Source organism: Helianthus annuus, chromosome 10, assembly GCF_002127325.2.
Source record: "Helianthus annuus cultivar XRQ/B chromosome 10, HanXRQr2.0-SUNRISE, whole genome shotgun sequence".
Classification (NCBI taxonomy): Eukaryota; Viridiplantae; Streptophyta; class Magnoliopsida; order Asterales; family Asteraceae; genus Helianthus; species Helianthus annuus.
In genome coordinates, this window is record NC_035442.2 from 53,530,114 (window position 1) to 53,602,202 (window position 72,089).

Sequence of the window (72,089 nt, forward strand, 5' to 3'; positions counted from 1 at the left end):
AGGAAAGTGTCCAGGACCATTTAGTCAATACTCTGTATAATATGAGTGTGTTAAAAGCTGAATTGTCGCTGAAAATGCGGAATTCTGTATTTAAATTGCGTTTTAGGCACTTTCCGGCACTCAAACTATCACCTAGTGACACAGTCTTATGGTCCTCACTTCCCTACACCCATACTAGTGTAATACTTTGTCCCTGGCTCATACTGGCCTCAATATAGTGTCTGTCTGTGTGCTGGCATTGTCAGCATGTGTCTGAGTTATCCGCTCACGGTGCTAACTGTGCTTTGTGCATCGGGTTTATCACTAAGAGCCTGTATGAAATAAATGGAGTGACTGTATGTAAAGTGATGCACATGTATGTTTGTAACTTAAATCAGCAAGCAGTTTAGAGTGTCAGTTGTTATCAAGCATAGTTATTAAGCACATAATTAGAATTAATTAATTGTACAGTACCTGCAATTGTGACGGTTGTCACATTCTCCCCCTGTTAAGAAAATTTCGTCCTCGAAATTTGTACTACCTTAACTCCCTAGGGTTTCGTTATGCATGTATGTATATGAATAGTATCGAGGCAAATAGTCACCAAACCGAAACAAACCTTATTCACATCAAGTGAGTCCAAGAATATATAACGTCACGAATCCAATGGTTAAAAGGTGTGTGCTTTTAGCATTTGGTGTCGTGGGTACAAGACGTATCGACGCATAGTCTAGTGTAATCCAGTTAATAGGGGTTCCACAAAGAGGAGTTTTGTCTATTAGGATACTTAGATAGTCGGTCACAATATGCCAACGAGTTTTCACAACCGTAGCATCAGCTATATGAACTCAAAATCAATAACCCAAATGTAGTAGTAAGGTGATCTGTAAATCTCCCGACTAAATGAACGGAAAGGCTTAGTGTGTTGGCACTCTTAAGTTTCGAAGGTACACCGAACGGAATATAAGTGAAGTTGGTGTATCCCGGTCTTGATTCGTAGTTGAATCAGGAATGTTTAAATGACTCAGTTCAAACAAAAGTATATGTAGTTTTGGGTGAAACAGTTGACCATGATTAGCACAAGATAATGACACCACAGGGTGTCGTAATGACGAGATTCAATAATGGTGGTGACTAAACAAGTTTACCGTGCCTGAAATCAAATGAAAGTGTACAAAGACAACCCGAAGGTTTGATTTACACAATGTCGTAAAGTTTCCAGTTGATCAAAGAATATCAAAGAGCCGCTGTTTTTGATCGAAGGTGAGAAAGTATTAAATACCTCAAGGTATTCGATTAGTCAATGAAAGAATTGTTAAGAGGTACATTGTGCTATGGAATGAATCTATGTACCATTGCCTTAACACACAACTGTGTTGAGACCGCTTTAATCGTGATAAAGGAGACGGATTTAGAGCAATTAAATAATTAAAATCCGTGTACAAAATGAGAAACCAACTTAGCGCAAGCTCAATTCTGTGAAGATATCACCGCAAGGCATTGAAACCAATCAAATGATTTAGTGGAGTCGTAGACCAACCGAATCTACTACGACTCGTAATGAAAGAACTTTTGCAAAAATATTTGAATATGATTCTCCCAATACATCACATGACGTCTTAAACCAGATATACGAAATGGATAAGTTCAAGCAATTGAACTTATTTTCAGCGTAACCCGACAATAAACGTATGTATCAACAAGGGAATTCCCAACATGGTTACAAAAATAAACCATCAATGTATCTTGAAACAAAAGAAGTTTTCAAGAAAGTGTGTTGACTTGATAGCAAAGAGTCAACCGTTACAATAATGTAGGCCATTCGAATCACGAACCAGTAGTTAGATTTAGCAACATCATATTTGAATTTTAATGAAACGTTCGAAATGAAACCATATGCATAGCAGATGGTGCACGCGTAACATGTGAGTTTTCAAGTGATGAGACAATGAGTATGAGGTAATGACCAAGTATCGAAGCAAATGTGTGTTCGCTCTCAGGGAAGAAAATCAAAGCGATGCAACTACTTTAAGGGGAGTAGAGATGCAAACATCTACTCGGCTAGAAGCAAAAGTGAAGATTTAAACGAAAGAATTTCAAGTATTTTCTGTTCTGTTAACTGAAATGGCATATATGTCAGGTTAATGGTGTTCGATTGAGTTAACAGATATGGTGTCTAAGTAACAACCTTTACACGTTTGGACCTGGGTTCCCAAGGGTCCTAATCATATGTTTTCTAGATCCTCAAGGTTTCGTATTCTGTGTAACTCGGTTTTGTGCATTGTGTAGGAAACACCATCTTGTATGCGTCTAAAACAAGTTATCGTCCCACGATTTCCCCGATATACTTTCTTCCTGAATTCATCGCTAACGACACTTGATCATCAATCAGTCGTGTAATAGTAGTTGGATCCTCACAGTTAGTTAAATACGTAATTCGTTAATCCTTAACGAGAGTCACCGACTCTCGTGGGTTAGCTCGTTCGGCTCCTAGTAATTGATGCTCATTTGAAAGTCACATCCTTCTTCTTGATGAGCAGAGCTGGGGTTACCCAAAATGGGAAACTTAGTCTGTTATCTTCCTTCTCTATCAGCTACTGAAGCTACACTGTCAATCCTTGCATGTCTAAAGGTGTAAATTGCCAAGGTGTATCGGCTGCAAGCGCGGCGCCTGGAAATCAAATTGATGCAAAATTCGACTTGTCATTAAGTAGATAATTCTGGCAAGTTTTCGGAGATGGCTTCAGGATATTCTTTTATCACAGGGATATCTTCGAGTTTTGGTTCTTCGGCTCCCTTGTCCACGACATGAGCCCAGAGGGCAACACACCCATTGTGCGAAAGCTTTCGTATCTTCAATGCCTGATAATCCGTAGGAGCGTATCCTGTTCCATGAACCACGGTCGTTTCTCCGTTCGTCATCTGGATGCGGCTAACCTTCTTCACCTGGTTGTTCGACCACCAGTCCATCCCAAGCATCACATCGAAGCTTCCCTTAAGATAGTTCTAATGGGTACTGGAATATCTACTTACTCGCTGCTTAAACCAATTATACTCTCGAACTCTAGAGGTGCGAATCGTAGAATTTGAAACAGTATTTGGCAATACAGAGGCATAACATTGAGTAGTATGGGACGTACCGATATCCATGCTTGGATTCCTGGCGTGCTTCTCTGGCTCCGGTGTTAGACATCTTTCCCATGATTTTGCTTAATCTCCCTTGGGCAATCTTTCCTAAAGTGCCTCATATCCCCGCAGGTATAACATCCCTTATCTTTCCCCTTTCCTTTCTTTCCACGCTTCGTCTCACTCCAACATGTTTCCCTGTTGTGTCCCACTTTGCCACAGTTGTCACACTTCCCATTCTTACATCGCCCGGTATGATGACGTCGGCACTCCTTCCCAAGGATGGGATATTTTACATGTGTCTGTTCATATTGGGATTATATTTTTAAGTCCCATTTTAGAGAATACATATATTTAACCATGTTCGTGTATGAAACCAACCCCCAATATTCCGTATTTTGTTATAAAAATTATGGCGAGTTTTATGCTTGAAAAACTTAGTCTAGAATATACTAGTAACGCTTGTCCCGAAAATATTTACTAAGTGTTAGGATTTTTGGAAAATTTCGCCATAGTATCTTTTGTAAATAGAGGTGTCCATGCTTTAATAGCATATCATTTTCTTTTACATATACCCTGTAGATCATTTTCAACAATCAAACCGACATATAGATATACAAAGCATTACTTACTTTATTTCAGCTTCATCACCCAAAACTGGACTGTTTTCGAGGATTTTTGTAAAATAGTTAAACTTTTCCAAAAATTCCCAAATTTTTACAGAATGACTCATACAATCCAAGTTCTATTGTGTAAAAATATCAGGGTCCAGTTCGTTACCAATATTTTATAGAAATTCATTTACCCAACTGCAATCAGATTTGTTACTTTCTAATTGCAGTTTACGGAATAATTCACTAAAAATTAACCGTAAGTCCGATTGATGAAATCCCAGTTGGAGGATCATCGTGACAACGGTGACCAACTACTGTAAAAATTCCATGAGTCGATTCTACTCAGGTTTTAAGTTATGACTCCGAATACAACACACTTTTTCTGCAGTAAAAATGCAGCTTGAGCTGCTGCCCAAAAATAGTCTTTGAAAAATAGTAAACGACCTCGAAAAATTACGATTCCAGTGTCATTTGTTTGGTTATTCCAAAATGCATATTTTAGGCTTCAGAAAATCAGTTTTTAAATTTAAAACGGTCCAGTTACAGCCCGTTGAAGTCGGCTGAAAATGTGAATCAGCATGTTTATTTATTGTTTTCATTCATTCAATGTTCTTGTGAATGGCATCATGCTACAACTTTTAACAACAAAATCAAGGGTTTAGCAAGGACTTACTACTAGCTTAAGGCTAGGGATGAATCTAGTGCAAAGATGAAGAGAAAAGATGATGATAAGATTAGAACAAAGCTTCCTTGAAGTTCCTTCAACTTGCTACCTTCATTAATGATCTTCAAGCTTGGAAATGGACTTGTAGTTGGAGAAGATGAATGATTAAGTGGTGGTGAATGTAAATTCAGCTAGGGGGGGACCGAGTTTGAGAGAGAGAGGTGAGTTTGGAGTGTGGTTCTAATGCTATGATGAGAAATCTTGGAACCATGAACCTCCTACCCTATTGTGATAATTACATAGATCTTTGGCCAATCAAATGAAGATTACAAGGAATAAAAATCTCAACAAAATATATGGTAATAATTAGGCTGCAAATTCGGTTGGGGGGGGGGGGTAAAGTGTAAAATTTTGGTAACTAATAGGTAAATAGTTAGGAGGTTAAGGGTATTTTCTAGAATAGTGGGTGTATGTCATGTTTACATGGTGTATGGGGATTTTTGTGACCATAAATAATTTAAAATGATAAAATAATATTTCTGACAATATTTTCGTGTCTCGGGTAATTTCTGGTTGTTCGGTTTCGTATCGTTCCGTTAAAGCATTTAATTGTCCCGTATAGCGTCTTTTGTGCATCTTTTTGTAACGAAATTAATTCCAACACTTAGGAAAGTGTCCAGGACCATTTAGTCAATACTCTGTATAATATGAGTGTGTTAAAAGCTGAATTGTCGCTGAAAATGCGGAATTCTGTATTTAAATTGCGTTTTAGGCACTTTCCGGCACTCAAACTATCACCTAGTGACACAGTCTTATGGTCCTCACTTCCCTACACCCATACTAGTGTAATACTTTGTCCCTGGCTCATACTGGCCTCAATATACTGTCTGTCTGTGTGCTGGCATTGTCAGCATATGTCTGAGTTATCCGCTCACGGTGCTAACTGTGCTTTGTGCATCGGGTTTATCACTAAGAGCCTGTATGAAATAAATGGAGTGACTGTATGTAAAGTGATGCACATGTATGTTTGTAACTTAAATCAGCAAGCAGTTTAGAGTGTCAGTTGTTATCAAGCATAGTTATTAAGCACATAATTAGAATTAATTAATTGTACAGTACCTGCAATTATGAGGGTTGTCACAGAACTGCCTCCGGCAGCGCGTGAGGTGGCTCGGGACTTCGACCGGCGCCTCAGACGTCAGGGCGCACGCATTGACTGGATCGTCGAGACGCTCGTTGCTCTACGAGAGCTCGCTGGGTTGCCTCCACTTCCCCTCCCACCATCCCCACCGCACGAGGATTAGTACCTTAGTGTAACACCTCGAAAATTCATGTCCAATAATGTATTGACACGTGTCATAAGCTTTGAACGTGTGAAAGATTACGTATGAAGGACTAAAGTTGACAAACAAGGAAAGTATATGAATATAAGGGTTCAAAATGTCAACATCAGATAAATATATCTTTCAATAACCCTACAAGATGTTTATACCCTTAAACGAATAAATCATGGATCATACGAAGCGAATTGTGAAGGAAAGTGAGGAATTACAAACTACAGGGGTTAAAAGTGTCAACATGTTTAAAGTATACCTCTGAGTGACCTTTTAGCAGACCCTAAGCTTTGTAATGATAAATTATACTCACTAGAATGTGTGATAAAAATTTCACAAGATTTCGATAAAATATGAGAAAGTTATGACAATATTCGTATACGAGGGGTTAAAAACGTCAATATTGAAATTTAAGACTTTTCGGTGAACGTATGAATAATCGGGGACCAAACAAAGTTGGTTTATGACTTAGGGTCCTTAAAAGTCAAGTTTGGGGGGTTTATAGTGCAAGAAACCATGTTAAAATCAAGTTTGGAAGGACCAGGGACTGAAATTGCAATTTATGAAACTTTGTAACCGGATCAGACTAGCCACGCGGGGCGCGTAAGATCCTTATGGATCCTTACGCGGGCTGCCTAAGGTCCCCAGATGCAGAAAATGTTGGCAGCTTCCTGTTACAGTCGGTTTAACCGACTTAGATGCCTGGTTTTCAATACTTGGAGCTTGTTTGATGGTTTTAAAGAGTATAGGGACACTTGGAATGATCCCATAACATTCGTAGACTTGTTTGGCATGATCTTAATGATCCAAGAAACCTATATAAAGCCATGAACTTGGGTTTTCATTTGCTCATTCACTTGTAACCTTCTCATCTCACTTCTTGGAGGTTCCTGGAGCTCAAGCATCTTTCCTAGTGATCATTAGTTGTGATTAGGACTACTGTAAGTATGCTTAACCTCCTTTAATCCAGTTTTGCTTAGTTTATTAGCGTTTAGTCAAACCGTCATAATTAAGGTTTGACTTCGTCATTAATCTTAATTGCTCCAGTCAAAATTCAAATTGAAAGCCCTATGAGTTGGTAATTATGTGGGCATTAAACCCTTAAAAGGTCACCATCTGATTCCCACTCTAATTAGGTCAATTGTCGAGTCAAACTTGATAATAAAAAGTCAACAGGAAGCCTATTTTCAAATAAATGCATAATTAGCAATGTAGAAGCTATGCAACCTGTTTTGACATTAATATAACTTGGTAATTAATGTAAGGACATGTCTAAACATGTTCAACTCGACAATTTTCAGTTTATGCTCGGTTCGGGACCGAAAGTCGCATAGTTTGACTTATGCTTTGACTTTCAGTTCTGACCCGTTTGAGCATGATTTAGGAATGCCTTAGAGCCTTATTAGGACCAAGTTACCTATAAGTATAACCCTCTGTGATTATACAACTTGGTTCATTAGTTATCCAATTTATATGCATGTTTCCATTAATCGCCTAAATATTGACTATTATGCCCTAATGACCTTAAAGCATGAATTTTGAAAATGTAAAAGAGTAGAAACCTTAGGTACTGATTTATAAACTCGTACCTAAAATTTGACATCAGTTTGAGGTCTAGATTAGGAGTTACGCTCAATAGCGTAATTAGAAAGCCTTTTAGTAATTAAATGGTGTAATTAACATATAGCCTATCTAAACCCAATTTTTGATACCAAACCTTATACCTGCTGATGTAAAATAATATTTTTGTGATTTTTGGAGATTTTTATTTATTTTTAGGCTGATCATAACCTAGAGTTCTAAGCTTAATTCGGTAGTTGTCGGTTTTACCCTCTTAGGCTATAAAATGAGTTTTACCAAACCTTTTGACACCAAACCTTTTTCTACTGATCTAATATGATAAATAGAATATTTTAAGCCTTCTGGAATAGTAAAAATATCAGCTTCCCTTTAAGAACCCAGAAATAGCTCAAAATCGCCATTTTAAGCATTTTTAAGCGTTTTAAACGCATAGTATGTATTAAAACCATTCTAGATCTATAAGACTTGATATCTACTAATGTTTTAAGTAATTCTATAATTTAGCAGTAAGCAAAAGTTTTGAAGTCAGATTTCCAATTTTGACCTTTAAACCTTAAGTGAAATTACCAAAATGCCCCTTCGGAGCATAGTATGGTTAGAAATGATAAATTTCACATATAGGTTATACCCTACTGATATAACTTAGTAAATTAAGTATTTTTACTGAGTATGTCAGATCCGAAACTCAGAATTATATTTAAACTCTTTTATAACCTTTTAAATGACCAAAATGCCCTTGCGAGGCATAATTTGAGTATAAATTCATATGGGGCATAATAGAAGATATCTTACTGATGTCACAACATATTTAAGGCATGTTAACTTAGGAAACTTGTATATGACTCTTTTGGTTACTCGTTACGCACTTTTCGCGTTCGGATCGGCTTATGTAACTAGTTTGCATATATTAGCCGAAACAGGTCAAACCATATCGTTTTTGTCTCAAAATCCAGAATGTGTTTAAATTACCAATATTAAACAAGCATGCAAGCTTGTCGGGTCAAAACCACATTCTAAACCGGTCTTCGCTTTATCATGCGTTCGAACCGTGTCTTCCTTTTGAAAACTAACCGGTCTAAGTCTAGGCTTAATTAAAGACCCGTTAGGATTCTAATAGGTTATTAAAAACCTTCGTTCCAGATTAGGAGCCCAGTAAAAGCTACGTGCACTTGCTGTATTTGATTTATACTTTGCTCAGGTAAATACTCTTAACTTATTTTCCCTATACGGGCTTGGGATACGGTACTATAAAAGTACCGCTTGGTCGGGTGTATGTAGTCATTTAGATCGTATTGTGATTGATGTATTTACATAACCTGTTTGATATGTATTATTTGGTGTATGGCCCTTGGGGGTTAAATGACCATGTCCCAGATATCCTTGGCATCATTCATGAAATGGCCACGACCTAAGCACGGGGTGTAGGCGTACACCTGACAGATGCATTATGTAAAAACTGGTATACCACTATAAGGAATCGACCTTGTGGGCATTATACCTGTGGCGTGTCAGTTAACTTAAGTCTGGCCTTATAAACCGGCCCTAATGGAGGACAAATGAGTAAAACTGTATACAAGATTATTTTGAATAATTGTCCCAAGTTATAAAATATTTTTGCCTAAGTGCATTCAAATCAATTTTCTAAACATTTTCAAAATGAGTCAGTTAAGTTGTATTTACCAGTGCAAACTGACGTATTTTCCAAAAAGGATAAGTGCAGGTACTATACGTAATAGGCTGGCTACTCCAGGCATCATTACTCAAGTCTCGCAAGCTTTAGATGTCAAAGTCTGTTGAACAAGTTTCCTTTTTATTTGAGGCGCCTGTGGATCTGTTTAGACTGTTTTGTGATACTTAAACATTACAATTTATTCAGTTGAAATAAATCTATATCTTTTGCTTCCGCTGTGCATTTATATGTTGTGTTGTTTGACTATGATGATATCAATTACGTCACGATACTCCCCACCGGGCCCACCGGTGACACGTGGAAAATAGGGGTGTGACACTTAGTTTGTTTGTTTAGTGTTTTGTTATGTATTATGTACTCAGTTGTACCTTTTTGTTTTATATGTACAAACTGATATATATATATATATATATATATATATATATATATATAGTGTGAGGTTCATTGGGGAACACCAAAAAAGTGGGGAACAGGGGAACCCCATTAGGAGCCCTTAGATCAAAGTAATCTACGGTTGTGATATAATCCAATGCTTTTAATTATAAAAACACACGGAAGGGTATTTTGGTCACACAATTTTACAAACCTATTCACCATCTGCTACCTTGGGCACCACCCTCCGATCACTGTCGTTCACACTCCGGCTGCCGTACCACCACCACCACCACCCTAAACCGTCAAATTTCACCGTTGCCGGTCCGATTTAGAAGAAATTAAAGACATAGGCAAACCTCAGCAAATTGTTAGTTCCCGTTCTGATGTAATTCCTAGGGTTTAGAGATACCAAACGTTAGGGTTTGGAGGAAGTGAAAGATATGAATTAGGTTACCGGATGAGTGCGACGAAGATGGAACGAGCAGTCGGTGTGTTGATTTACTGGATTAGCAGGTATAATACGTCATCTCTGTGATCTTTGTTTCTTTTTATTTGTATTATCTGCAAAAATGCAGAGAGTTTATGTCATTTGCAAGGTTTTTAATTGAAACACTTCTAATTTAACATGTAAAACTTATTTGAAACTTATTACACAAACCTCTAAACTTGTAATATATTGGATTCGCCTTTCAGTTTCAAATCTAGAAGAGTAGAAAGCTCAAGAACTGGCTCAAGAACACATACATGTTCGATTAATACGAAAAAAATCAAAAGTTCTGAAACGAGAATTGAATGTCTATCACTCAAACTGCTTGTATGATCGCGTGAAAAAAAAATACTAATTCAATTGTGAATTTGGTTTTATAATGTTGCATTTTTGTAACATTTTTTCCGGATGATGAGATTAGATCTGAAATTATGCTTCGTACAAATTTGTGTGTTGAAGTCTATTTGATTAACTAGGGATTTGAATTTTGAATACTTTATTCAGCTTTTTGAAATTGAATATACATGTTGCAAAATAAGTTCAGATTCTAGTTAACAGGCGGATTACTCATTTCGTGCGATGTGAGTTTCATCAAGAGATTGTTAAAGGTAAACGATAGTGGTTTCTCCATGCTCGATTTGGAGGATTTCACGGGATGTTTGCATATATGACAACTGATTTTTCCATGCGATGCAAGGATGTTAATCTTCAGTTGTTATACACTTATACCTTTACTCCTCTGTGAATATAAAGCTAGGGGTTGATACTGATATCGACACAAACAACTCTGTTTTACATGTAAAATACTTGTTTATAGATGTAAGAAATAAAGATTATCAGAATTCGAGAAAACCTAAGAAGTTTTAATAGGCGTGGTTGTCGAATAGAATGGATTGTATGAGAAGATACGGAGATTTGTACAGATGATTTATTTCTAAATAATGATGTTGGCATATGTATGCAAATTTCATTTGTTGTGCATATTTTAATTATCTCTCATTGCAAATATGATGACCAGTAATTTTGGAGGAGGATATGAAGATGATAGAGACAAATGGTCATAGCAATGGTGAGACCAATGGGGTCTATGTAGAAAAAAGTAAAACGCACGACTAGAGGCATGATGTTGTTGATAAAGAATCTAGGAGAAAAGAATTTAAGCACATTGGTAAATTAACTTTGTTCCTTTTTTTTTGAGAATTTGTTAAAACAATAAATGAAAAGACTCTTTTGTTTTAACTTGGCAGCAGTTGTCGAGCACAAGCTGGAACAAGATGTTGGAAAAACCCCAGCTGGCACAGACGGAGAGAGTGGAGTTGCAGCAACTGCAGACTCTGTTGTCCAGGTATGGGGCGAAGGATGAGGCAGACACGTGGCTATGGAAAACGGAGAGCAGGAAGGCCGATTTGTTGGTCAAGCAGGTCAGATCTGATCTCGAGCATGTAGAGCAGGGTCAAGCGCAACAGTTCATTTTCAATGGTCTAAGTTTGTCACCCCGAAGGTCAGTTATTTTGTTCACTAAATACTCCTTGTCGCTTGTTGGTTTATTCTTTCGTGTTATTTGTTGAAATGTTCGAATTGTGTGTTGCAGATGATAAATAATCCACATTTAGGTTTTGATTATAGTTCCTAAGAACGAAATGATCAGAAACAGAACTGGGGTAAGAACAGAGGATGTCATTTAAATACGAAATTGATTCGTGTTTTACAGAAAATGAAACACTAAATCTGCATATGACTTGGTGGATACCGAGTAAGATTCGAGCATAAATTATAATGCCAATCCTTTCGAGGACAAAATATCGTTCATCATTTAATTTATGGTTCTAGCTTCATCGATTTGGGTTGGATCTATCGCCATATGTTAGTTTATTAAAGTGTTTGAAAGTTGTGTTCTAAACAACTATCAGGAGCACATCGTGCTGCTATCCTATAAACCAACTTGCTTCTACATACCTATTTCAAATCACACCCTACCGACATCTTCTTGGCCTCCTTCATGAAGTCCGGAACCACCTGACTTAAAGCTCTCATGCTCTCTGCCCTTAACCGCCACCGCTACACCTTCCCCGACCATTATCTTTTTTTTTGAACGGCCAACGAATCCTCCAAATGGGCTACTGGCGAAATTCACCACATCGGGATACACTCGCCTTCCGAACCGGGGAAAACCCCCACCTAGGGCCGAAGCCCGTGAACACTCGCCCGAAGGCACGACAGTGCGGTGAGGTAAAACCCGCTCAGTTCAAGGATCGAACTAGCGATCGCCGCCTACTCGCCTAGTCTCCCATCATCACCAGGTGCCGCAGAAACTAAATGCTAGGGGCAGGAATTGAACTTGAGTCCCTTGGAACACAAGGTCTCTCCCTTACCACTCCACCACTAGCTCATTGGAACACAACTTGAGTCCCCGACCATTATCATCACAAGCACAACCCGCATAGCACCTTTTCGACACTAGACATTGAATCCTACCCTATTACCGACTTCACTAACGCATCGACTCCTCGACTCTTCTCTACCTGTTTCGCTCACACTCTGTTACCAGCTTGCATGAGCTCTTGCAAGTTACACTAAAAGATGCATGGAGAAGTCCTAAACTAGTTTTTGTATATTGAAGTTGATAAACCTGTCTAAAATACCCATCGTTTTGATTCTTTTGTTTTTAAATAATGACTTGTTAAATCTTAAATTAGTCACTCTGCAGGTGGTACATTATCTAAAATCGGACACTCTGCAGGAAGATGATTGGCTCGGGTGTATATGGAAGAGTTCACCGAGGCAAATAATAATATTTCCTTTCTTCTCACTTTGGGATCTCCCCTTCGGTATATATATACCAGATGCGTTAAACTTCAAGTCAATTCATGACAATAGATGCTTTAAAGTTTAAACGCTGATTTATTATCACTTTTGATGTTAATAGCTAGGCCACCGCCAAAAGGGGTGTCCGGAGTTGTTGATCAGACAAGGGGTCTGTTGGATTACGTTGGGAAAAACCGTAGGAAAGCAGTTTATACTCCAGAATTAAGATACGTATGTATTGCAGGTAGGTATAGTTTACATTCTGTGATAATATTTTTTGTCGATGATTTTGAGGGTATTCTAGACATTTCAGTAGTTTTCGTTTCCGATTTGAGCTGCTTGCAGGTACATCTATGGCAGTCGTTTGTTTGGTAACTCAAATCCTGCAACAACTATTCCAGTTTCCGTAGAGCAAACTGTTCTTGATGCTAGTATTACAAGTGAGTCAGGCACTTTGATCTCAACTGGTGCTACATTTCGCACCCGTTTTGTTGGCCAGGGATACAAACAGGTAACGTCGTTTCCAACTTCTTATAGGCAAATCTAGCGAGTAGTGATTACAAATTGGGCTGGTCAGACGGGTCGGGTCATGTCAACCCCAAACACTTTGTCCTTATAGTTATCATTATGGATAAATAGCGCTTAATATAAAAACATTTGTACGCATTGAACTGGTTTGAGTTAAAATATAACTCTTAGTTGATCCATGAATTGAAAAACGAGTCGAAATTACCATCTGTTATCTTATTATGTGCCATTTGTTATCTTATTTAACATGTTAAAAATTAATTTTCTAAAAAAAAAAGTTTTGGAATAAATACATCTAGAAGCCTTTTTAAAAAAAATTCAAAAATAAAAAATTTCTTAAAAACAGTTGATAAAATGTAAACAAAAAATTACAAATTGAGAATCATATATTTAACATGTTAAATATATTATAAAAAATAGATTTAACATGTTACTTGAACCAAATAAAGGGTAAAAAAAAGTTAAAAACCAAGGAACAATATATTTAGCATTTTAAATATTTAACATGTTAAATATATTGTTTTTTTTCACAAAATGCATAAAACACTTAAATAAACGGTAAAAAAAATTAAAAACCAAGGAACAATGTATTTAGCATTTTAAATATTTTATAAAAATTTAATTTAACATGTTAAAATATATTCTAAAAAAAATATTTTATAAAAATTTAATTTAACATGTTAAAATATATTCTAAAAAAAATAATTTAACATGTTAAAATATTTTATAAAAATTTAATTTAACATGTTAAAATATATTCTAAAAAAAGTTTTAGAATAAATACATCTAGAAGCCTTTTTAATAAAAAAATAAAAAATTTCTAAATTTCTAAATTTTTTTTTATAAAAATTTAATTTAACATGTTAAAATATTTTATAAAAATTTAATTTAACATGTTAAAATATATTCTAAAAATGTTTTGGAATAAATACATCTAGAAGCATTTTAAAAAAAAATCAAAAATAAAAAATTTCTTAAAAACAGTTAATAAAAGGTAAAAAAAATTACAAATTGAGAACCATATATTTAACATGTTAAATATATTATAAAAAATAGATTTAACGGTAAAAAAAATTAAAAACCAAGGAACAATGTATTTAACATTTTAAATATTTAACATGTTAAATATATTGTTTTTTTTCACAAAATGCATAAAACACTTAAATAAACGGTAAAAAAAATTAAAAACCCAAGGAACAAGGTATTTAGCATTTTAAATATTTTATAAAAATTTAATTTAACATGTTAAAATATATTCTAAAAAATATTTTATTAAAATTTAATTTAACATATTAAAATATATTATAAAAAATATTTTATAAAAATTTAATTTTACATGTTAAAATATATTCTAAAAAAAGTTTTGGAATAAATGCATCTAGAAGCCTTTTTAGTAAAAAAGAAATTCAAAAATAAAAAATTTCTTAAAAACAGTTGATAAAAGGTAAAAAAAAATTACAAATTGAGAACCATATATTTAACATGTTAAATATAATATAAAAAATAGATTTAACGGTAAAAAAAATTAAAAACCAAGGAACAATGTATTTAGCACTTTAAATATTTAACATGTTAAATATATTGTTTTTTTTTCACAAAATGCATAAAATACTTAAATAAACGGTAAAAAAAAGAGTTAATTACATAGTTAGTCCCTATGGTTTGCACAATGTAACATACTTAGGTACTAATAGTTTAAAATCACATTCTAGGGTATTAACTTTTTATTTTGTAACGTTTGGAGGTATTAACGTTATTTGTAGGTTTAAAATCACATTCTATTAGTACCTAGGTATATTATTTTGTGCAAACCACAAGGACAAACTATGTTAATACCCTAGAAGTTAATACCTCCAAACGTTACAAAATGAAAAGTTAATACCCTAGAAGGTGATTTTAAACTATTAATACCTAAGTATGTTATTTTGTGCAAACCACACGGACTAACTATGTAATTAACTCTAAAAAAAGTTAAAAACCAAGGAACAATGTATTTAGCATTTTAAATATTTTATAAAAATTTAATTTAACATGTTAAAATATATTCTAAAAAAATTTAACTTAACATGTTAAAATATTTTATAAAAATTTAATTTAACATGTTAAAATATATTCTAAAAAAAGTTTTGGAATAAATACATATAGTAGCCTTTTTAATAAAAAAAATTCAAAAATAAAAAATTTCTAAATTTTTTTATAAAAATTTAATTTAACATCTTAAAATATTTTATAAAAATTTAATTTAACATGTTAAAATATATTCTAAAAAATGTTTTGGAATAAATACATCTAGAAGCCTTTTTAATAAAAAAATTCAAAAATAAAAATTTCTTAATAACAGTTAATAAAAGGTAAAAAATTACAAATTGAGAACCATATATTTAACATGTTAAATATATTATAAAAAATAGATTTAACCGTAAAAAAAGTTAAAACCCAAGGAACATTGTATTTAGCATTTGAAATATTTAACATGTTAAATATATTGTTTTTTTTCACAAAATGCATAAAACACTTAAATAAACGGTAAAACAAATTATAAACCAAAGAACAATGTATTTAGCATTTTAAATATTTTATAATAATTTAATTTGACATGTTAAAATATATTCTAAAAAAATTTAACTTAACATGTTAAAATATTTTATAAAAATTTAATTTAACATGTTAAAATATATTCTAAAAAAATTAATTTAACATGTTAAAATATTTTAGAAAAATTTAATTTACCATGTTAAAATATATTATAAAAAAAAGTTTTGGATAAATATATGTGGAAGCCTTTTTAATAAAAAAAATTCAAAAATAAAAAATTTAATTTAACATGTTTTTAAAATTTAATTTTAAAAACAGTTGATAAAAGGTAAAAAAATTACAAATTGAGAACCATATATTTAACATGTTAATTATATTATAAAAAATAGATTTAACATGTTACTTGAAGCAAATAAACGGTAAAAAATAAAAAAAAATAAAAAACCAAGGAACAATGTATTTGCAATTTAAATATTTAACATGTTAAATATATTGTTTTTTTCAAAAAATGCATAAAACACTTAAATGAACGTTAAAAAGATTAAAAACCAAGGAACACTCAATGTATTCAGCATTTTAAATATTTTATAAAAATTTAATTTAACATGTTTCTAAAAATGCTTAAAAACACACTAACACAAAAGGTAAAAAAAATAACGAAACCGGGGAACCATGTTAAATATATAATAAAAATTCAATTTAACATGTTAAAAATTAATTTTTTCAATATCACTTTTTGGTCTTTTGCATATAAATCTATCTAGAAGCCTTTTTAATTAAAAAATTCAAAAAATGATCAACAGCCAGTTAATAAAAAATTTACAAACAGGGGAACCATGTATTTAACATATTAAATAAATTACAAAAATAAATTTAACATGTTAAAAATCATTTTTTTCAAAAAACGTTTTGGAGCTTTTACATATAATACATCTAGAAGCCTTTTTATTAAAAAAAAGAAAGTCAAAAGCTTATAAAATTTAAAAAAACATTTAAATAAAACGTAAAAAATACAAAACCAGGGAACCATGTATTTAATATATGAAATATATTATAAAAACTTAATTTAACATGTTAACAATTAATTTTTTCAAAAAGAAAATTCAAAGCTTTTGCGTATAAATATATCTAGAAGCCCTTTTAATTAAAAAAATCAAAAAATGCTTAAAAACAAAATAACATAAAAGGTAAAAAAATTACAAAAATGATTTTTTTAGTACAATGGCTTCTACATATCTTTATATACAAAAGCTCTGAATTTTTAAATAAAAAACAGTTTATTTGAAGTAGAGGTAGAAACGGAAACAAAACAAAAGGCGGCCCAAGAAGCTCAAGCCACCAGTTGGGGTGTAAACGAGCCGGGCCAAGGCCGAACTCGACTGAGCTCGAGTTCGGCTCGTCATGTTTTTATAAATCTCGAGCTCGGCTCGGTTCGAGCCTACTTATTTGAGCTCGAGCTCGGCTCGCGAGTAAAATCCAAAGCTCGAGCTCGGATCAAGCTATTTTGGGAACAGCATCAAAGTTAAAAGTTCGGCTCGCCAATGTGATCATCACTATTATTATTATTATTATATTGTATATAAAAAATAAAATGGTGCTTGGGCTCGTTTAGGCGCACGAGCCTAAACGAGCTTTGTATTTCAGGCTCAGGCTCGCTAAAGCTCGGCCTTTTCGAGCTTTTAACCAAGCCGATATCGAGTAGCTCTCAAGCTTCTGGGCAGCTTGCCTGTTACATTCGGTCTCTAACAAAGCACTTCAGTTGATATATGCACCATTTAAAAGCACTCTTTTCGGTTCAATCCAGGTGTCATATCCTAGTTCCTGAAATCAGATTTGGTTGATATATGCACCCTTTAAAAAGGTTAGATTTTCATTTAATGCAGTTGATAAACGGTGTGATATGGAGTTGGATGAGACGGACCCAACCTTGTGGCTTAAGTTAAGAGGCAGCAACAGATGAGTATATCAAATAGTAGTTACCTTGTCATTAGTAGCAGCTCTCGTGATGTATTTTGAACCGTGTTATGGGCAGTCAAATATATTAGTATACCTGGGGATATGTTCTCTAATTGGTTCACTAATGGTAGATTCATAATGTAATTCTTTTTTATTAAATGTACTTATGATTTTTAGTCGGGGTATCAATCGTGTCAGGTTGACAGGTTGAATCGCTATATCCAAACACAACCCATTACTTATTCATGTAACATGTACATCACTCGTTTAACCTTTATATCTTAAATATTGTCTCTTTTATTTAATAGTTTTATTAAAAACTAGGTTCAAGTTTTTAGATTTTTCAGAACATGTTTTAAATAGTTTACTACGAAAACCACATAATTCTTCGCATAGAAGATATACCATGAGTTTGACCAAACATGTTTTGAGCATTCGGGCGACGATTTTTTATGTTTCAATTTCGATTGAAGATGATACGAATACGATTGAGTTTCCTATTCAAATTACTTTTAATCCCAACCACTATATCTACATATAAGCATCTATATTTCATGTTCGACTTCGATTTTGATTCAATGTGATTGAGTTCGATTGCTTTTCGAGTTTCGATTCGATTGATTACCACACACATAACATAAAGTAAACACGCACAATTAACACATAAAGCGCGCACACACGTATAATAACACTAAAGTTCGCATAATTCGAGCTTCGAGTTCGATGACGATTCGCTTAGCTTGATTACTGATTAGTTGACTTTATCGCATTGTTACTTCCTGCTATTCAAGGTCGTTAAGCGGTTCGCATTGATTAAACATTCGGTTACTTTGATTTCTGATTAATAACACTTACTCCACATAATACAACTAAAATAAAAGCACGAAATAGACTACTTATAGTCAAAGAAGTCAACCTTGACTTGGATTTTGACTTTGACTTTGACATTCGAAAACACGGGGTGTTACACAGGGAACACCCTTGGATTAAGTTAATCAATGGTTAAGATTAGATTAAATTTGTAAGGCTTAAAAAACACGGAGGGGCATATTTGGAATTTATGAAAAGTTTTAATTAGGTGACTGGAGAATATTGCGTAGTTCGCCGGAGAACTCAACCCTCTGCCACACGACACCCACTGCTTCCGGCTTCCAATTCCGATCTCTTTCCGGCGGTTTCAGAGATGACCGGAGATGTTAATTTTGATTTCGATATCGTTCTGGTTGTTTGAAAGATGCTTAGATTTGTTAATTCTGATTCCGACATTGTTCAGGCGGTTTAAGAGATGATCAGATCTATTACTTTTGATTCCGATTTTGTTCCGGCGGTTTCAAAGGTGAACAGATATGTTAGTTTTTCCATTGTTCGTGCTTAAGATGATCAGGTCTGTTAATTCTATTCTTAGTGTGTGATTAACTGATTAGATTCATTTGTATGTTAGTGTACAGGTATTCACTAACGATGATCTAGATTTTAATTAGTTTTTTGAAGTGAATTTCGTGTTGTGGTTCACTGATCTGAAGTATTCTTGTAAGATCGGAAGTGAATTTTTAACATGTTAACTGATATTTTTATTCTCAACATAGACTAAAGTGGCATTAAATGTTACTCAAGAACCTAACAGATCCTTGAAAGTTCAATTCACGCTACTTACAAAGTCTCATACATACATACAGGTGTATTATTTGCTCTTATGTGAATTTAGATTTCAACCTTTTAGTTTTAGTTTTGTTAAACTTGTTTATTAATTTGTTTTTTATAGTAGTTGTCATGTGAAACAATTATTTTAAACAATATTTTCTGTGCTATAAATTTTCTAAGTGCTGTACAAAAAAAAGTTACAGATGCTCTAATTGACTCCATCGAGTTCTTCATCTTCAATTGTGATGGCACGGATGGTTTTTATGCCGATTTCAGTTGTTGTAAAATACACGGAAGGGCATTTTAGGAATAAAAAAATCAATGTTAACTCAAATCCACCGGTACTCTTTTCCGATTATCTTCCAACGCCTGAGGATAGTTCTGCGTTTTGACTCAGTAGGTAAGGTACATGACTCAGTAGATGCATATGATAACTACTTTGTACTAAAAAGGATGCATGTAGAGTTATTGATTCAGGTACGACTCGGATTCGGTTAGGTGATGTTATTCTTGTTCAGTAAATTTCTAATTTCCGCTATTGTTTCTTCAATTTGATTAGGAGTTTTGTGACAATTAGTGATCTAAGTTTTGATGTTATATTTTCTTAACATGTTAAATTATCGTTTTTACTAACTGCAAACAAGTAGTTTTATAATATACAGGGAGGGTTCATTGGGAAACACTAAAAAAGTGGGGAACCGAGGAACACTCTTAAAAAATTAAACTTAACATGTTAAAAAACATGAGTTTTGATGTTATATTTTCTTAACATGTTAAATTATTGTTTTTACTAATTGCAAACAAGTAATCTTATAATATACAGGGAGGGTTTATTGGGAAACACTAAAAAAGTGGGGAACCGAGGAACACTCTTAAAAATTAAACTTAACATGTTAAAAAAAACATGAATTTTGATGTTATATTTTCTTAACATGTTAAATTATTGTTTTTACTAGGGAAATTGGCATGTAATAATCCCACCTAAACCTTATTGGCCATTAATAATCCCACCTCAGAATATTCCCCCCACCAGTCCCACCTTTCACCTATTTTTCCTACATTGGTCCCCCGTTAAAAAAACTTAACGGAGTTAAGCTTTTTTCCAAATTACAAAAAGATTTTTTAGGGATTTTGATTAGAACATGATACGAGTCCATTGATGTGAAACTTGCCTCGAAACGGTGCTCCAAACGATGAAAACGGCGCTTCAATTCGGGTGTTTAAATTTCCAATTAACCAAAATCAAGTCACTTGGAGCACCATTTCGAAGTAAGTTTTATATCAATGGACTCGTATCATCGTTCTGATCAAAAGCCCTAAAAAATCTATTTGTAATTTGGAAAAGAACTTAACTCCGTTAAGTTTTTTTAACGGGGGACCATTGTAGGAAAAATAGGTGAAAGGTGAGACTGGTGGGGGGAATATTTTGAGGTGGGATTATTAATGGCCAATAAGGTCTAAGTCGGATTATTCCAGGCCAATTCCCCTTTTTACTAACTACAAACAAGTAATCTTATAATATACGGGGAGGGTTCATTGGGAAACACTAAAAAAGTGAGGAACCGAGGAACACTCTTAAAAAATAAATTTAACATGTTAAAAAAAAACATGAGTTTTGATGTTATATTTTCTTAACATGTTAGATTATTGTTTTACTAACTGCAAACAAGTAATCTTATAATATACTGGGAGGGTTCATTGGAAAACACTAAAAAAGTGGGAAACCGAGGAACACTCTTAAAAATTAAACTTAACATGTTAAAAAAACATGAGTTTTGATGTTATATTTTCTTAACATGTTAAATTATTGTTTTTACTAACTACAAACAAGTAATCTTATAATATACGGGGAGTGTTCATTGGGAAACACTAAAAAAATGTGGAACCGAGGAACACTCTTAAAAATTAAATTTAACTTGTTAAAAAAACATGAGTTTTGATGTTATATTTTCTTAACATGTTAGATTATTGTTTTACTAACTGCAAACAAGTAATCTTATAATATACTGGGAGGGTTCATTGGAAAACACTAAAAAAGTGGGAAACCGAGGAACACTCTTAAAAATTAAACTTAACATGTTAAAAAAAACATGAGTTTTGATGTTATATTTTCATAACATATTAAATTATTGTCTTTACTAACTGCAAACAAGTAATCTTATAATATACGGGGAGGGTTTAATGGGAAACACTAAAAAAATTATCATTTAAATTATCACAAAACACGCAATAATATACGGGGAGGGTTTATTGGAAAACACTAAAAAAGTAATCTTATAAATTATAACAAAACACGCAAAAATGTGTGCTTTTATGACATAATTTATAAATCTCATACTTACGTATGACCAACCAAACTTTAGTTACACATATCCAACATGTAAGATAGCCTACTTATGTAAAATCGTTTGTTTTCGATCTGTTATCACCATCTTCTGATAAAGCATATGTTATAATGATATTTAATGTGAGGAACTGAGGAACCAGATATTTAACATGTTAAATATATTATAAAAATTAAATTAACATGTTAAAAATTAACTTTTTCAAAAATTTTACATATATATACATGTAAGATCTTTTTTAATAAAAATAAATAAAAGAAAGCTTAAAACACGGTTAAATAAAAGGTAAATAAACTTTACAAATGTTATATTATATGAAAATGACTTCTTCATATATTTATATGCAAAAGCTTCAATTTTTTTTTAAATAGTTAATTTTTAACATATTAAATTGATTTTTTGATATATTTAACATGTTAAATACATTTTAAATTATCACAAAACACGCTAAGGTGTAAATTCATTTAACTAGCATGAGAGTTTTATTCTACACCATGTAGCCTTACCATCCTAATTTTGTTTTCGGGTACATTTAATTTAAATTAATTAATTTAAAAAAATTAGACTCGTACTTTTTTTCCTATTTTCTTTGACAATTTTTATTTAATACTTTATACTGCTTAAATCCAATTAAACTATTGTAATACCATGTTTAAAAACGAATACAAGAAATAAACTTTAATCAAGGTAATATTTTAACTAGTATTAAGCTAAATATTTACATTGTCAGATGATACTAACATAAGTAAATATGAAATGAATTATAAATAGTATGACAGTGTATTATATTTATACATTGGTTAATTTCAACTCTATACAGGGTTTGGTTGTTCACTTTCCTTGCTCACACCATCAGAATGATAAGAAATTAAGAAGACCAACTACCACTTCAATCCACGTGCATGCTTTCATGGAATCCTCATGCTTCATTAACTTTTAAGTAAACAGTGCCCTTTGTTTTGGGTAAGGTTAGACCGTGGGGTATGGTGGGGCGAGGATTTGGGGCATGGCCGCATGGGTTGACAAGTGGACTTCAAGGGGCACCGCTGGTGAGTTGCATGTTTGGTCGGTATGGCGGCATGGCTAGCCCGCGTGGGTCGGTATGGGTTTGGCTTGGCCAAACGGTTGTTTTTTAAATTTAAATCCTAGCCACCTATAGCCTAGCCAACCCAGCCAATGAGAGCAGGTCACGGAAGACCGCTAAGCCCGCCCAACGCCCAGGCTGAAACCCCCGCCCAAGGGGCCACGCCGAAACCCAATCCCACCCGGGGTGGTGACTTGGGCGTTTGTACCCAACCCCCGCCCCATACCCCATAGTCTTAAAACAATACAATATACCTTTTCAGTCCCCATGTGTCCATGCAGATCCTTTTCATTAGTTGAATATTGTCTAATGATGCTAGGTAATAATGATGTCAATAGTGATTGTGTGCAGTATGCGTGTTAGCTTTGAATCTCTGAATGGTATGTGCCCACTGCCCTATTTCTTCCCTTGCTGTATCCAATCACAGAAAAAATGTTATTTTGATTGCCTCACATTCAGTGATTATATAATGATAATAAAGTGACTGTATATAGACACACCTGGCAATTTTAACCTGCCATCCCAAAATTGGGTTGATATGGGTCGTTTTTAAAAAACATTTGGGTTGATATGGGTGGCTGTTTCTCATTGAATGGGTGAGTCTGGGTTGATTGAAATAACCCATTCTAATGAAACAGGTCAGAATGGGTTGGCGGGTCAACATGGGTTGGTGTTATTTTTCAAACAGGTGCAAATGGTGTACTCCTTCTTGCGCACATTAGTGAATAAGTTGAGATAGAAGATAAAGAACTTCTAACAAATCCGATATCGCAACCCGATGAGTAACCCATGCGTAATCGGCACCGAAATGTGCGTAACCTGCATTAAGTATGAAAAACTGACGCTTCAATGCACGTAACCCGCACTGGTTAAGCGTCGAGCACTGGATTAAGTGCGTATCAAAGTTGGGTTACGCACATTACGTGACGCATGACAGGGTGTTCCGCACCGGTATGCGTGACCTGCATTTAAACACGCATAACCAATGTTACGTGCATAAGCGCTGCCTACATAAGTGACGCCTAAACGAGCATAACGACACCGGAGCGCGCGTAACTGGCATTAAACACATGTAACAATTGATTGAATGCGCGTAACTGTCGCCGATTACTCGTGCAAAGCTAATTTCGCATCGAGAGCTGCGTTAATCGCTTACTTACTGGAGCCGGTTTACGCGTGTTACATGGCGTTGAACTCACGTTTCCCAGCTTTGGTATGCGTAACAGAGGCTGCACACATAATTGACGCTTGAACGCGCATAACCTTCACTGGTTACGCGTCGAGCGGTTGGTTAACCATTTTCTAAACGAACCCATTCTGACCTGTAACCCGTTTTGACCCGAACCCATGTCGACCCTAACTAAAAAAACCCTTTATTGAATCAAAGTGTTTTGATCAAAGCCGTTCTGACCCGCAACCTAAACCTGCCTGACCCGGAACGACCCGTTTACCAGGCCTAATTCTGTAGAGTAAAATTTAGGTTATCCAACTGGATGAAAGCTGTTAACTTTAAATGGATTTAGGCCCAACATAGTAGTTATTTTTTTAGCTCATCTTGACCAAACCCATCGTAACCCAAACCCATCCTAACCTTTTTTTAATTGGCCCATCCTGACCCAAACCCATTCTGGCCCAAACCCATCATAACCTATCACCCAACCCAATCCAACCCGCCCATTTTGCAACCTCGATTATAGATAAAAAGGGAAGAAAACTTGACTAACCATAGCTTTCGAATTACACTTCCCTGTGTTAGTAGGCTATGGTGTATGTGTGACATCTCTCTTTTAACCTTGTACCCGTTGTTAGTGACTGGGATGCGCTCTCACTTCCAGCAAAATCAACAAAGTTCTATAATACAACACAAAAGTGAAAAGGGAAATTTTATATAAAAATGATATGAGTGAGGTAAATTAAATCCATGCATACCACAGTCAAAACAAGCGTACTTGCGCTGTCCCTGCCTAGAGAGTTGTTGGGTGAACTTTCAACTGTTTGAATCCAATTACCGAATCATGAAAAAATATAATCCTTAACCAAGACTGTTATGCAATTGAAGCATTTCTTTACCAGTCATGATTTAATTAAAAAGTAAACCAAAAGGCTACAAAACAGCTCCATCACATGGTCCCAGACTCCCAGTCCCTAACACTTTCCTCAGTGAGGTTTTCAACAATTGTTCTGTTATAACGCTTCACCAAAACAAAAAATATATTAAGTGATAATTTAAAATGCATCATTTAAAAGTCTGAGCGGATAGCCATCAGTTTTTGTTTAAATTAAAGTGAGGAACCAGGGAACCATGTATTTAACATGTTAAGTAATTAGAATAGCTTTTACATATCTTTTTATGCAAAATATTCGGAATTTAAAAAAAAAATATGAACACGTTAAATTAATATTTTTACGATAAAAAAAATACATAATTTGATACCAAGATCTCTTAAATACTCCTTGTATCTTGTAATATCAATAGTAGCAGACATCAATGCCACCCTAAAAATACAACAAATGGTTAAGGCATGAGTTTTGACATATGTGTTTTAACTACAAACAACTATCTCATGAAAAATTAGTCTAGGTAGCAAGTAAGATAATTTTTTGAACAACAACGAATTTATATTCATATAATATGTTTTCCATATAGGCAATGATAGATGAACACATTAATCATATAATTTCACTAATCTAAAGTTAAACAACAATACCTAGCTACAATTCTAACATTCAGTGACTAAAACCATAATCTATATGATATCTCTGATATAAACAGATAAATTATGGAATTTAACATGTTAAATAATTTCAATATAATATAATATTCGTAAACGTACAAAAAAATAACTGTTTGAAATCAATATGTAGTATTAGAAATATATTTTAAATTCATAAAACTTGAAACAGTAATATATAAAACATAAAAACCCTAGAAATCGATGAATGTTTGTTGAAATTTTATAATTTTATAATTTTTCGTTTTACCGGCAATGTTTTTGAAGATTCATCAACGAATTTTACTTTTGAAAGAGGAAACTAAGATTTTTGATTGAAGAGCGACTTGATTAAGCTGTTTAACGCAATCGAAAAACCTGATTGCAGCTACATCGTATCTCCGTTGTGTTTCCGCTTGAAGAGCGACTGATTTTAGTTGTTTAATGCAATCGGAGAACCTGATTTGATCTCCGTCGTATCTCCGCCGTGTCTCAGCCTTCTCCAACGAAACCCTAGCTTTTCTCAGCCTCACGTGTTTGTTTATGTAATTTGACAAAATTGCCCATGTTCCGTAGTTCCCCACTTTTTTAGTGTTCCCCAATAAACTCTCTCCTATATATATATATATATATATATATATATATATATTGCAGTTAATCTTCTATTTGTATGTAATGACGTAATTATAAAACAACTATGAATTATATGTAATAAAACTCAAATAAAAAATTTTCCTTCAAAAATCCCTACCAAACTAATCCAACCAAAAATCCCTACCAAACTAACCCACATCCCACCTGTTTCCAAAAAAACATCCAAAGCGCCCCGCTATAGACAAAGCGGGGCGCTTTGGCCATAGCGCGGCGCTTTGGATGTGCAAAAAGACAAATGACGTGTGCGAATAGACCAGGCCAAAAGAAAAAGAGATTACAATTTTACAAACAAGAAATGATGCAAAATGTACAAGCAAGCAAGCAAGCTAATTGGCAACCGGGAAAAGAAAGAAAGAATGAAGAAGACAGACTTCCAGCTGCCTCCAACTACTACCACGTGCCGGAGGTCTCTGCGGGCCCCATCATCATCAAGACTCCACTATAAACAACAACACAAATCTCACCACTTCAATATCACTGTTGTTCACAAGATGGACGCCGGTGATCCAGCAGCAGCTAAACTCCCTTCTCAGTTCCTTCAACTTCTTTCCAGTCGCCGTTCTGCTCAAGGTACTCGCTTCTTCTTCAAACACTCTTCCGCAGGGGCAAACAAGGGCAAAAAGTGAGACTGCCAATACCCGCTAAATCTAACATTACGTTCATTCTAACCTCATCAAACATACTTTTTAATATTAAAACAATAATTTACCTAAAAAAATATAAAATTCAAAGAAGAAAATTGATTGACTAGTATTATAAATTTGTTGTCGTCTCTATTTCCCACTCACAACCAGCAAACAAAACCCTTGACACCTTCTTCATCTTCATCAAATCTCACAGATCCATCTCCATGGCTACTTCCGATCGCGAGATCTTCGTTTACACCACTAAGCTCGCCGAGCAAGCAGAACGTTATGAAGGTAACTCACTCTCACTCCCGATCTATCTCCTTCACTTCGATTTCACTGGTAATCGTACTAGAATTAGTAACAGTTATCTGATCTAACATATGCGTTTTATATACCTTTAGTTAGTTAGTAGAATTTGATTTATTAAGTAAGAAGATTAAATGAATTTGATCTCGTTATTCTGTTGCATTAATTAGTTGATTAGTAAAAAGTGTTACGTTGATCTTGTTAAATGATTTATGTGTTTTGTGATACTTGTTTGTCAAATATTAGAAAGTTGAGTCCTAAATCGGCGCATCAGCAACTTGTACTGTACAAGTGGCTAATGCGCATGGATATAATCGTTTCTCTAGGTTTTTGAAGTGCTAATTTGGTTTTTGAGTTGATAACTTGCTTACAAAATCCTGATCTAACTAATTATGTTTGTTTTTGTACTGATTTGATCATCATAACTTTAATTATGCTTGTTTTTGTACTGATTTGATCATCAAAATTTTAATTATGCTTGATTTTGTACTGTGTTAATATGAGTTTTATGTGTTTTGTGATACTTGTCTGTCAAGGAGATAGAAAGTTTAGGCCCCAAATTGACAAATCAGCAACTTGTACTGTACAAGTGGCTAATGCGCATGAACACAACCGTTTCTTTAGGGTTTTTGTAGTGTTAATTTGGTTTTAGAGTTATAACTTGCTTACAAGATCTTGATCTAGTTAATTATGCTTATTTTTTGTACTACTAATCTGATTTGTTATTGATTTTCTTTCAATTTAATTTTTGTTTCACAAGTTTATTTTTTTTGTTAGTATGACTTTTTTTTCCTTGTGATTTGATAATGAAAGTAATGGTGAAAGCAATGAATAAGCTGCCAAATCGTTTATAGAAACTTGCAAACCAAAGAAATAAATTAGTTCTCTTTTTCTCTTCAAAGTATGACTGGCGAATCTTCATTCACATTTCGTTTACTTTTAACTGTTAACATATTTTTATTTTTTATTTTTATTATTATTATATTTACTTTTAGCTTTTTAACTTATTTTCATTTTTTTTTCTTTTCTAAAATTATATTTTCATTATCATTCATTTTAACATTGGCTCTTCCATCGGCGCGCTCTCTCTCTCTCCATATATCTAAATCTGGTATGTGTGTGTTTTTTGTGTGGTTAAAAAGGGAATAAAGAAAAGACACGTACTCGTACTCGGGATAGAATAAATTAAATGAACTCGCATGTGCAAATAACTGTGGTAAGCCCACAACATGTATGCTTTCTTTGACTGGTTTTTTGGATTATAATTATCAGCGACACTATAAATATACCTCATAGACAGACCTAAATATCATAATCCTATTCCTCATTACCTATATTCCTCACTAACTCCGACACCTAACTACTATTTGGAAGGCAAACTGCATTAAATTCCATACCCAAATATTTACAAACTCTCAGCAACTGCTGGAAGCATACAAACAAGAAAATACACACCCACTGTTCTCACCATACATGAATTTAAATCAACAGTTACAATAGAAATCAAACCCACGCCACCAATCCCAATTGATTCGCTATACTTTTGATCTGTACAAAGGGCAAAACTTGAATTTCCTCTAGAAGCCGGTCAATTGGTACCCTTGTCCTCGAGAAAATAAGTGCATTGCGGCTCTTTCAGATTACCTAACAACGCACTTAAATCACCTCACCATTTTAAATCCGACACCAACACCACACTTAAATCACCTGACTATACCTCTCTTTTATAAATCATCTAAATAGCAAGTGCTACCTATCCACTTACTTAAAGAATTACAGAGGTACTCTCTTGGTCTCTTTTTCACATAAATTACCCATCTTTTACTAAAAAATGTTTCTCATACTTAATTTTGTACCATAAAAATAACATTCAATGTTCACCTATCTTGTCTTCTTGCAGTGAAAGACCCCTTTCGTTATCAAGCTTTTGCATAAGTAACGATATGTATCCCTCTACGAACAACAATGAGTGTACGCCACCAAAAACGCCTTTTTTCGGGGATAGCTACAATAATAACAGCATTTTTTAAACAACTCAAAAAATCACTTTTAATCCCCTCAATAAAATCACTTTACGCGTATTTCTGGTCCTCGCCGTAGGCTACGGTCATCAGACCGTAGCTTACGGTTCTTTATAAAACTCAATTCCCTTTCAACCGTAAGTGGAGGTCTCCAAGCGTAGGTTACTGTAGGAACTTGCTGTACACAATTTAATCTCCCATAAAGGGACTGTAAGTTACAGTATGATGACAGTAACCTACGACACGACTTTAACTCCATATCATATCATATCATACATAAAAGTTTCATGTATTGACCATTTACCCCCTGAACTTTAATCTTCTCCATTTCTTGCATATCCACGATTCTTAATGACCCGACACAACTCGAAACAATTCCCGAACACCATGTTTATCATCCTCGAGCGTTCCGCTTCATCTCTAACCATTCTAACTTCACCGTACTATGCATTTAACCTGAAAAATCACAATCTCACATAGTTATCACATTCAAAGTATATAAATACCGAAAACACAATAAAACACGTAAGATAATAACATTAACGCTCAGTTTTCAACCTCCCCATCACATTCCCACACTTAACATTTCTTGTCCCCAAGCAACCGTCATACCCATCCCATAGACTGACACAATCGAGGTTGACAATTTGACAGTTAGATAATATATCTTTGAAACAACTTTAAGACTTGCCTAACTAACACTCACATGCTTATGATACTACATACATGCCACACGCCCTCTCGGTTTTGTCAAGACTAGCGTGTAATGTGCTAGTATATATTTCACTCAAAACCAAATATGCTAACTTGCAATCATAAGCTTGTAAAGCAATCGCACCTCCAGTGTATCAAATAACGTAGCACATATCAAAAGGACTTTTGGGTTTTGGGTTATGGGTAAAGGTAAGGATGTATTTTTGGATTTTTATGTTTATATGACGAACACAAACGGAAATACCAAACCATGACAACTTTATTCACAATAATTACTAACACTTTGGGTTATTTTCGACCCATTTATATGACACGAACATAGTAATGATTTTTGTTTTTGTTTTTCTTTTCTTCTTTTCTCTTTTTTCTTTTTCTATTTTTTCTATTTTTTTTTCTTCTATAACATACTTCTAAACACACTTGTAATTCATGGTTGGTACTTCAAACGAGTCAAACGAGGTGTAACAAACGAAAGGTATAAGGCTCAACATGGTTAACTAAGGTGGATGAAATCAACAATCAATATATAAAACAATGAATGGATCCTAATGCCTTTATCATTTATGTACATAAGCTAAACCACAGTCTCAACACGTATCAACCACACAAGTTCTAAAACAAAGCAACATATGGCCTACTCTCAGCAAATAAACATTTATTGCAATTTCAACTAACAACTAAGTAGGCTCAAATATCTCACAGAATGAAAGGAATATGGGTAGCATGTGTAATTCGTAAAACATGTTACCCCTAGTTAGGCATCTCTTTTCAATTGTTTTCTAACCTGTCAGAAATACTCTCATGAAACTTAAAGGCACAACCATGACTCGGGATCTAGATTAGTTTAAGCATACTTGAGACAAAAAATTTTCAATTTTTCCACTTTTTCAACCGCTTTCAATCCTTCAAACATTTTCAATCGCTAATCCCTCCTGGGTTACCACATCCCCACACTTAGGATACATTGTCCCCAATGTATGGTGCTTTTCATAACCTAACCCGGGCACCACCTATATCAACCCATGAGCAACTAACCCAACAAACCAAATAACACAATAAACACACATTCCCAACACAATTAAGATACACCACCAACAAACAAAAATAAAAATTGTCCAAACAAACAAAAGTACAAAGGATCAAGCACATGGACCTGATAGATACAGGAGGATCAATGAGTGCTCAATGATATGACGGGCCCAGTGGATGACTGTAGTACCCTCCAAGATGTTCGTAAAATACACTCGTATAAAAAATATCCGCCAGCCCACCTGCTGCTGCGACTGTTGCGAAAGGTACTCATATGGCAGCGGCTGGTACAGGTAAGAATTCTGATATTGGGGTGCCGTATACTCTGATGGGCCCACATGGACCCGTGTACCTGCGGCGTCGGATGTCTCGCCATGCCCGGCTGATACGGAGGCTCTTGGCTGTAATCCACATGCGAAAGCTTGCATGGATAATGAGCTCCAATCTCTTTATTTATTCAAGAAGAGTGTATTTGATCCATCTGGCATGCTTGCCACATGGACATGCACTAGTTGTTGCCTGTGGGAGAGAGTCTGGTGTGATGGTATTACTGAAAACGACAAAAGTCTGTATCTCAGAGGTCGCATTTCTAGCCGTCACGACTTCCTTGTGATAAATGATGTTGACACATCATTTGTTGCTTTGAAGGAATTGCAATACTTAAATTTGAGGTGGAATGATTTTCAAGGAAGCCTGATCCCTCAGTTCATTGGATCCTTGAAACAACTCCAACATCTAAACCTCTCTACGACATCTCTATCTGGTGTTCTACCTGATTTCATTGGAAATCTTTCCAACATCAAGAAACTGGATCTTAGCTACAATTTTTTTGAAGGCCGATCTCCTCACTCTTTTCAAAACCTGTCATCTCTATCCATCATGGAACCTTGGAAACTTTCTAAACATGATGCCTTCTTTATTAGAGCTTCATTTATCAAACTCTCATCAAGTAGCTGCATCTCTGTCTCATAGGCATCACAATTTCTCCATGCTACCTAAGATCCAATACCTGGCTCTTAGCGATAACGATTTTGCAGATTCATTCCTATCTATTCTTGTAAACCTTACATCCCTAAAGGTCATAGACCTTTGTTGTTGCCATTTGAACTCATTTGTTCCTATAATGCCTAACCTTCTAGATCTGGACATTTCTTTAATGACTTTGAACAGGTCGAGTACGAGCAACTCTGGAGACGGTGTCACTTGAAACGAATGAATTTCATGAGTGACGTACTTGAGCTGAACAACTCAACAACAAACATGTCTGAATGCTCCGAATACGTTTGGGAATGGTTGGGATTATCTACACGTGGTGAAATTCCAAAATCCCTTGGAAGAATGCCCAATATAAGAGAGTTACATATGACGTATGGTATAGGTGGTCTACTCCCCGAATTTCTAAGAAATTTAAGATCATTAAGAGTGTTAGATTCGTCTTCTAATAGTTTGGTGGGTCCCTTACCTACATTCCATGGGAAACTTACCCATGTTGATCTTTCTTTAAATAACTTAAACGGGTCAGTTAAGATCATTACAAGTATTAAATCTGAGCCGAAACAACTTCGTAGGTCCCATTCCGACATTCCTTGGGAACCTTACCTCCCTTGACCTTTCTTCCAATAAATTGACTGGTTAAATTCCAGAATCCATCGGAAGGTTATCATATTTAAAACACTTGATTCTTGGAAACAATTGATTAACGGGCCCCATCCTAGCATCTCTAGGAAGACTTGCATCACTTGAGTTCCTTTCCTTGTCTTCAAACTTTTTAAGTGAGAGTATTCTAGTTTCAGTTGGGAAACTAACTAAACTTGGTGCTCTTGATGTCTCAAACAACATGTTGAAATTAGTAGTTTATGAAGCCCATTTTGTTAGCCTTTCCATGTTGAAGTACTTGTATGCATCTTCTAACACTAAGTTGACATTCAATATCTCACATGAGTGGCTACCTCCATTCCAGTTAAGGTTTGTTAATCTCAGTTCTTGCAAGATTTCAAACGGATTTCTACAGTGGTTTCGAAATCAAACTAAACTTGTTTGGTTATCATTGTCAGCTACAACCATTTCAGACCCTTTGCCCACATGGTTATGAAAGTTGCCCGTCATTCCTTTTATAAATCTCTCTCACAACAACCTCAGCGGATCTTTGACCAACCTTCCTAGTGTCGAAGCTCACAATGATTTTGAATATCCAGTATTGTTTCTGCAAAATAACCATTTCAACGAGTCGATTCCATGGTTATTGTGCAAGAGGGCAGATTTATATTATCTCGATCTTTACAGGAACATGCTAATTGGGAAATTTCCTTATAGTCTTAAGAATTGACAGAGGTTAAGGGTCTTGAGCTTAAGCTCCAATCAGTTAATTGGTGTCATTCCAAGCTCTATAGGGCAATTTCCATTGTTGACATGGTTGGACTTAAGGGACAATAACTTCAATGGTGAGCTTCCTCAAGAAATTTGGTGTTTAAGTCAGTTGAGGATTTTAGATTTGGGGGGGGGGGTAATGCATTCCACGGAAAAATAACAAACTGGATTGGAGAAAAACTCAAATCATTGAGATTTTCATTATCCAGAAAAATAACTTGATGGGAGGAATCGCGAATTCATTGTGTAACAATACAAACCTTCGCATCTTGGACATTTCACATAATAGCATAACCGGAACCATCCCTCAATGTCTAGGAAAATTGTATGGCATGGCTAACTCCATAGATGTTGGTGGACCAGACATATCACATAATTTCGATGAGGGGATGGTTCAGGTATTAAAAGTTGTTGCTCTAGAATAAACAAAAAACATTGAGTTTTCTTATCAAAATGGATCTTTCAATCATTAAACTTGTAGGAGAAATACCAGTACAGTTAACTAGACTTCATGAGTTGGTGGGTCTCAATTTGTCCAACAATTATCTTAGTGGGCGAATTCCGGAACAAATTGGAGAGATTAGGGCACTCAATTCTCTCGATTTTCTATTAATAAGTTGAGCGGGCGGATCCCATCAAGCTTGGCAAATTTTACTTACTTAAGTCACTTAAGTTTGTCAAATAACAAGTTGTCAGGACATATTCCTACAGGGCATCAAATAACAAGTTGTCAGGACAGATTCCTACAACGTATTCGGAACATTCAGACATATTTGTTGTTGAGTTGTTCGGCTCCGGTACATAACTCATGAAATTCATTCGTTTCAAGTGACACCATCGCCAGAGTTGCTCTTACTCGGCTTGTTCAAAGTCATTAAAAGAAATGTCCAGATCTAGAAGGTTAGGCATTATAGGAACAGATGAGTTCAAATGGAAACAACAAAGGTCTAGGACCTTTAGGGATGTAAGGTTTACAAGAATTGACGGGAATGAATCCCCAAAATCGTTATCACTAAGAGCCAGGAAGGTATTGGATATTAGGTAGCATGGAGAATTGAGATGCCTATGAGACAGAGATGCAGCTACTAGACGAGAGTTTGATAAATGAAGCTCTTATACTAGCAACTTTTAACATCGTCTTCATAATAAAAAAAATATTGCTTTTCATTTTTCTTTTTTGTTTTCATAACTAAAAGCTTAAAGAATTAATGCTTTTCCTTTTTTTCTTTTTCTTTTCGTAACATTAAAAATCAAACAGACGGAAATTTCCGTTGTCAAAATGGACACTAAACATCCCAGTCTATTGAATTTAACTTTTTTGCTCTGTGTTTAATCCAAAGAAAATTGTAATCATGAAATATCCTTTAATCTTAAGTTAAGTTTAAATCAATGGTAACAAATTCTTTTTCAGTTCCAATAAAACCAAAAGACACGATCGATCTTTTAATATACAAATGTGGTGAATATAAATCAACATGCAACAATAAGAATAATTTAAATTTAATTAACACTACTAACTTCTTATATACAAAGTTATAAAGCTAATATCACTGGCTACTCATATGTAGATGCGTCTCCAAGGTTACACGGTCCAACATCTTTCCTGTGACTAGGGGCCAACACAGTCATCGGCCACATAACTCCAGACCCATTGTATGAGAAAACGTCTTCGGATCCCATACACATTAAAGACCACACCATTGGCATCCCGGCGCACTTCCCCTAGGTATCCCGACCCACCACCACCCCCGTATTTTCCAATACAGAGGTCCGCTATCTCAACCGGATCAGCAGGGTCACTACTCGCATACCAATCATTGATCAATGGATCCGTAGCCATCTCCTCCATATCATGAGCGATAACACTTATCATCGCGTCAACACCCACCTTACCGTTGGGAGATTTCAAGGGTTTCACAATTCCACGCGCGTAATCTGGAATAGCAAACGGATATGCGCATAAGCCCGAGCACATCCTTTCCGAATTTTCCACCCATGCATAAGGCAAGGTGTACCCCACGATGGATGGAAATGTAAAATAGTGGAATCCGCATGCTGTCACGCAGAAATCTTGCACATGAATGTCGTCGGAGGTGAGGACAAGATACAAACCACCCTTGGATTGGGCGGGTAAGGGGTTCGTCTTGGCCTTGATGGCGGCTTTTATGACCAGCTGCACCGAAAGGCATGGAAAGCATGCGACCCTGAGACAAGAGACAATCATTTTTCTCTTGCCCCAGGGTGACCGACCGGGATATGTTTGAACCCGTCTGGTCGGTGTAAAGCTAAACCACTTTCCACCAGTCGGACACCGAAGGTGAGCGGCGGATGAGGGTGGAAAAGGAGTTGATAAACTCCCTTATTATTCTTTTGTGGGCGGGTTTCCATGCCCCGTACCATACAACATGGACGGTAATATCGGGGGATATCACCGGAGCCATGTGGTAGATTAGTTTTCCATCGTAGTTTATGTTCTTTTTGGTTATGTTGGGGTTCATAGCTAGGGTTTTAGAGAAAAGAAAGAGTGAAACTACGAGTAAACAGATAGGGCCAGCCGTTTCTTAGGATAAGTGAGTCTGAGAGCCGAGAGAGATAATCTATTCATCTATATATAATAAATAAATTAAGTTAACTAGTAAAGTAAAATGACAAAATAGATACATCATGTACAATACGTAGGTGAGATAAATATTAGGTGCGGTCAATGTTGTAAAACAAAGACCTAATAATATGACAAAAATTTTAGTTGTGACCAATGTTGTGAAACAAAGACCTAACAATACATCATGAAAAATTATTAGAACGACAGAGTCAAAGCTCAACAGTTCTGCCTAGGCGAATACGACAGAATAGTGCCTAATATAATTTTACTTTGAAGGAGTATGGTCCCAAAAACCTTGCGCAGGCGCATAGGACCATACCACAACCTTATCCTAAAATATCTTGGACAAAGACCCTGCGCGGTCCTAAACAAGATTTAGGAAGAAACATGGTTTAGGAAACCTTGCGCAAGTACACAAGACCATACCATGTCTTATTCCAAGAACACCTTTAACAGAACCTTGCGCGACTGCGCAGCGGTTCTAAACAAAGATGTAGAAGAAAACAATCTTCGATAACCGTGCGCCGGAGAAATGGTGAAACTAACATTCAACTAACACCCTTGCGCGGGCTCGCGCAAGGGTACAGTTAGACTTGAGGATAAAATCCTAAACATCTCTGCGCGCCTAAAGTTAAGACTTGAACAAGAGTATCTTTTTTGTTACAACAGAATAGACACGTGGCAAAAAGATAAAGGTTTACAGCTGTAGATCTTCTAGAAGACTCTCTAATACTCATCGTGCACAACCATTCGGTTACAACTGAAAGATGATGTGGCCTGATCTTGGATACTCATCTAAATCACGATGATGGCATCAACTTGGAGAAGGGTCTACCCAAGCCCACTTTCCACGTGGCAATTCCCTAGCCGTTGATCACACTTATGATCTGTGTGATTGAATGTGACGTTAATGATCGACGGAAAAGAGAATAACCGCCTATGGAAAATGCTTTCCGTTACTTACTCCGTCACACCAATTTCCTGCCAAAAGCCGGCTATAAATAAGCTATTGAAGGTTGATCTCACAAGCTACTTTCACTTCACTTTTACTACTTCTTCTTCTTCGTCAAGATCACTGTATTTATTCTCACGCCGGAGGGTGGTCACGGAGAGAACCCCATTCTCCCTGTGGCGAGTCTAACGACTTTCTGTTTTTCAGTGATCACCGGAGAAGGAACTCAGCTAAAACCCCGAATCAAGCAATAGGATTAATCTTTTTATGCAGAGACTCTACCCCTAATCCGATTGATTCCGGTCACTCTGATCACTGTTTCTTCATACTTCATAGTGGATCATTAAGTGTGATTAGTGCTTAATAAAATTATAATAAATAAGATTATTTCGATAGTGGTGTAGTATTCTGAGTAACATGACATGGATGATTTGATAATTCAATATACGTATTGGGTAACTTCCAAATACAGAATATTGACTAAGACAAAAGAAAAGAACTCATAGATGAAAGTATTTTGATTTGATTATTATATAACAAAAAGAAAGACAAATTCGGATGCTTGGTGTAACAACATAGTTGATCTAATAAGTGGAAAAGAATCTGCTAATGCTTATACAATTGTGATTTATAGAGTACAATAATTAGTTACTTATAGAAAGCAAGGAAGATTCGCGCCTAACAAAACTGATTCTCAAACCATATGCATGATCACCCACTTTAAATTACAATAATTACAATAATACCAGTATATTGTAATTTAAAATGGGTGATCAGACATATTGTTTGAGAATCAGTTTTGTTAGGTGTGAGTCTTCTTCGCTTTCTATAAGTAACTAATTATTGTACTGTATAAGTCACAATTGTATAAGCATTAGCAGATTCTTTTCCATTGATCAGATCAACTATGTTGGTACACCAAGCATCTGAATTTGTCTTTCTTTTTCTTATAATATAATCAAAATACCTTCATCTATGAGTTCTTTTCTTTTGTCTTTGTCAATATTCTGTATTTGGAAGTTACCCAATATGTATGTTGAATTATCAAATCATCCAAGTCATGTTATTCAGAATACTACACCATTATCGAAATAATCTTATTTGTTATAATTTTATTAGGCACTAATCTACCATATTCGCCTGGGCAGAACTGTTGAGCTTTGACTCTGTCGTTCTAATATTTCTTCATGATGTATTGTTAGGTCTTTGTTTTACAACATTGATCACACCTAATATTTTTGGTTCTAATATTTCTCCATATTGTTAGGTCTTTGTTTTACAACATTGACCACACCTAATATTTATCTCACCTACGTACTATACATGATGTATCTGTTTTGTCACTTTGCTTTACTAGTTAACTTATTTTATTTATTATATATAGATGAATAGATTATCCCTCTCGGCTCTCACACTCACTCATCCTAAAAAAATGGCCGGCCCTGTCTGTTTGCTCGTAGTTTCACTCTTTCTTCTCTCTAGAACCCTAGCTATGAACCCCAACATAACCAAAAAGAACAAAAACTACGATGGGAAACTTATCTACCACATGGGTCCGGTGATATCTCCCGATATTACCGTCCATATTGTATGGTACGGGGCATGGAAACCCGCCCACAAAAGAATAATAAGGGAGTTTATCAACTCCTTTTCCGCCCCCATCCGCCACTCACCTTCGGTGTCCGACTGGTGGAAAGTAGTTTAGCTTTACACCGACCAGACGGGTTCATACATATCCCGGTCGGTCACCTTAGGTGCAAGAGAAAAATGAACGTCTCTGGTCTCAGGGTCGCATTCTTTCCCTGCCTTTCGGTGCAGCTGGTCATAAAAGCCGCCATCAAGGCCAAGATGAACCCCTTACCTGCCCAATCCAAGGGTGGTTCGTATCTCGTCCTTACCTCCGACGACATTCAAGTGCAAGATTTCTGTGTGACAGCATACGGATTCCACTATTTTACATTTCCATCCATCGTGGGGTACACCTTGCCTTACTCATGGGTGGGAAATTCGGAAAGGATGTGCCCGAGCTTATGCGCATATCCGTTTGCTATTCTGGATTACGTGCGTGGAGCTGTGAAACCCTTGAAATCTCCCAACGGTGAGGTAGGTGTTGACGCGATGATAAGTGTTATCGTTCATGAGATGGCGGAGATGGCTACGGATCCATCGGTCAATGTGTGGTATGCGAGTAGTGATCCTGCTGATCCGGTGGAGATAGCGGACCTCTGTATTGGAAAATACGGGGGAGGTGGTGTGTTGGGATACATAGGGGAAGTGCGACAGGATGCCAATGGTGTGGTCTTTAATGTGTATGGGATCCGAAGACGGTTTCTCATACAATGGGTCTGGAGCTATGTGGCGGATGACTGTGTTGGCCCCTAGTCACCAGAAAGATGTTGGACCTTGTAACCTTGGAGACGCATCTACATGTGAGTAGCCGGTGATATTAGCTTTATAACTTAGCATATAAGAAGTTAGTAGTGTTAATCAAATTTAAAATTTTCTTATTATTGCATGTTGATTTATATTAACCACATTTATATATTAAAAGATCGATCATGTCTTTTGGTTTTATTTGAATTAAAAAAGAATTTGTTACGATTCATTTAAACGTAACTTAACATTAAAGGATATTTCATGATGATAATTTTCTTTTAATTAAATTCAGAGCAAAAAAGTTAGATTCAATAGACTGGGATGTTTGGTGTCTATTTTGACTATCGAAATTTCCGTCTGTTTGATTTTTAATGTTATAAAAAGAAAAAGAAAAAGAAAAAATGAAAAGCAATAATTCTTTAAGCTTTTAGTTATGAAAGTTCTGTATTGGGTCCCTATGGGAAGTGTATTGTCCAATACACTTCCCATTGATTTAATTCATCCACCAACCAAAATCCTATGGGAAGCGTATTGCCCAATACACTTCCCATTGATTTAATTCGTTCACCAACCAAAGCTTTATAGGAAGCGTATTGCTGAATACACTTCCTAACCGTAAGGAATCGTATTGTCCAATACGCTTCCTGTTGGCCTCACTTTTTAGTCCTTTTCACTTTTCAGTACTTTTCTATGTCTGAAATGCCTGCATGACAGAGAGTGTCGGGGTTTAGTGTACGAATGGGAAGCGTATTAGCCTATACGGTTCCTATTGGTGTGGCATTTATTGCTTTTGAACCCTATAAGAAGCGTATTGGGCTATACACTTCATATTAAGGGATAAGGGATGTACACTAATTTTTAGGGGTGTCTAGATACCATGACCCTTTTTTTAGGCTCTCGGTATCCACACATCCCCTCTTTTTATTTGCACATCCCTAACCCTACAGGAAGTGTGTTGGGCTATACGGTTCTTGTGGGTTAAAGCGTATTGAACTATACGCTTCCTATACGTGTACTTGAAGTACAACTTTTCAGACACTTTTCATGCAATGATTATGGGACCAGAGGAACCGTATAGCCCTATACGCTTCCTATAGATTTTTTTTTTCAAAAGCAGCATATGGCTCTTATTATTATTTTTTTTTTTTTTGAACGGAAAGGAACGAGTAACAACCACCGTGACACCGGGCGCTGTGGCCAAGGTCGACTACTCAACCGCCACCAGCCTCTTGGCTCTCCCAAATACGTGGAAACCCGACCTCTACCCGTCCGAAGGAATGGCAGTGGAATAATCGGTAAAACCTCGCCTCCCATCCAATCCAAGATGAACCATATTGCCTTATACGCTTTCTATACTTTACTTACTTTACTGACATGGGAAACGTATTGCCCTATACGCTTCATATACTTTATTGACAACGGAACCATATTGCCTTGTACACTTCCTGTTGGGGGCACTTTTCAGATCTTTTAAGTTATGAACTGCGTGTATGTCATAGCGAGGTGGTACATCGTACCAATAGGAATCGTGTTGCCTTATACGATTCCTATTGGTGTCGCATTTAGGGTGTGTTTGGTATGGGGTAATAGAATGAATGAGGTAGTGGAATGAACGAGGGAATGCAATGGATCATTACCATTCCATTTCGTGTTTGGTTACCATATGAGAATGAAATAAAGTATTACCGTGTATTGTTTGGTAGGCAAGAAAAACAAGGGAATAAAATTTGCGGTGAGTGGTGGTGGTGGTCGGTGGCGGTGATTGTGGCTGGTGAGAGGTGGCGGTGGTGGGTGGTGGCGACGACGAGTAGCGGTGGTGGGCGCGGCAGTGGTGGCCGTCAGTGGTTCTTGGTGGCGCCTGAGGCAATAGTGGGTGGCAACGACGGTGGTGGTGGGTGGCAGTGACGGTGGTGGTTGGTGTTGGGGCGGTAGCTAGGTGGTGGGGCGACGACGGTGGGTGGTGGCCGCGGCGAGTGGCAATGGCGGCGACAGTGGTGTGTGGTAGCGGCGACGAGTGGCAATGGAGGCGGTGGTGGATGTCGGCGGTTTTTGTTGGACTATAGTTGGGCCGAAGCCCATTTTGACGAAACTCACCCAGACGAAACTCATGTTTCGTCGACCAGGTGATGGCGAAACCCCCCTGTTTTGTCGAGTTCAGATTGGGGTTATTGCACTAAGGTTTCGTCGGTTATACTTGTGACTTGTGAACAGTTTAATAATTTATAACAAGTTTGTAACTCTAACCAGCTCATAACTAGCTCATAATTTACACATACTCAATAATACACATATTCAAATAGTACACATACTCAAATAAATTTCAAAGATAAAGTTTGTAACAAGTAATGTGTCAAGGAAAGGTCTTTGAAACTCGGGTTGTCACATCATTGAATTACGGCTATATAGACCAATACGCTTCCTAGTTTTTGCGAGAATACACTCATCCCCGAAAGTTTGGATATATAACAGATTTCTGGTCCGATAGGAATCGTATTGCCCAATACACTTCGTATGGAATTAATTCGTCTACCAACTAAACCTATGAGAAGTGTAATGCCCTATACACTTCCTGATGGGTCCCTATGGGAATCGTATTGCTCTATACGCTTCCTATTGAGGTCGCTTTTCAGATCAATATGAAGTGTATTGCCCTATACGCTTCCTATTGGGTCCCTATGGGAAGTGTATTGCCCAATACGCTTCCTATTGATTTAATTCATCCACCAACCAAAATCCTATAGGAAGCGTACCAACCAAAGCTTTATAGGAAGCGTATTGCTGAATACACTTCCTGGTAACGGTAAGGAATCGTATTGTCCAATACACTTCCTGTTGGCCTCACTTTTTAGTCCTTTTCACTTTTCAGTGCTTTTCTATGTCTGAAATGCCTGCATGACAGAGAGTGTCAGGGTTCAGTGTATGAATGGGAAGCGTATTGGCCTATATGGTTCCTATTGGTGTGGCATTTATTGCTTTTGAACCCTATAAGAAGCGTATTGGGCTATACACTTCATATTAAGGGATGTACACTAATTTTTGGGGGGTGTCTAGATACCATGACCCTTTTTTTATTACCAAGATGATGGTAAAGGTGGCTAGTGTAAGAAGGTTCTGATGGCGAGTGTGCAAATTCCTTTGTATCAATAGAAAGCCTTTGTTATCCATCGATAATGTTTCAAAGGAATTATTGTATTTTGATGATGGGAGTCCATACAAACCAAATTAGAATATCAGTTTAGACTATTTTATGGGAAAACGAAATTTATTTATTTATATTCAAAAAGACTTAGTCCCATACTTTTTTAATTTTAAACGGTTGGGAGTGTACTTTGTTATACAATATAATATAATATCTAATATTTAAACGGTTGGGAGTGTACCTTGTTATATAAATATAATATCTAATATAGAATCTACTGACTATGATCTTTTGTTGCTTTAAACTGTACCCTACTAATCATATATTTTAAGATGCCAAACTGTAAGACTGAGTGTAGTGGGGCAACCTTTTGAATGGGCGTCTTGCGACACGTGGCGCCACGTCACATAAGAGGATTTTGACCAAAAAAGGGGTAGTGAGGCAACCTTGCTGGGTGGGGCGTCTTGCGACACGTGGCACCCATTTAATTTTGATTTTTTTTATGTTCAAAATATAAAGTGTTATATTTTTTTATAAAATTATTGATACTCATTAAATAAAATAACCAACATACAACTTATTCATTAAAAAACATACAACAATACACATCTACTACTCATCGTCACTAACGTACTCGTTTAGGTCGAGGTCGACTACATTGTTATTATCTTCATCCTCGTTATCTCCTTCATCCTCGTTAACGAGTTCCGCCTCGTATCCTGGTTGTTTGTTGTCCCATAGGTGATCGATCAAGTCATACATAAGCATGGTGTGTTTCTGTCTATTCTTTATATCCATTATGTTCTCGAGTCGTGTCTCCGATGATACTTCTTGTGTCCAATACTCCGGGAACAATGAAGGGTCATTCTCATTGTAATCTTGGCAAATGGCTGTCTTCGTCTTCCAATATCATGTTATGCAAAATAATGCATGTGTAAATGACGTCATGCATTTTTTCCTTTGTCCAGTATCTTGCTGGATAATTGATGACGTGCCATCGCTTTCGAAGAACTCCAAACGCTCGCTCGATATCTTTTCTTGCTGATTCTTGTTTTCTCGTGAAATATTTTCTTTTAAGATCAATAGGCTCGGTGAACGTCTTTACGAACGTTGCGTACTCCGGATAGATACCGTCAGTTAAATAATATCCGCGTTTGTAGTAATTATCGCTCGCATAAAACGCTGAAGTTGGTGCCAACCCGTTTATAATCTCTTCGAGAACCGGCGAAGACTCAAACACGTTGATGTCGTTGTGAGAACCTTGTTGACCAAAATATGCATTCCATATCCAAAGATCATAAGATGCAACCGCCTGCAATATTAACGATGGTTTGCGAATGTCGCCTCTAGTATGTGTACCACGCCAAGCGGTAGGGCATTGTTCCCACTTCCAGTGCATGCAGTCCATGCTACCGATCATACCGGGGAAACCGTGAACGTGCTCATGCACTTCGTACATCCTTTGGAGATCACTCCAAGTCGGACGTCGTAAATAAGCCGGCCCATACAACTCAATCACACCTATATAATTTTAATTTAAATATGTATACGAACATTGACAGTAACATATAAAAAAATTGACGCTAAAGTTAAATATATAAAAAATTTGAAAACAAAATTTACTAAATATACCTTTACAAAAGTGTATGAGTGTGTCTCGCGCAGTCTTGGAAGACATTCTCAGGTACTCGTCAAATGAATCAACGCTTGTGCCATATGCAAGTTGTCGGATGGCCGCAGTACACTTTTGTAACGAAGTAAAGCCAAGATACCCACGAGCGTCATACTTTTGTTTGAAATAATCATAATCTTCCTCCATGTCGTTTGTAATACGGGTAAATAGACGTTTACTCATGCGAAAGCGACGTCTAAATATCTTCGCGTCATATACCGGCTCCTCCCCGAAATAGTCTTGCATCAGCCGTTGTTGTCCTGCGGCACGATCCCGCATAATATAATTTCTTCTTCTAATCAGTGGGTCATCCGTTTCATTGTCCTCGCTGGCAACGTGAACCATTAAATTGATCGTTGTCATTACCGCCTCGTTGATGGCTTCTTCAAATTCATAAGAACTAGATGAAGTTGTATCATCGTCGGACGAGGATGACGAAGGGACGTTGAACTCCATTTGTGGTTCCAAAAAAACAAAATGGTTATGTTGAAAGAATGTAGTTTTAGAGTGTGTTTTGTTGTATATTTTTAGAGTGTGTTGTGTTGTATGATAGATGTATATATATATATAGTAATTTGGTTAAAAAAAAAACATAAAATTTAGTCAATATATCCGTTGGAATACAACGGCTATATGTTTGAATTGTGTGTTGAGTGGGCAACGAGAAGAGGTTGGGCAAGAGGGGGTCGCCACCCAAGTCGCCCCCGGGGGCGGTGTTCCAGGCGATACCAGGCGACCTGGGGGTGGGAGTCGCCCCACTACACTCAGTCTAAAGTACTACAACAGTGAGAGGCATTTTGAAACTGACGAGTATGACAAATATTTTCGACTGGTTTACAACCAAAAAAGCAGTCACTAAAGAGCAGTCGCAAAAGAAACGATTGCAAATTCCAATCACATATTTTGCGATTGCAAAAGCAATCACTAAATTCAGTAGCAAAATAACTTCCCTGCACAAAACTGTCTCCAAATAACATTACCCATGAAGGTTTTGCGACCACATTTTCGGTCATAATTCAGTCGTAAATAGCCTATTGCGGCTTATTTGCAATTCAAAATATAGTTAATACCCAATTTCTAAAAGTGGTAACAATACACGTAAATAATATCTCACAAAAGAAGAACAAACAGATCTTATCATTTAAAATAATGTTAACAAAAGACGGCATAACATACGATGGAATTATATATATATATATATATGGAACATTAAGTCTAACTACTTTTTGAATCATTCTTGTCCATTGGATGATGCTGAAAATAAACCTTGACCCTCTAAACTCCTATTTTTAACTGCTAACATAGCAATTCACAGTAATTTCATAGTCTCGACATTTTTCTGCTCATGTTCTCCACAAATCATGTTTCCTAATCTGGTCCACGTTCTAATTGTTCCAACTCTCATGTTTGCTTTATAACCTCATTCAAACTCCGCAAAACCACCGTTCTGCTCCTGTTCGTCTGCCTTCCTTCTCCAATGGCGGCTAAGGATCTGAAGATTCAATCTATAACAGGTAATACCAGTAATTCATGTGAAATCGGGATTCTAGGGTTCAGATTTTGTCAGATTCTCGCCGCCATCGCTAAGGCCTTACTGTTCTCCGCCCCAGCCCAACCTACCTGCCAGAAACCGAGACGGAAGAGGAAGAAAATGAGGGAGTAATTTCGGATTTCGAAGCTTCAGTTTCCAACGAAGTTCATCGGGTGACAATCCGAACATCACGTGCTCTGTTTCGGATATGGTTTCTAAATCAGTTAGTTTACGTTTCTATATACTGCATAATTGTAATTCATGAATCTTTGTAAGACCTAAATAGTTGTTATTAACTCAAATATGCAGGTCTTCTATATGAGGCTTTGGTGTCTAGATGAATATTGCTATTGTGAATGAGGTTATACTCACAGGGGAGTCTACCCCCCAATGGAAGGTTGTTTTCTCTTTCAAGTTGCTTTTTAATTTTTTTTTTTCAAATTTCAGTAGTGGTATTTTATTTTACTTTTATGCCTTACACAAGTACTAACTTATGCATTCATGTGTGGTTTTAATGGAGTAAACTTGTGTGAAACGGTAACAAGTATATGTTTAACAGGTTTCGCCTAATACAACGTTGCCGGTGAGAACGATTTGTGAGTAATTATGTCAGTTACATGCGCATGAAATTTGATAAATTTTGCTCTAATTTTGAGTTTTACTTGCAATTGTAGGTATGGAGTTCCTGAAGTGATGGGTGTGATCTGTTGGCTGCTGGTGCACTTCCAGTTGCATATGAAACATCTCATGTGGCATTAGTTCATAGAGCCAACTTCAAATATGGCTAACCCTTTCCTAGATAATCATACAAATTTGTGCTTTAAATTTGATTACTTCTTTTCAGCTTTATTTTTTTACAAAAAAATCTTACTACATGAAAGATTGTTCTATGGATCCAAACGAGACTGCCCAGAAGCTTTTATTGCAAGGTTTTCTTTCTTTCTGGTCTTTTGTTCAAGATTGTTTAGTAGATCCATGTTGTTTGTTTCTTTTCAACTGTTTTTGATTGTGGGTTTTGTGTGTATTGGTGATTAGTGATGTAAATTATTGTTTTTGTTTACTCTGTAGCTTGTGTCATTAGGGTTAGTGTGTTTCTTGAAGTTTTGTTTTAGTTTAGCTTATTTTTTTGTTTATTTGTTGTGATTTGTTATAGGAATGTTTATGGGATTAAATATTGTTTCCAAAGTGAAGATGGATGTTAACATGTTATACTAATTAGAAATCTTTTACTTTGTTTTTATGCAGATCCGTTTCATGAAGTAAGGAGGATGCGTGACCACAAGAAAGAGGTAAGAGGAATAAGCGAACGGTTAAAGTTATGGTATGGTAAAGTGATGTGCTTTACGCGTCTGGTAGGTGTAGTTATGCAAACAGTTTTGAGCTTTTCGTTTAGGTGATTAACTGATTGTCTTTTTCAGCAGAATGTTGTTAAGGAATCTACGGAGACTAGGTGGAAACCTGGGATGCAGGGTCGGGGAAGCAGGGGTGGTAGGGGGAACTACTCGTCTCGCCACAATTCTCATGGTAATTTAATTTACAAATTGGATATTTTAACTTGCCTCATCTGTTATATTCATAACTGTCATTCTTCGTTGAATTTTATATAAAAGGTTGTTTGGATGTGTGTTTGAAACGTGATTATTGCGACTTCGTGAATTAGATTTAGATAATCAGTTGAAGATTTGATTAGTTAGGAATTGGTATATTACTTTGCTTTTATACTTGGTAATCAGTTTTTTTTACAGCAACTTATAACTTGCTTCTTCATTATCTGATTGCTTCTTCACTATCTGATTGGTTTAAAAAGGTGCACTTGAGGTGCACGAGCCGCAGACGAAAACACATCAGGGGCAAAAAGGTGCCCCTCATGTAGTTCTGGGTCAAATTGATCAAAACTGGTCAAATTAGCGTTTGTAAAAGTTTGATCAAATCAACCTAAGGGCTAAGGGGTGAAAAAATATGAAAGGTTTATGTGTAGAGCAAGTGAGAGATATGCAGCTTCTGATTGTAAATAAAGCTTAGTTGGTTGCATGTAGACGCCCTCCTCACGTACGCGATGCGCACGCCTTGTGCCTCAGATTTTGGGACCAAATTGCTTTGGAGCGCTTCACGCCTTTTCTTTTTAGAACCAAGATCAGAGACCTCCTAACTTCCCTTGAAATGTTATCACAGGGTCACAAGTGCGTGCGGTTCAAAGTTTTCCTTGATGCCAGTAGTTTCTTTCTTTATTTCTTTCTTTTTTTTTTTTAATGAATGGGCCCTTGGGTTAAGATAGTTATTACATGATTATACATTTTATCATTCAATTCTTGTTTGAATCAGGGGTTAATTTCATAAAAGCTTCAAATGCTAACAATATTTTATTTTTGAAAACCTAGATGCGGGCAGTAACAAGAATGCTCCATCTGGAAAAGAAAGTGAGATCAACCATGTTGCAGATGACGGTGTAATTCTGCCTGCACCTCAGGATAAGAAGAGTAAAGAGATAACCGTGGTTCCAAGGTGTTGCATTCACTAGATTTTCCTTTTTATTCGTTTACAACGTAACCTTTTAATATACATAGATACAAAATATATGTGCTAAATCCTCACAAGTTGCATTTGCTACCTGATTATTTTCAGTTCTTGCATAGTTGCTGAGAAAAGTAGTACCATACCAGCAAGTGGTATCAATGAATCTGAAGTCAAAATCTTGACTGCTGCTTTGGGAGATTTGTCTGCTTCAGATTCTGTTCTTATGCCATCACAGGATTCCCAACCTCCTGTTGGTACAATTAGCCTTGAAGTTGGAAGTCAACAAACTCCTCTCGAAAAAGTCAACGAGGATTTCGTCAAGATTGAAAGCAAAACTGCCTGTAAGGGTCTTTTCTTACTCAAAAGAGAAAAAAACTATGTTCATATGATGCCATGATTTCTATTGTAATAATTATTTTAATTATTATTTTTTTTTGTAAATGGCTACTATGACAGCTGTATTGGATGTCGGGAGCTCCTTCATGCAAGGAAAGATGTTTCAAGGAGACGGGCCTCATAACAGGCCACAGCAAGTAATTGGGCCTTATAAGGGTATTATATCATGCGACTCAAATCTATACAAAGTAGTACTAAAAATGAACGTAAAGTGAAATCTGGCTGATATTTTTACTTTTTTTTTTTTGTTTCCTACAGTCGCTCCTGTTAAGGAATGGAAACCAAAACTGACAAATCCTATTATTCCTGCTCAAGCACTTGTGACGGAGGTGCCAGCTATTCCCATTTCCGTTCCCGTTGAAGCTCCTCCGTCATCAACGACAGAATCCGGTATTCCAGAGTCAAAGGAATCACGCAACCACCTTCATGTTCCCGAAGCTGAGAAACTAGGGTTCTGCTTTGGAAGCTTTGATGCTTCTTTTGGGCTTAATTCAAACACCTTAAGCGGGCCTGGTGGGCCTGGCCCTATGATTGACGAGAATCGATCTATTTCCGAGGCTTTTGAGGAGACCACTGAACATATAGAGGAACAGACTAACAGGTTATAAATTTTCACAGTTTTTTGTTTTATTTTATTCATGTATTTTGCATTCTCTTGACCAATAGTTTTAATGAATTCAGGGATCAAGATGTGTTGGCAACTGCTGATGATGGCAATAATCTTGACCGTCCACCATCCTCTGTTGATGTACCTGAAGGTGATGTGTCATATAACGTGGGCCCTGAGCACGCCGAATCCAAGCAAGAGACTTCACTCCCGGTGCCAGGTCATCAATATCCGGTGGTTCATCCTTCTTCGAACATAGTTTAGTTTGAGACGAATCATTTTTAGTTATGTGTCAATAGTTGGCTTGAATTGATGAATTATTTTCATACCAATACACTATTTGAAACAATTAATGTTTTCTCTAGGGTGAACGCAAAGAAAAGAATACTTGTGTTAGACTATCCACATCAAGGATGTTTGTAGGTGATTCTTGGCCTATGTGGAGGGCATTTGTGAGAGGGATGGATTAGTGGGTGTTGTAGAGGATGACATGGAGGGTGTTCATTCTTAAGGATTCTTGAGGAAGAATGGTGAAGAATGGGGGAATGGTGGGTCCTTTCTTTTTTTTTTTTTATTTAGTTTAAATTTAATAAAATAATTATAATAAGGTTGTTTGTGGGAAGGATATATATGTTATTGTTGTGGGTAAAAAGTGTTTGTGGGAAGAATAAGTGAAAAGCTGATGTGGCATACTGATTAGGCTGTTTGTAGAAAGGATAGCCTTTCAGTGATGCGGATAGTCTTACTATGACATTAAAATACCCCCGTCCACCGGACGGGTATTAAACTAGTTTAGTTAGGAAACCAACAATTCCAGCATATTAGTTAGCACCTATTTAACAAAGAGCGCATAAGATGTGTGAAATGTATATAGGTTTGGGGATAAAAGAAAACCAAGAGTAGTTATACCTACCGAAAAAAATACCCACGTTTTTTGGTTAAATTTATAGATTTGAAAGAGGTGACTGGTGATTACCATATAGTAAGTTGTCATTGCTATTCATCGGGTGTGCAACCACCCGATTACATAAGGGGTAGACTAAATATACCTCCTTTCTTACTTTTTATATCCCTCTTAGAAAATCAATTTAAAACTTGTCATATTTAACCCTTTATAACATCATTATTTAAAAAAGTTTATTTTTCATAGTAAAAGGGTGTAAAAAACATTTTATATGAACAAGAAAATGTTATTAAAATAAAAATTAAAAACATGTTTTTTAATAAGAAAAAAGGTTTTTTTATTGTTTACTTAAAGTTTCTTTCTTATTTAAAAAACATAATTTTAAATTATTTTTCAAAAAAACATTTTCTTTTTCACATACATGTTTTTTAAAACCGTTTTAAAACTTTTTCTTAAGCTACTATTTTAGGTATTTATAATTGTTTTTAAATAACAATTTATATTTGGTGTACCCTCTATGCATGTAAATGAACTGAACATAAGGAATCCTTAATATGGAAGTTCGTTTATATAATAATGAACGGACATGAACAACTCATTTAGTTAAAAAGACGAATATAAATATGTGTTTCGTTGCTCATTTGCGTTCGTAGACGTTTTTTTTGTTCATTCATTTATATTCGTCCGTTTATGTTCGTTAATTTTAATTCATGTTTGTTTACTTATGCTGGTAAATTGTTCATTTAGAATATTAACAAACGAACACGAACACACGCACACTTATTTTCTAGATGGGCGATCATGAGCGTGTTAATTAATCATTATAATTATAATTATATTATAATTATAATTATATTATATTATATTATATTATATTATATTATATTATATTATATTATATTATATTATATTATATTATATTATATTATATTATATTATATTATATTATATTATATTATATTATATTATATTATATTATATTATATTATATTATATTATATTATATTATATTATATTATATTATATTATATTATATTATATTATATTATATTATATTATATTATATTATATTATATTATATTATATTATATTATATTATATTATATTATATTATATTATATTATATTATATTATATTACTAGGTTAGAACCCCGTGTATTACACGGGTTGAATAAATGTTATTATATATACTAAATAATAAAAGCAATATATCTTTAAAAACCTTGCTTATTACATAATTTGAATAAATGTAATCTTATATATTAAATAATAAAAAGTTATATCTTTAAAAATCTCATGTATTGTACTGGTTGAATGAATTTATATAAAATAAAATATAAGTAAAAATCGTAAGGGTAAAGAAGGGTACAATAAAGGTTTTTTTATATATAATAATCTTTCTAATTGAGACATGAGATATAGTACATGTATAATAAGATAAAACAAAAAGAGTTAATTACATTGTCCCTGTGGTTGGTTGTGGTTTGCACAAAATAACATACTTAGGTACTAATAGTTTAAAATCACCTTCTAGGGTATCAACTTTTCATTTTGTAACGTTTGAAGGTATTAACTTTTAGGGTATTAACATAGTTAGTCCATGTGGTTTGCAGAACATAACATACTTACGTATTAATAGAATGTGATTTTAAACCTACAAATAACGTTAATACCTCCAAATGTTACAAAATGAAAAGTTAATACCCTAGAATGTGATTTTAAACTATTAGTACCTAAGTATGTTAATTTGTGCAAACCAAAGGGACTAACTATGTAATTAACTTAAACAAAAATGCGTGTAACATCTAAAAAATATCATAATAAAAATAGAACTAAAAATACAGCTAATTTCGTATAGTCTTATAAAATTTAGGTTGTGTTATATTTATCATAATGAACGTAATTTAAATTATATGAATACAAAACTAAACCTTTATTTAATTTAATGTAGATATAACCCTATGATGTATCAAAAAGATTATAATCATCATGTTATTCGATATCATCTTTTTCAAATAAAGAGTTTTAAATATAGAGTTTTTAATATATCTAAATATTTATTATTATCTAATATTTTGTTTAAAACTATTATTGTTATTTAATATGAGAGATAAATAGAAAAATAAGTTGAGAAAGCATGAGGAATTGACATGTGTCCAAAAAAGATTTTTGTTTATTAGTATAGGATATTATAATTATAATTATAATTATAATTATAATTATATTATAATTATATTATATTATATTATAAATTATATTATATTATATTATATTATATTATATTATATTATATTATATTATATTATATTATATTATATTATATTATATTATATTATATTATATTATATTATATTATATTATAATTATAATTATAATTATAAATTATAATTATATTATAATTATAAATTATATTATATTATAAATAATATAAAAGAACAACTCAAAATCCCTGTAGCATTAACTGTAGTAATCGCTGTAGCTCTACAGTGCTTTTGTCTTTTTCTAGATGTAAGTTAGATGTTAGGTTTTATGGTAAAAATCAATTACTGGGCCATTTCTTATGCAAGCCCATTAACTCTAGAATATAAATCGTGAGGACCAGGACTGAGACAAGAATGCAAAATCAGTTCTTTTGGTCTTCTATTCCATTGATTTTATGTTATTTCCCACTTAAACATATGCTGGCAAATTGCCAATAATATTATATATAAATTAATCATATAAAAACCACACACTGAATTCTAGCCATATAATTTACCAACTATATTAGATATTCTTTTCCAAATCAACTATTTATTTTGTAACCGTATAATTTACGAGATTAGAACACACAAATCATTATGATTTAATTCCTTATCGGTAATTACTTTAACGTTATTATAAATCTTAATTACTAAAAAAGGTATTAACTTTAAATATAATATATTATCCGACACGGTATGATATCGGTATTCATTTTATGGTTTTATGACGATTTAAAACACGTGTCAATATCATCTTTAGTATATCTCTTTTGGTTGCTATAATGAGTGCCGGTATCGTACTGATACTGTAACAAACAAAACCGATATCGATCGAATATTCGTTGCAACGCGCGAGGTATCTTACTAGTTTTTATTTACTAACAAACTAAATGATTTAAAAAAAACGCACTTTCTAAAAAAACAACTTTTAGAAACTAGAAACTGGGAAAATGAATACATGTATTGCAAGTATCGATCTTTTTCAGTTGGTATCGATTTATGGAAACCAAAATCATAAAAAATCAATATTCTTATCAATAGTATCGGTATAGTTTGGGTGATATTGGATTTGGTTCATTAAGATAACAGTTAAAATTTCTATGAGAGATATATAAAGAACAAGTTTTAGAAATATATAAAAAAACACTTTCATCAAAAATAACTTTTAGAAAAAAAATGTTATTCAAGAAAAAACAATTTATAGTAAATTGAAGATAAAACATTTTAGAAAAAAAAAACTAATGATAAAGATAAAAAAATGACAAAAAAAAAAAGAAAACAAAAACGTTTAAGTTGTATTAATCTGAAACTTAAAGGATGGGGTACGTTTAGTAAAATTTAGGAAAAATTACAAGTTTTGTCCTTTATCTTAACACCATTTTGCAGGCTGTGTCCTTTTCAACGAATTTTGACAGGCTTTGCCCTTTGTAACGAATTTTGTTGCACGTTTTGTCCTTTAACCTTAACCCAGTTAGATTTTTTTGTAAAATCTAGTTACCCAAGGGTATTTTAGTCTTTTTACTTATTTAAAGGACAAAACTTGTAATTTGTTCTTTAAAAAACATTTCAAAAAAATTATATATCTGAAATCAAATTACCCTAACAATCAGATCTAAAATGTGAAATCAAGCAAATCAACTATACAGCTCTACCTAAATCACCTATAATTCAACACTATAACCTAGTTAATCTACTGAAACCGTATCCAAATTCATTCTACTTAACACCGAATCAACAATATACTTTCATAAAATCAACTAAATTCAACAACAAAACATAAAACCTACAATATATCAATCGCTAGATGATAATAATCCGATCTAACCACAAAACTCGTATTGTAATAGCAACTAACCAGAACCAAAAAAAGTTACCCAATACACATCAAATTATTCATCTCGATAGTTCACACAAATCTCCGTTGAGGATGACCTGGATCTCTTCTGTAAACTCGATTGGGGGCTGATTGTGAGCTTTTTAGTAGCAGAATTGAGAAAAAAGCAAAGAAGATGATGCGAATCGACCTGGATCTCTTCTGTAAGCTTGATCTCTTCACACATATCAACCAAGATGATTGTGAAACCCCTGACACAACTTCCCACTGGAAACCCCCCGCCGCACCTAAACCCCTCTACTCGTATCAACTCTCTCTCCCACATGTGAAATCAACACAAAACCCTAGCCGTTCATGGTGAATCAACAAATCACCGCACCCAAACCCCTCTGTCTCGTATCACCCCTCTGTTTGGCAGTGGTTGCAGTTGGTGGTGGTTGTACGTGGTGGATACACAAAACGGAAGGGTAGTGGGTGGTTATTTTGGCGACGTAAGGCGGTGAAGATGGTGGTGAACCGGTGGATGGATGGCGGCGAACCGGTGGATGGATGGTGGCGGCACTAAGGCGGTGAGAAAGTGTGGTAGAGAGAGGGGGGCAGAGAGTTGTAGAGAGAGAGAGAGGCAGAGAGTTCTATAGAGAGAGAGAGGAAGGGTGTTTATATATAGGCAAAAGATCAAATACAAATAATCTTACCATACTAGGGTTGGGCTATATAGAAAACCCTATATATATAAAAAACCCTAGAAAACCCAAGCTCCCGACATTTTTTTTTTTAAAAAAATAACACATGTAATATACATGTTTTTAAGACTTTTGGGCCAAAAAAATCAAAAAAGCGCCGAAGGGATATTTTAAAAAAAAAAAAAAAAGTTTCAGCGAATTTCAGGAAAATTGTGTCTTTTTTGCTTAACACGTGTTAGGAGCTGAAATTTGTTTATTTTTTTTAAAAAAATCCCTTCGGCGCTTTTTTGTTTTTTTGGGCCCAAAACACTCTAAAACATGTATATTACATGTGTAATTTTTTTCAAAAAAAAAATGTCGGGAGGTTGGGTAAAAATGGCTTCCCATTTGGGTTTCCAGAGTTTTCTAAGAATTTTAGGGTTTTTTATCTAGCATTACCCTAACATACTAAACATACAAATTGAAGGAAAACCCAAAAAGACAAGGTGACATTTTTGTAATTACCACCAACTATCAAAGTTACAACCAAAAATACCTAAAAAAACACAAATTTTTTTTTAACCTTTTTTATTAAAAAATTGCTACATTTCGTTAGCAAAAAAATTTTTTTTTTTTTTTTTTTTTTGCTGCTACTAAAAGTAGCGATTTTTTAATAAAAAATGTTAAAAAATAAAATAAAATAATTTGTGTTTTTTTTTTATTTTTTTAGGTTTTTTGGGGGTTTAGTTTTTAGCATTTTAGCTTGGGTGGGTGGGGAGGTTAGGTTTTTTTTTAGGTTTTTGGGGGGTGGGGGGTAGGTTTTTTTAGGTTTTTGGGGGGTGGGGGGTAGGTTTTTTTTAGGTTTTTGGGGGGTGGGGGGTTTAGGTTTTTTTTGGGGGTGGGGGGAGTGGTTAAGTTTTTTTAGGTATATTTGTAGAGTAACTTTGATAGTTATTGATAATTACAAAAATGCCACCTTGTCTTTTTGAGTTTTCCTTCAATTTGTATGTTTAGTATGTTAAGATTATTTGTACAAGAACTTTACCCTTGATATATAATCTAATAATAATAATAACAATAATAATAAAAAATAAAGTGGTAAAAAGACTAAAATACCCTTGGGTAATCAGATTTAACAAAAAAATTTAACTGGGTTAGGGTTAAAGGACAAAACGTGCAACAAAATTCGTTGCAAAGGGCAAAGACTGTCAAAATTCGTTTAAAAGGACACCGCCTGTAAAATTGAGTTAAGATAAAGGACAAAACGTGTAATTTTTCCTAAAGTTTAAAGAAGGAGAACCGGGGGGTATTGTTAGGGGATAAATTTTTAATACTATAGATCACATATCCTTAGATCTAGCCTGGATCACTGATCCTTAATGGATGGTGCAAGAAGTCTGAGGATTAAGGATCCTTATTATTACTTATATTTACTAACAATTGAATCCTATGTTGAAACTTGTATTCGCCGGTGTTTAACGAATTAGACCTGCTCTATGCTGGTATATCGGAGAATATGCTCTCAATTGGCACGTGCATGAACAAATGTAGCCGTTATGGAGAACATGGGGATACTTGCACATTTTTCGCTTTGTTTGTTATCTTGTTTTTTCCATTTTTAAAAGGGGAAATGAGGCCCATTTTAGGCACATTACATTCACGTACACAACGCACATATTCTCTCTCGCAAACTGCAAACTGTCACACCCGGTCATAGGCGGAAGCACGAGGTATGGTCATGATTGATTCTCATTGCATACGAATTAGCAAACGTACTAAATGATTTAAACTAGAATTACGACCCGCCGCAATGCGGCGGGGATTCTTTAATTATAACTAAGTCGATTTAGGACGCGCACGTTATGTTGAATCTGTCAAACGGGAAAAAATAGACGATGTAAAAATGTTCACCCACACACGCATGTTGCGTCGTGTTAACTCGCAAAGTTTAGAACGAAACGTGAAAAATGCTAAACCATAGAACGAAACGTGAAAAATGCTAAACCTGTCAAAAGGAGATGTTGCTGCGTAACACACTCTTGATTGAGCTTTAATGAAAGTTGTTGAGGCAGGTGATCGTGTGTTCGTAATTATTGTTTGTTGAAACTTAAGTTGTATTCGAATTCTATTAAGTTTGTTTGACATCTTTTATATGTACTTATGTCTATAAATTGTTTACATTGTCAATGGGTGGATACTCCCTTGTTTGGATAGGAGAATGGAAATAATCGTATGTAACTGATATATTAACCGATGATCTATGTTTATAGTTGTCTATTAGCTATAATAGATAACACGTTTTGGTACAATATCTATATACCTATCTATACTTTCTACTAAAGTGTGTTATGCATGATTTTCTAAAACCACTCGTGTTTACACACATATGTTACTACTAGTATATAATAAAATAGATCTTTAAAAGCCCCACCAGATTATGACACGTATTAAAGAGCAATGTTTTTTCTACAGGAAAAGACAGTGGCATTAATCATTGATGCGCATGAAATGTATGGTTGAAAATTTCTTTTGGGTGCGTACTATAATTTTTTTTTACATTTTCATCGTTGGATGCTATACGTTATCACCTTTTATATATTATATATGATGGGACACATGGTTGAAATTTATACCGATATTTCGTACAAGGAAAACTCTTACTTGAATAAAATGGATACGTGACATGTTAGTCGTGTAACTTCCAGTTAAGTAATAAGGATAGAACTAGACTAAAGTTAGCAAGGAAACGGAAATAGTGGGTGGGTGCAACATGCTACATTAAGGGTTTTTTTGGGCACATGCTACATTAAGTACATTATATGCGGTACATGAGTATTACGCTTATGTATAAGAAGTTCTCTTCCTTTTGGTTACTCTTTACCATTACTGGAATGTATATGGCATCCTCAATAACCGGGAAAAACTTATGTTTGCACTGCTTTTTTAACAGAAATACGGACTGTTGCTCAATGAGGTTGGGCCTTCATGATTTGATCGGATAAATTCCTATATATCTCTGATCTTAACATATCTATGTTTATAGTTGTCTATTAGCTATAATAGATAACACGTTTTGGTACAATATCTATATACCTATCTATACTTTCTACTAAAGTGTGTTATGCATGATTTTCTAAAACCACTCGTGTTTACACACATATGTTACTACTAGTATATAATAAAATAGATCTTTAAAAGCCCCACCAGATTATGACACGTATTAAAGAGCAATGTTTTTTCTACAGGAAAAGACAGTGGCATTAATCATTGATGCGCATGAAATGTATGGTTGAAAATTTCTTTTGGGTGCGTACTATAATTTTTTTTACATTTTCATCGTTGGATGCTATACGTTATCACCTTTTATATATTATACATGATGGGACACATGGTTGAAATTTATACCGATATTTCGTACAAGGAAAACTCTTACTTGAATAAAATGGATACGTGACATGTTAGTCGTGTAACTTCCAGTTAAGTAATAAGGATAGAACTAGACTAAAGTTAGCAAGGAAACAGAAATAGTGGGTGGGTGCAACATGCTACATTAAGGGTTTTTTTGGGCACATGCTACATTAAGTACATTATATGCGGTACATGAGTATTACGCTTATGTATAAGAAGTTCTCTTCCTTTTGGTTACTCTTTACCATTACTGGAATGTATATGGCATCCTCAATAACCGGGAAAAGCTTATGTTTGCACTGCTTTTTTAACAGAAATACGGACTGTTGCTCAATGAGGTTGGGCCTTCATGATTTGATCGGATAAATTCCTATATATCTCTGATCTTAACATATCTATGTTTATAGTTGTCTATTAGCTATAATAGATAACACGTTTTGGTACAATATCTATATACCTATCTATACTTTCTACTAAAGTGTGTTATGCATGATTTTCTAAAACCACTCGTGTTTACACACATATGTTACTACTAGTATATAATAAAATAGATCTTTAAAAGCCCCACCAGATTATGACACGTATTAAAGAGCAATGTTTTTTCTACAGGAAAAGATAGTGGCATTAATCATTGATGCGCATGAAATGTATGGTTGAAAATTTCTTTTGGGTGCGTACTATAATTTTTTTTACATTTTCATCGTTGGATGCTATACGTTATCACCTTTTATATATTATACATGATGGGACACATGGTTGAAATTTATACCGATATTTAGTACAAGGAAAACTCTTACTTGAATAAAATGGATACGTGACATGTTAGTCGTGTAACTTCCAGTTAAGTAATAAGGATAGAACTAGACTAAAGTTAGCAAGGAAACGGAAATAGTGGGTGGGTGCAACATGCTACATTAAGGGTTTTTTTTGGGCACATGCTACATTAAGTACATTATATGCGGTACATGAGTATTACGCTTATGTATAAGAAGTTCTCTTCCTTTTGGTTACTCTTTACCATTACTGGAATGTATATGGCATCCTCAATAACCGGGAAAAGCTTATGTTTGCACTGCTTTTTTAACAGAAATACGGACTGTTGCTCAATGAGGTTGGGCCTTCATGATTTGATCGGATAAATTCCTATATATCTCTGATCTTAACATATATATTCACTACTAGAAAAAAATGGGTTTTTGTGACCGCATCTACACACTAGTACAGAATTGATCAAATGATGTGGATAAAATGACTATAAGATGTGGTTCTAGTCCCGCATCTTATGGCATAGCATCTTATGGCTATAAGCCAAAAGACGCGGGTCCAAGAGATGTGGTTCTAAACCCGCATCTTTTGGCAATTTGAGCTAAAACTATCTTTTCCCAATATATTCAAGAGATGTGGTTCTAGAACCGCATCTCTTGGTGTTTATGCTAAAATTATATGTTTATTTTTTTAGTTTAATTTTCAGAATTTAAAAAAAAAAAATCCCAATTAATTCCCATTGTAAACAAATAATCTAAAAATGAAAATAAAATATATAAAAAACAGATTTAAATTAAATTAGAACCAATAATAAATAACGGAAGATTATAAATTACAAAAGTTTCAAAGTAACACAAATACGTATATCTCTATAGATGAGAGTGATACAATAACTTTCAGAACCGGTGTCTTTATACTTGCAACCCAAACCGACGTCTTCAATGTCTTCAATTCCTATTTGCGACCGGAACCGTAGAAATTGCCTAACAAAACATAGCATTACATTAATAAAATAAAGCTTAAAATGTATACTCACATATATGTATATAATGCAATCTTTAATTTCAAATACTAAGGGAGTGTTTGGGATTGCTTTTTCAACCTGATTTTTTTATTATTGTGTTTTAAAATCACAAAAAAATCTATTTTAAGTGTTTGATAAAAAAAATTAATAAAAACTGAATTTTTTATATTTTGTAGACATCAAAACAAAACGTGATAATCCAAAAGTATTGATTCCACAATATAGTCCGCTAAAATTTACCACCATATCTATTAGCACCCCTCTCCCTCTGTATACATCGCTGGAACCCTAATCACTTTGGCGGACTGTAACAAAAGTGGACTTCTCAAACGGTGGATTCTTTCTACTTGTTGATCATCATTCCCTTCTCACAGGTTAGGGTTTCTCATGAATCATCGCTTTTCTCCTCATTTTCATGGGTATCCGTATGGATGTAATGGTGTTCATGAATGAATGGTTAACTTGTAATTGGTTGAGTGATAATATCAGTTTCATGATTTCATGGGTATCCGTAAGGATGTAATGGTGTTCATGAGTGGTAATTAGTTTTAACGACTGTATTTCTTTAATGCATGTGCTGTTATGTTCCTCTTTCGTTAATGATGTTCATCTGACGATCCATTTTCTTCTTATTGCATTTATTGGATATCTTTGGTGGCGTAGTGTATGCATTCTAGGTGTTCGATGAATTGTCTCACAGAATTATTGCTATAAGGATCTCATAGATGAGTAACAGTTGTGTTTGTTTCATCTGATTATCACATAGCAATACGATAAGTTGATGTGTTTAGTATCATCTGTTCTTGCAGAGTTTGTGTTCTTATAACTTTCCACTCTAATGGTAGTTTGTTTGCGAAGTGTGCTGATCGAAGCTACTTAGCCTATCACATAAGCAGTTTTAATGCTAATTAAGCTGGTAGTTTCATTCTGTTGTTGCCTCTCGGTCTCTTTTTATTTTAGTGTTTGTATATGGCCATTTTAGTGCCTTTGATTTCGGACGTTGTCTTTCTCATTTCCACCAACTTTGACAACATATATTGAGTGGTTAAGATAATAAGAAACTACCTGGTTACTTGTAACAATGTCAAGTTGTTTGGGGAGTTCTTTAGTAATAATGATGACCAGTGGCGGAACCAGAAAAAACTTTTAGGGGTATCCTAATTTTTTTTTAACCTAAATTCATAAAACGGATACATTTTTTTACTGTCCTTTCAGGCAGTGACATATATTATTTAACTAATATTTTGTTTCTATATTAACAATCGTGTGTCGACTTCTATTTTTTTAACAATCAATGTAGTATAAACACAAAAACGATGACCGAATACTTTTAACATTACTTAAATTGCTATTTAAGGATTTGATATTTTTTTATTAAAAAGTTAGAAAAAGGATAGATCTATACAATACATAATTTATTTAAACATTCCACAGATAAAACAGTTTACTAAAAATTTAATAATCAGTAAAAAATAGAAAAAAGGAAAAAGTATAATAAAAAACTAATCTATAGACTTATATAAACCATTTCCTTGTCCTATAATGGTCATTTCCACCACAAATTTTAAGACGGCAACTGAAAGGTCATGGCTAATTTCCACTATTTTCATCACAACTATCAAATTTGCCCCTCTTGAATGACATTTCAGTGATTATGTACCTCAATCGTAATTTACAATTGAATGGGATCAATTGAGGGGATTGAATGCGAGCCTACGTATCGACTGAGTGTTGAATGCGAGCCTGCATATCAATTGAGTGGGATTGAATGCAAGCCCGGAATTGAATCGTTTCAGAGTAAATGAAGCAGGGTAATTTCTTAACGGAGAGAATTTGACCGTCTCAAGCAATCAAGAAGCCATAAATTTCATAATCCTTTGGAAACCGTTGGAAGATCTTAAAATGGGTACGTATCATGTGCTACATCCCCATCGTCTTCTCTGTTTTTCCAAAGCCGACGAAAACTACAGTAACCACCGGAACCAACTATCAAAGTGGTCATGTTTCCCATTTGTTCGGCATCCCGCGAAAGCATGTAAAGGCCATTACACAATGCCCCCTTTAATGTCGGTAAGAAACTGAAACCTTAAACTGATGTTATAACTGTACTATTTTTTGTTTCATTAGTATTTTTGGTTGTTTCTCTGGAATATCTTTTGGGCCACCATTTATGTGTATGTGTTCATGTATAACCATTTATGTGGTTAATTAGATGTGGAAAAGTGAATGTTTGCTTCAGCGAGGATTTTAGTCAGGAAAGTGGTGGCGCCGGCACGATTTTAATGCAGGCAAGTGTGTACTTAAGTGGCTATTTTACAGGTTGTGTCAGTGATTATGTTTGTTTTAAAGGCCGCACGTCAAGTGTTTGTGATATTGCCTGAATGAATGGAATTAGATTGGTTGATTGGTGGTGTGTGTGTTTTGTCTAGATTGGTCTGAGCATTGGGCTGATCTACAAAAATAGGGAAATCATATAAGGTAACTACACGATCTTTGACAACTGATTTTTATTGAGTGAAATATGCTATAGATAACTTACTTTTATTTTATTAACAATGGAATGAGTAATTATGGTTTTATGAAATTAGGACTAATTTTTAAACATATAAAAGGATATAGGAAAAATGGTATTTAATAAACCAACCTTTGCCCAGTTGGTAAATAATAATCCAACCTACAGAATTGGTATATAATAATCCTACCAATCAATATGTTGGTACTCAATGAACCTCCGTTAGTTTTTTTTAACTGAAGTTAGTTTTTAAGTTTTATTTATTACACAAACAGTCCCTGTAGTTGTAATTTACTAGTTTTAACTATGAGTTAATAGCCAAAATGGTCCCTGAGGTTAACAGCCACAGCACCGCCACCACCACCGCCACCACCACCGCCACCACCACACCGCCACAACACCGCCACCACCACCACCGCCGCACCGCCATCACCACCGCCACCACCGCCGCCGCACCGCCACCACCACCACCGCCACCACCACCGCCACCACCACCACCACCACCGCACCGCCACCACCACCGCCGCACCGCCACCACCACCGTAACCATCGCCACATCACCATCACCACCGCACCACCGCCACCACCACCACCGTCGCTAGAGCTGTTGGATCTGTGATGTTTTTGGTCAGTCATCGTCTGTTGCTGCATCTGAATTCAAACCCCTTAGGCGTCGATGATCAAAGACAGAGATGGTGGTGGTGGCGGTACGGTGGTGGTGGTGGTGCGGTGGTGGTGGTGGCGGTGCTGTGGCGATGGTGGTGGTGGTGGTGGTGGCGATGGTGGTGGTGGTGCGGTGGTGGTGGTGGCGGTGGTGGTGGTGGTGATGGTGGTGGTGGCGGTGCTGTGGTGGTGGCGGTGGTGGTGGCGGTGGCGGTGGCGGTGGCGGTGCTATGGCTATTAACCTCAGGGACCATTTTGGCTATTAACTCATAGTTAAAACTAGTAAATTACAACTACAGGGACTGTTTGTGTAATAAATAAAACTTAAAAACTAACTTCAGTTAAAAAAAACTAACGGAGGTTCATTGAGTACCAACATATTGATAGGTAGGATTATTATATACCAATTCTGTAGGTTGGATTATTATTTACCAACTGGGCAAAGGTTGGTTTATTAAATACCAATTTTCCAAGGATATACACATAGTTAATCCAAAATGAAAACACATGCACCTAACCTAACTCTACAAAATGAAACCAGAACAATAGATTAAGAATGAGTGCCAGCGGTACATGTAAATTTATAGAAATATATGGTCTAACCGCAGGCTGAGCTCTTGATGAGGGTTCATCATAGGAATTTGGCCTCATTTGTGGGATATTCTCATGATAATAACAGAATGGCGCTTGTATACGAGTACATGGCTAACGGTAACCTCAAAAGTTATATATCAGGTATTGCGTAGTATTTCATTTTGATATTTAACGTTAGAGGTTGTTAGTCCATTAGAAACTTGATTACCTGATCAATGTAGGAATAATACCATAAGGTAGTGTTCGAGATCGATTGCTTTTTGAAATAATATGTTTGCAACAAGCAACTCCATACTGCTTATTCAAAACTAAGCCTAGCTAAATGGGCAGCCGGGTAGCGGGTCAAAAAAAGATCAACTTGATTTAGGTCAAACGGGTTCTGACCAAAATTGCTGATGAACAATTCTAATAAGAAATCCCAAAACCTCACAAAAGAATTGATCACGTCACGTGTGTGTGTCCTGATACTCTTTATTTCTTCTTTTGGCAGGATCCATTGCTCATTTTGGTGCAGGGTATCTAACTCTTCTTTTTTTCCCCTTCCCATACTCCGGTGTACCACGGTTTGAAGAAATCTAAACCATCTTTATTATGATCTTTTGCAGGGTATTTTTGCTATTCAACTAATCGGCATAATCAGCTTCATTACATGGCTAAATGATTGTTGCTTATCGGAAAAATTCGCAGAAAGATGGTAGCTGCATTTAAGTAAACTTATAACATCAAAATAAATGATACACGACTACACGCCTTCATTGTTTGAAGTAATCATGGTTATGATAATGCTTTTTTTGCAGTCATATCCATTTCATGTTGCTTGCAACTACTGCGTACGTTGTGTGCATACTCGGGATCATTTTAATGTACATTTGGTACACATCACAACCGACTTGTTTGTCTAACATTTTCTTTATTACGTGGACACTTGTACTACTCCAACTTATGACCAGTGTTTCTCTTCACCCGAAAGTAAGTTCAACCGTCTGAACGTCTTCAACGTTATTTCATCGTAATGTCGTGAAATTAATTTTTTTTTTTTATTTTTTTCTTCCTGAATTAGGTTAGCGCCGGTTTCTTGACTCCGGGATTTATGGGGCTGTATATAGTGTTCCTATGCTGATCTGCCATTCATAGGTACAACTTTCACATTTTAGTATGAGTTAATTACGTTTTTCCCCCGTGGTTTGTTGAAAATAACCATTAGAGTCCATTAGTTTAAAATTTGCTAAAACTATGTTCACGCCCCATATTATCGACTTCGCGGCAATGCGCGGGTTTCCTACTATTATATAGTATAGATAAAGATAAGACACTTATTTTATATTTTTATAAGCTACTTAGCAAAGAAAATCCTAATAAATAGAGAAAAGTAAATTAACAAAGTTCTTTAACGGCTTTATTTAGCTATACCGATGGGCCCTTTGGCGTCTTTAGTTATAATTTCTTCTTGGTTTATAGGCCGGTTCAAAACCAAACCGAACTCAAAGTTTTGGTTTTGGTTATCATTATGGCTCAAAACTGAATTGAACCGCCCTGTACACACCCATCCGGTTTAGTTTTACGTTCCCAGCATGGGAGCCTCTCACAATGCTACTGCCTTAATTTCTTTTCTTATATTATCATGATTCTCTTTCTCATATAAATTTGATATATTTTCTGGTAGATGTTTAAGTTTATAAGCCACCTACTGGACGAATATATGCTATGATGAGAAACGGGGCCTTCCTGCTGATAATGAAGCTAGAGATATATTGCTGTAATATTTGCCACCTGCACGTGTCTTGCCTTTTGGTTGTAAAGTAAGTTCATCATTAGCTCTTTTGATGATTTGGCTTATGTTTTCCATTCTACTTGGCATTGATATCTTTCTCATAATCATATAGTATGTCCTAAATATTAATCATATGAAGAGCGATTGTTTTACACCCCCCTTAACTTTGGTATAACATCATATTTACCCTAAAAATCATAATATCAGAAATAGTATCATGTATGCAAACGTCAAAAACCAATTATTGTGGATTCAATTCACAATAATTAGATAACCAGTTTGAAAACACAAATCCAAACACCACCATATTATAATGTATTAATGTGAGTAGTATTAGCACTAAGCGTATTACATATAATAACCAAGTAGAGGATTTTTAGAGAAAGTGAGCTGTATAATTTAGGTGAAATATCAATTAGTAAGGTACAGTTCTAATTTTTTTTTTGGAGTAGTTGTATAATAATTGATAAGTTTTTTGGATGTGCAGGGATGGATGGAACTGGAGCCGGTCTTGTTGTACATGAGAAAGCACTCGGAAAGTGAGTTTCGCTTACTTTATGACTATATACAAACACACATATGTGTCGAATATGCTTTTTAAAGGTTGTGCTAAACGTACCCCACCCCCTCTCTTTATACTTATTGCATCCCCTCAACTTATCACAATGGTTGAGCACACGTTGTCCGGAAATAAGCCATTTTATATGCTCGGAGTCTCTTTTGGAGGAGCCTTAGCGCTTGCAATCGCTGCTCGTAATCCTACAATTGACTTAGTACTTATCCTAGCAAATCCAGGTCCCCTCTTTGATAACTTCTTGTATTTGATTATTTGAGGGTTTTTTTTTTTTTTTTTTTTTTTTTTTTTTTTTTTTTTTTTAAATTTAGTATGCGTTTTTTGTAATCGATTTGAATACGGATTTCAGCAACGTCCTATGTGAGGTCAGCATTGCACCCTTTAGTAGCATTCACGAGGACTCTTCCTGATCAATGTTATGGGACATTTCCGTATATCACGAGCTTCCTTCTGGGTAGGTTACTATTTGAATAATTAGCAAGTATGCAAACACTCCTGATCTTTCATTTACTCCAACATTTCTTTTCTTTTCAGGTGATTTTATAAAGATAACAACGGCTAATAATAAAATGGATGGTACAAACCAGTCTCTGCCCCTCGTTCAACTCATGTGCCGTATAATTCGACATCTACCACTCTATTCTGTAAGAACATCCTTCAACTCTTACTATTCCCCAAGATTTTTAGCTATTTATTTATTTATTTTTAATACCTTTTTTTTTATTTTTTTTTCTATTTATGTCTTTCCTGATAGTCGCTGACCAAAATAATACCAAAGGATACTCTTAAATGGAGAATCGATCTACTTGAATCAACGGCTGCGTATGCTAATTCACGACTTCACGCTGTTACAGCTCAAGTACTTGTGCTTGCCAGGTATTTGACTAATTTTAAGTATGTTAAAGTCATATGATCTTTATGGAATCTAATATTTCAAGGATATTTGCATTTTAGTGGCAAGGATAACCTCATTCCGAGTAAAAATGAGGCCCAGAGGCTTTCAGGAGTGTACTAGAGCACTGCCAAATGCGCCTCTATGAGGAAAACGGTCACACAATCCTAATGGTGTTAACATTTTCTATATTATATATATATATATATATATATATATATATATATATATTTTGTTTTAACGAATGCTAAACAGTTTACAGGTTATGAATGAAGTAGTTGTGTTTTTTGCTCTGTAAGTCTATGAGGTGTGGGGGCCATGGATTGTAACATTATTTCCACATAGGACCATTAATTAAATGGTACATCACCCCCTCCTTGATTGATGGTGGTTCACATGGATTAAACCACGATTACCACGGCCTTCCCATTTGATAATTTTAAGACAAATAAATTAAAAAAAAGGGATAGTGGTTTGGGTTTATGCTTATGTTAATAAAGATCAACCAAAATACATTTAAATAGTAAAAAAATCATATTCCGTTCTATACGAAAGTAAATACTACTAAATAATTTTATTTTTATGAATATGTATATGCACTTCAAATTGTATCTTATAAACAATGGAGTCATCAATGTGATTATGTGTATATGCACTTCGAATTGTATCTTATAAATCTTTACGTATACAAGCAATATTTATAACACTAGCTCCATTTTTATCAGTGTAAATCGTCGATTCCACCGCAACGCGCGGGTTCCCCACTAGTACGCTTAAAAAGAGAGAAATAGAAAGACTAAAGTAAATATAATAAAACCTTAAGAAATTGATCCAACAAAATAAATAGGATAAGAGAGAATATGTAATAATAAAATAACATTATTTTACTATATGTAACTATCAGTATGACTTTCCAGCTCTTTTCTATTGAATAGTATATAAAAAGTAAAAATAAAATTTAATATTATACATAAACTTTTAACTCTCAGGTTTGTAGAGTACTTTGTCTTCCTCAAGCTTCTTTCTTTTAACCAGGTCGAGGAGTTAGTTGCCACCGGAAAAAACTCAACTATATTCACTCTTTTCCTTTTTAACATTTGCTCACGGGTATCTGATACATATAAACGATACATATAGATCCGCCCCTGCCCCAAACGAAGTTGAGCCGTAGCCCATGCTACGGCTCATATTTTGGTGGTTCCGCCCATGATGATGACTAACTGTGAACAACTGTGAACAAACTGGCAGTCAACTTGTAGCACATCAACAACCATTCAAAGCTTTGATGATATTGTTTTGTGTGGTTTGGTTTTCTTGTAGTTTTTCTCGTATCATCATTTCTGAAGTCTCAAACTTAATATACACATGGACTTGGCAATAACCATTTCATTTTATTTGTCTATTTTTTGACCCATTTAACATTAATTCACCACAATTTATATCTTGGTTTTGATTCTGCTCAGCTTTATGTTTTCGCCTATTTTTGGCTCAGCGGATGTGCAGGGGCATTTAGGTAATTTTAAGCTCACGGGGGAGCATCAACAGGGGAGACATAAGGCTGGAACATACTTTTTATGATTAGGACAAACTTTCCACCCCGAATTTTTATTTTGAGAACATAACAAAAGTAAGGAAACCTATAATTTCTTGAAATTTTTCTAAGCCTTTTTCTTGTTTTTTGTTTCCGTCAGTTGAGTCTTACCCACTTGGGTACTTTGGAGGTCATGTTCAACTTGGTTGGGTTGAAGTTATAAGGAGGAGTGAGGTTGAGGCCATGTTATTGAGTGCAGTTGGCAAGATACCTATTGGGATTAAGATTTGGTATGCTGATGAAAATGGTTAGTAGCTTGGTAAATCTAAAGAGTTGTTATATGATTGGTGTATTTAAATTGGAGTGAATATTGTTTGTCTTTTATAGCTACTGCCTTTTTTAAAATATATATATATTTGCCATACACTCAATAGTTGATTATCTAATTATTGTGATATCAAACAACATAATCAAATCCAAACACTATCTTCCTGCAGCACGTTTTGTTACGGCTAATTATCTGATTCTGATTATTCAAAACGCATAATCTCTTTTGAAAAAGCAATCCCAAACACACCCTAAAATACTATCCTTTAAAATGTATACCTAAGCATTTGTATCAATTACTGCAAAACTTTTCATGCCTTTTGCAACTCTTGTAAAGGAGCCATTTCATAATTTGAAATTAAAAGCACCTCAATGCTTTTAGTTCTAACTTCTTATAATTAATTTTAAAAATATGCATGCTAAAGAATAAAACTCCTACCCGAAAACCCTTGGCAACTCTTTTCTACCTAACGAAATCTCCATTGATGATGTGACTATGGGAGCATCTTTAACAGCAAATTCAAGGTATATTAATCAATTATATGCCAAGTTATATTAATGAAGTGCATAGTAGAAAATTCAAGGTATATTAATCCATTATATGCCAAGTTACAGCCAATAAATTATTCTCACTTCTATAAAATCATGTTCTAGTTCAATATTAGAAGAGTTAAAAGAACAGGGGCAGACCAGCTTGCTCATCTTCCTTTATTTCCAATTCTATCTTTGCACTGGAAAGATTCTCCACAGGCTTTGAAATGAACTCAAGAAATTCAGGATACTCGGGATCTATATTTTCACCAAAATTTTAGCTATAAGTAATAAAACAGGTAATGAGTTAATTCAAAACCATGACCACCATGAAAAATAAGCCTCTTGTTACCTTTCCATATTGTCCCTTCACGACCATCTTTTTTAGGCCATTGCTTTGGAACGTGCCGTGAAGGTGCATTGAATCTGCAAACTCAATGAGATCATCCGACGACTTAAAGTCGATAGAGGCTCTAGAATATTATTGACGCTTTGTGCTGCATAGAAAGTTTGCAAATCAAAATTTGTGATTTAATCCTGCAACATAAAAAATGCTTCTCAGGATCTCCACCAGTTTGGTTCTCATTGTCTAAGTCCTTATACTACCAATCATTTATCAAGTAAATAACCATATTAACATATATCAATTTACCTTGGCTTTTAGGATGACCCATCGTGTAGATTATCTTTTTATGTCATAATCTTTACAACTATTTTTTGAATCAACAGTAATAAAAATACATACGTTTCACACATCCCACACTTATATAATAACAATTAGCAGTCATAATATTCTTACTCTTATTGATGGCAAATCCACTGTTCTTAAGAATCAGTATAATCGTGACAACATTAGCAATAGCTACAGAAATAACCAAGAATACTTGTTAGACAAAAATAGTTAAATGTGTATTTATTGTATCTATTTATTTGTGTCCATTGGTGTTCTCTATTTTTTGTATATATAGTCTTTGGCTCCCAAAGGTTGGAGCAGTGAATTCTATCAATTATCACATGGTATCAAGAGCTTGATTTTCCCCCTTCCCCTCTCCTTCTTCCTTCCGTTCTTTCCCCTTTTCTTTTTCCCCTTTCACCATGGCAGCCTCCTCATCCTCTTCTGACTCAACCATTCCCATGAATTCCCTCCTCCACATGTTAACAATTAAGCTATCTTCCACCAACTACTTGTTTTGGCGAACCTAGATCCTCACTGCCCTCTCCTGCCAGGACCTTGTCCCTCATGTTGACGGTTCATCCGCTGCCCCTGAACCGATGATAACTCAAGGCGAGAAGCTGATTGCTAACCCGTAATATGCTGTGTGGCTTGCTAATGATCAAAAGACCATTATGATACTCTATGCCTCTCTCTCCGAGGAGGCGATTGGTGAGACTCTTGGGCTGTCTAACGCCCGTGCTATGTGGCTTGCACTCGAATCGGCGTATAGCAAACATATTCGAAGTTGCGATCGGATCTATTCATTAAAAAGAATCGATTCAATACATTTCTTATGTACCTATGGGTGCTATGTTGGATTTGAATCAGATTTAGGATCAATCTATATTGATTGACTGCCTCCATTATGTTGTTGCTAGCAAATACCACTATTTTTGGTTTTGGCTCTTCCAAATCATTAACCCGTAATATGCTGTGTGGCTTGCTAATGATCAAAAGACAATTATGATACTCTATGTCTCTCTCTCCGATGAGGCGATTGGTGAGACTCTTGGGCTGTCTAACGCCCGTGCTATGTGGCTTGCACTCGAATCGGCGTATAGCAACTCATCCATTGAAAGTGTGCAGAAACTTCGTAACAAACTTCGCCATCTCACCAAAGGGTCTTCCTCTGTCTCTGATTTTGGGAAAAAGTTCAAATATATTTGTGATCAACTCGTTGCGGTCGGTCAACCAGTTGATGAAGCTGACAAAACCCACCGGTTTCTTTGTGGTCTTGGCTCCAACTTTGAAACCTTCTCTACAGCCATCCGAGCCTCCAAACCTACCCCTCCGCTTCGTGACCTGCTTGTTCAAGCCGAATCACATGAGTTGTTTCTGCAGTCCCTCCATGGTTCAACCCCTCCCCCTGTTGCTTTTTCGTCTTACACTAATCGCAACCCCAAAAACAATCGTGGCCGTGGCAATCGTTGCACTCGTGGTGGCGGTTCTCGGGGTCGTGCCAGGGGCCGTGGAGGCCGCGGTCTTCACTGTCATTTGTGCCGTGTGGATGGGCACTATGCCAACAATTGTCCCAACCTATCTGAATTTGTCCAGCGGTCTCCGTCCTCCCCATCTGATTTGGCCAAAGCTTTTCATGCCCAATGCCATGTCACCAGTTCTGGTCCTGATTGGGTAGGTGACACAGGTGTTACTGATCACATGGCAAATCCATCTGTCAATCTAAATGATGTTGCTCCTTACACAGGTGATCACAAAGTAATCTTTGGTAATGGAAAATCTCTACCAATTACTCATGTTGGTCATTCCAATATTTCTAGGGATATAAAATTAAAAGATGTTCTGATGGTTCCTAACCTTATGAAAAATCTTATGTCTATAAGCAAGCTTACGACTGACAATCATTTGGTTGTTTTGTTCTCTCAACCTTATTTTTATATTCAGGACCGCACAACCAAACAGGTGGTGGCCCAAGGTCGATGTGAAGACGGTCTATATGTGTTGCATACGGGTCCTCAAGCTTTTTTCTCAACCTCTCCAAGGCCTCCCAAAGCATCTTATGAATTGTGGCATTCTCGTTTGGGACACGTTTCCTTTGATACTATTTTATGTTTAAAAAAAGTGGGTCGTTGAACCTCACCTCTATTTTGCCAAAACCAATTGTTTGTCCCTCTTGTGAATTGTCTAAAGGACAACGTCTACCATTTTCTATTAATG

At 35.3% G+C, this 72,089-nt stretch overlaps 4 protein-coding genes and 1 pseudogene across 38 annotated transcripts; 3 read left to right on the plus strand and 2 right to left on the minus strand.

Moving 5' to 3' along the window:
- The first annotated feature begins 26,523 nt into the window (after positions 1 to 26,523).
- Positions 26,524 to 49,369, plus strand: LOC110884990 (GBF-interacting protein 1). Of its 22 annotated transcripts, none has more exons than XM_022132670.2 (13): positions 26,524 to 26,679; positions 26,950 to 27,029; positions 45,431 to 45,670; positions 45,757 to 45,844; positions 45,968 to 46,043; positions 46,122 to 46,376; positions 46,693 to 46,799; positions 46,866 to 46,971; positions 47,826 to 47,949; positions 48,070 to 48,302; positions 48,418 to 48,513; positions 48,616 to 48,958; positions 49,039 to 49,369. In XM_022132670.2, exons 6-13 carry the CDS (start codon positions 46,322 to 46,324, stop codon positions 49,226 to 49,228), a joined length of 1,254 nt encoding a protein of 417 aa, XP_021988362.1. In that variant the 5' UTR covers positions 26,524 to 26,679; positions 26,950 to 27,029; positions 45,431 to 45,670; positions 45,757 to 45,844; positions 45,968 to 46,043; positions 46,122 to 46,321; the 3' UTR covers positions 49,229 to 49,369. The 22 variants fall into 22 exon arrangements, with proteins under 22 accessions (XP_021988362.1, XP_035834836.1, XP_021988374.1 ...); XM_022132672.2 differs by having other exon boundaries at positions 26,590 to 26,731; XM_035978943.1 differs by lacking the exon at positions 45,431 to 45,670.
- On the minus strand, positions 34,785 to 35,824 carry LOC118483300 (annotated as a pseudogene).
- LOC110884994 (protein EXORDIUM-like 3) lies at positions 38,497 to 39,111 on the plus strand. Its single transcript, XM_022132687.2, has one exon. It carries the CDS (start codon positions 38,497 to 38,499, stop codon positions 39,109 to 39,111), a length of 615 nt encoding a protein of 204 aa, XP_021988379.2.
- Positions 42,888 to 44,372, minus strand: LOC110881610 (protein ALP1-like). The gene is made up of 2 exons (XM_035978191.1): positions 43,877 to 44,372; positions 42,888 to 43,765 (listed from the first exon to the last, which is right to left on the minus strand). Exons 1-2 carry the CDS (start codon positions 44,370 to 44,372, stop codon positions 43,113 to 43,115), a joined length of 1,149 nt encoding a protein of 382 aa, XP_035834084.1. The 3' UTR covers positions 42,888 to 43,112.
- Positions 49,370 to 60,022: 10,653 nt separating the features above from the next.
- LOC110884995 (acyltransferase-like protein At1g54570, chloroplastic) lies at positions 60,023 to 67,108 on the plus strand. Of its 14 annotated transcripts, none has more exons than XR_004870260.1 (13): positions 62,229 to 62,282; positions 63,588 to 63,714; positions 64,064 to 64,088; positions 64,179 to 64,281; positions 64,371 to 64,403; positions 64,524 to 64,542; positions 64,634 to 64,707; positions 65,237 to 65,372; positions 65,832 to 66,139; positions 66,268 to 66,372; positions 66,453 to 66,562; positions 66,673 to 66,794; positions 66,873 to 66,887. XR_004870260.1 is itself a non-coding variant. In XM_022132688.2 (11 exons), the coding sequence occupies exons 7-11, from the start codon at positions 65,902 to 65,904 to the stop codon at positions 66,931 to 66,933; spliced, it is 636 nt and encodes a 211-aa protein (XP_021988380.1). In that variant the 5' UTR covers positions 62,263 to 62,282; positions 64,064 to 64,088; positions 64,179 to 64,267; positions 64,371 to 64,542; positions 64,634 to 64,707; positions 65,237 to 65,372; positions 65,832 to 65,901; the 3' UTR covers positions 66,934 to 67,108. The 14 variants fall into 14 exon arrangements, 2 of the variants coding, with proteins under 2 accessions (XP_021988380.1, XP_035834845.1); XR_004870259.1 differs by having other exon boundaries at positions 64,179 to 64,267; XR_004870253.1 differs by lacking the exons at positions 62,229 to 62,282; positions 63,588 to 63,714 and adding exons at positions 60,023 to 60,178; positions 61,454 to 61,874 and having other exon boundaries at positions 64,179 to 64,267; positions 64,371 to 64,542.
- The last annotated feature ends 4,981 nt before the right edge of the window (positions 67,109 to 72,089 follow it).

What these genes read in the sequence shown, in the direction of transcription:
- LOC110884994 (XM_022132687.2), top strand. Translation starts at nt 38,497, where the DNA reads ATGAACGTCTCTGGTCTCAGGGTCGCATTCTTTCCCTGCCTTTCGGTG.
- LOC110881610 (XM_035978191.1), bottom strand. Translation starts at nt 44,372, where the DNA reads ATGGAGTTCAACGTCCCTTCGTCATCCTCGTCCGACGATGATACAACT. An exon ending in ACTCATACACTTTTGTAAAG is followed by an intron (nt 43,766 to 43,876) that starts GTATATTTAGTA and finishes AAAATTATATAG; the next exon opens with GTGTGATTGAGTTGTATGGG.
- LOC110884995 (XM_022132688.2), top strand. Translation starts at nt 65,902, where the DNA reads ATGACTATATACAAACACACATATGTGTCGAATATGCTTTTTAAAGGT. An exon ending in ACTTATCCTAGCAAATCCAG is followed by an intron (nt 66,140 to 66,267) that starts GTCCCCTCTTTG and finishes TACGGATTTCAG; the next exon opens with CAACGTCCTATGTGAGGTCA. An exon ending in TATCACGAGCTTCCTTCTGG is followed by an intron (nt 66,373 to 66,452) that starts GTAGGTTACTAT and finishes TTTTCTTTTCAG; the next exon opens with GTGATTTTATAAAGATAACA.
- LOC110884990 (XM_022132670.2), top strand. Translation starts at nt 46,322, where the DNA reads ATGAAAGATTGTTCTATGGATCCAAACGAGACTGCCCAGAAGCTTTTA. An exon ending in CCAGAAGCTTTTATTGCAAG is followed by an intron (nt 46,377 to 46,692) that starts GTTTTCTTTCTT and finishes GTTTTTATGCAG; the next exon opens with ATCCGTTTCATGAAGTAAGG. An exon ending in GTCTCGCCACAATTCTCATG is followed by an intron (nt 46,972 to 47,825) that starts GTAATTTAATTT and finishes TTGAAAACCTAG; the next exon opens with ATGCGGGCAGTAACAAGAAT.